This window comes from Megalops cyprinoides, chromosome 4 (assembly GCF_013368585.1).
Source record: "Megalops cyprinoides isolate fMegCyp1 chromosome 4, fMegCyp1.pri, whole genome shotgun sequence".
In the NCBI taxonomy this organism is placed as follows: Eukaryota; Metazoa; Chordata; class Actinopteri; order Elopiformes; family Megalopidae; genus Megalops; species Megalops cyprinoides.
In genome coordinates, this window is record NC_050586.1 from 12,320,498 (window position 1) to 12,391,612 (window position 71,115).

The following is a 71,115-nucleotide window of genomic DNA, read 5'->3' on the forward strand; positions in this document are numbered from 1 at the left end:
CGCCTCTTCATCATATCTGTCGACAGGCATGCACACCAGCACCCATATATCACCACAGAGCCTTGGGGTGCACACAGACCCGTCACAGTGAAAGTGAACACCTTCGTCTGCGGGCAGGGGAAAAAATTGCCCTCAGCTTGTACGGGTAACACAAGAAAGCAGGGCACCATTTAGAGGGGCTCATAAAACACTCCATATCTCCAGCCAGTGTCGCCTTAAGCCCAGCGGGGTAGGTCTCAGGCCATATCACCATGACACTCCCCAGATGGGTAGGGTGCAGGCAGCTTGAAGTGACTCACAAGGCCCCCTGGTGGCAAATAATCTGCATCAGCTCATTGTTCTAGTTTACACTGGTGCCAATTGTGAACAACAGTGACATGAGCCTTAAAAACCAGTGAATAGTGAATCAGCATATATGATATGGGAAAATTCAAATTATTCTTCCTGTTGATAAAGTATTTTACATGTAACTTATTATAAACCAACTGTAATTCATTCTATTATTGTAAATTAGCATTAGAATCACTGACGAAAGCCCTCAGAGCTGAGGAGCAAGGCTTGGTTTAGTAGGAAGTGGGAGGTGGGGCATGGCTGTAAAACCTGCTGATAAAAGGCCTCACAGAGCAGGGCAGGCTCCGTACCCAAGTCCCCTGCTGCACAGGCCTGACCTGCTCTCCCTGCCGCTGGTTGAATCTGATTACAGGCAGGCCCTGAGGACAGTGGGGTCATTGACAGCACGGGGATGAGCAGACAATAAGATATTATCTGAAGGAATCTCTAGGTTTCCCAAAGAAAATGGTCCTTCTCAGTGTCACATTGACGAGAGGATCCTCAACCTGACATTGAATCAGCCATTTAAGAAGAGTGAACAGTGCCACCCATTCAGGAATCCTTGCAAAAATAATGGGAGCTCTTTTTTCACCCTTGTTGAAGACGTATAAAGGGAAACTCATGAGGGTTTGCAAGACAAGGCTGTGCAGAAATCGGAGCACGCAGCTGACTAACAAATGAATGCATCTTTACAATGACTAGATATCGTCTGCACAATCCCTCGGTCTGTGAACCTGGTGCACAACAAGGGCAAATGGAAAATGCAATATAAAGCAGGCACTACTGCCACCCCTTTTCTTCCCTTCGGGTTATTAACAATTTTTCTACTCTGACAGCAAGGTCACGTTCTGCTTAAACTGCTGAATGCCTATTGTACAATCTTGCTGATCCAAAGCCTCCTTAGTAGGCGGGGTCTGTAGTAACAGTTACAGAAATGATTGCAGATTGAATAAGAATTCTGCACTTCAGTTATAAGAAACAGATTTTTTTCCAAGAAAAAGAGGTAGACATACTTAGATGTGTAATCATCATGATTAATCAAGTGTACTGAGAAAAAGACAACAAAGCTGTTTTGAAGCTAAAACAACTGTCAAACCAAGAGTGCATTTGGTTGAACAATTCTGTGTTACGTAGAACTGATTATCTAACTTCCCGGAGAAATGAAAATGACTTTCAAGAAAAAACAACACAATTTGTTGTTCCTGCCTCCGTGCACTCACCAGTACACTCGCCCACTGCACCCACTGCATCCACAGACACACACACACACTTAGACACACAGGCATTCTCATTATGCCAGTATGACATCTCTATCCAAGCATTCTAATGTGACATGGGTAACCTAGCATGTTTTTCACATGAACGTGTAGTATACTGGTTAAGGAGCATAACTTGTAGCCAAAAGGTTGCCGGGACGATTCCCCACTGGGGCACTGCTGCTATACCCTTGCGCAAGGTACTTAACTCACAATTGCCTCAGTAAAATATCCATCTGTATAAAAAAATAAATAAATGGATAACATTGTAAAATAAATAAAATGTAACTGATGTAAGCTGCTCTAGATAAGAGCATCTGCTAAATGCCAATAATGTAATGTAATAAATGGTCTTGTAAGCTGCAGCAGGAATTCTGAATGAGCCCACCTCTCAGGCACAGATGAAAAGCAGGTCAAGGGACAGTTTAATCACACCCTACTTCTTTATTCTTAAAAGAGCCTGTTGTTCCCTGCTGGCTCACCAACAATACTTCCAGTAACAACCTGGTCTTACAAGGAGGTCTCACATCCAAGAATTAACCAAGTTCAGCCCCAATTTGCTTGTGCGACTTCTATTTACAATGAACTATACTGACAACATGTTTGAAATCCAATCTTGCTTCCTAATTGACTACCATTACAAAAACCCACCAGACTTGTCTTAATTATAACTATACTAACAACATGCCTGAAGTATAAACTGGGTTGTAATTGAGAGGTTTTCTGTTAAGCTCTTCTGAGTAAGCTTTTACATGAATCATGCATATTATTTGTGATGTCTTTTTTAAGCCTGCAATAGAATGACCATTGAAAACATAATCGACCACAAACATCAAAACGCAAATTGCATCTTTAGAAGGCACAAATATATGTCATCATTCTTTTAATATATAATTACCATTGAAAACGTATGTCACATTCAAACTAAAATCATTTTAACTTCCTAACATTTCCTAGGAAGGTGAAATAGACATGTAGTGTAAAGTTGTACATTTATCAGGCAAATATAAATTCATACCAAAACGTTTCCTTAGATTTTGTTTCATTATAGGTGAATCTTTGGATCTATATCAAAAATGTAAGCTTTTGAAAACTTGGTCAGCAATACATAATAATAGCCATATGGCCCTTGACACTGAAAGAATTCATGTAGAAAGCTTGAAATTTATTATTAAACAATTCTAATAAATGAGTGCGAACATGTTGGATATTATAATTCATACGCCACTCTGGAATCAGAAAGCTAATTTTACTGTCACGAGTAGTTTTTGAATAAATGCGGACATCTTGTGGAGAAATTGTAAAATTGCATTCAGCGTACAAACGGGGCTTTCGGTTATCGGTTACGGAAGTTCATCATGTGGTCGTGCCTCAGTACAGTGGCCATGCATTTAAACTAATTTATTATTACGAATTAGTACGAATCGCTATAGTACAGTTTTCGTGTGCTCCGTTATGCAAAGTTGCAGCAAATTAGTTTAATGTTTAATTAGTTTAATGGAGCTCTTTACCATTTATTTGGTAGTGCTCAAATCAACAGGTAACTATAGTAATATTATCAAAAGAAAAAGATATACTTTAATTTCTCAGACACTATCCAAATACCGTTAAAAACATGACCCCTTCTATTGACCGCAGCTAAATTATGTAGCTCTATCACAACCCAAACCATTTCTGGCTGAACCTGCGCACACAGCTACGTGTGTACGTCACAAGAATTTTACGCAGGTTCAAAAAACTACAACACCCTTCGGTCCATTTTTGGCCATCCACGCTTGTGTCTTCCAGGCCGTATTCACGTTATTTCTCGCGGTGTCAGTGTCTAACGCTGGATGCTGTCAGCGGCGAGAGGAGAGAGGAGTGCGAATGAACGAAACCAAGAAGTGCCGTGGAAACTGCAGCTAAATCCGATAAAACACTTAAAATTTGTCAGTGGGTATTGACACTGAAGTTAAAAAAACAGACGCCCTTCAATTAAATTACATTATTTAGATCAAGTGTATTTATTTCAGAGCCAGATCTGATATATAAACGAGCCATGGCGTTGAAAAGAATTCAAAAGGTGAGTGTTTGTATTGTTTGGTTATTTTGCCCTGCTGGCTAGCTCGCTAGCTGGTCTGCTTGTTCGTCAAGGCTTTTACCTTCCCGGCTGTTATTTGCGCCGCACCAGGCTTTACTCCTTTCATTTATTTGTTTTTGTTGCCATTTTTCTTGCCAAGACCAGAAAACAAAACACAAAGACCATCCGCCAATGGTCGCTGAAATTGACGCACCGTAACATAGGCTAACAATGCTAGCTAGCGGTAGCTAGCTAACACTAAATAGCACCGACAGCTGTTTTTTCGCCCGGTAGCCAAATTTTGAGCTAGTTCTCATAATTCTTTTTGTAACATGATATAGCATGAAGTGAAATGAGGTGTCAAATTTAACGAGTTGATAGTATACAGCTCCCGAGATTGTATTATAGCTAGCTAGCTAGTTACTTTGATTAGGTGGGGGAGGAAAGGAGGGGATTGCTAAATCGCGTCCCCCTTCGTCGGTTATGAATGAGCGAGGCTGATGCGCAGGCGTGATGAATGACAGCTGGATGCAGGTTGCCAAATACTGAACCCCAATGTCAATGTTGCCATATATGGAGTGGCAAATGGGGCACTGGGGCAGGCAAGGGTATTTTTAACAGAATTAACAAAGTGCTCAGTATCCACAGGCTTTTACCTACAGAATTAGACCAAACGTAGATTCAAATGTAACATTTGTTTTATTTAGGAAAGTCGTGCTTCCAAAATGAAATGACTATATTATTCGAACAACATGGCACGCGGTGTTATGCAGTCTGTGTTTAGTGGGGCATGAGATAAAAACGAACCTGCTTGATTTAAGCAATTGATTGACAACTAGTCAGAGTGCTTTCCAGAAAGTGACCGGTGCCTCTTTTGCTCAGAGTAAACATTGTATGTACGTGAAATATCAGAAAGCGTGTCCTACAGTTGTCTTTAATTCCAGGAGTTAACGTTAGGTCACAATAATAAACATGGAGGCTCAATGTGTGGAGAACAGTCTTGTGCAAATGTATTACATGTTTGTCTTACTCAAGAACATCAGTGTGGGTGTTATTGTTTTCTGCACAAAGGATGATGCAGGGCCAGGTTTTCTGCTTCAAATTTAGTAATGTGGATCTTTCATTTTTCACAGGCTGCTATAGACCCTGGAAAAAGTGAGAATCATAATAATAAAAAATATAAAAGCTCAATTTTAGGTCACAGTGCCCCCAGGGGTAAAGGAACGTATGTGACAATCTGTACTGTTCATAGCTAAACACATTAGAGATGGGTACAGCTGTATTCCAGCTCATCCACTCCAGTTTAAGCCATTTTGAAGTGTTCTCTCAAACAAAACGTTAAAATTTAAAAGGAAATTTACATTTTTTTTTCTGGCTTGCATCATTCTGGCTGATGTATGTTTTTTTGCACTGTCTCATCAATGTGCTTGGCTTTCTTGTGTGTTTTTGTCCGAGGCCCATAAATGAGCTTGTTGTTCATGCATCATAACAGCCTCATGTGTTCCCATGGTACAGTGCAAATTCCTTTTAAATGAATCTTTTCTGATTGCAACATCTGAGACACAAAAGTTTAGGAATTTAAGGTAGGATGGATGTATGTCATATTTTTGGTTTTTCCCTTAGCAAGAGGCACCATCGGTGAGATGTGCCTCCCTTCAATGTTTCTTGTGTTTATTTGCTATGGACAATGCTTTACAGTAAATAAGTATTTGTAAATGTGTATCTGTCACTGCCGTATCTGGTGAAACATTTCTGTAGTGCCATTGTGTGTTCAAGTTCCTCTGATAATATAACAGAGAGAAGAACTTAATCCATCTATCATTTGGGTGAGTGGTTTCATAATTGAGATAGCTAAGCCTTTTTATCATGAGATGACTGTAATATAGGCAGTATGTAGGCTATTTTATATCACTTTTACAGTACACACCCATAACATTTTTGTCTGTTAAATATGAATTTGGAACATAAACACACATTGCTGAACTAGAAGTCTCAGAAACCAAAAACAATAAGTTAGCTTATCAAGCTAAAGAACTGTAACAGTATTGCGAGATAAGCAACATTATGCTAACTAGCTAGCAGAGCAGACTTATAAACCCTGACACAATGTTGTGAACAAGGGTGATTATCTTTTGGCAATTGGGCTAGTATAAGTAACTTGTATTAAAATGTATTAGTTTAATCAACCAAAATCGAAGAAAAGGCTCATCCCTTTTGAGGTGTTTCTTTTTTTTCTGAGGTAACAGTTGTCAGCCTTGACTTCCAGGTTCAGTGAGACCCATGAGTGAGAGGATCTGGGAAAGGAAGGGCAGTTTTACAAAAACAGAACTGCAACAACAGGAAAATTACAGTATGAGTACTCTATATGAAACGTCTACATGAAACTTGTAAACCCAAGGTAGACCTGTTTTAAAATGTGTTTGTGTGTGGGCTTGAGTTTTTTTTTTTTGCATTCATGGAAGGCAGGGCATACTGGATAGGGCACAGCCATCTTTGAAAAGGCGACTCTGTTTATTTTTAAAAGCCTGTATCAGAGAAATGATGCAGTGACCTTGGGTTGGATCTCAGCGATAAAGCAGGTCTCATTTATTGTAATTGGGAATAAAGGCAGTATTCGATGCTTCAGTGTTCTTTATTGCAGAAAGAATCCTCTTACTCTGTTAATGGTTTTCAAGTGAATATTTTGTAGTCACTCCAGTAGACTTTGTTGGAGCAATGGACAAGGGTTTTAATTTGTAAAATTGTAGTAAACTTTAATTGGCCAACTATCAGTCTTAACTTAAGCAGTAGTAATAAACCAGTTCTTAAAGAAGTCACTAATGAACATTTCAATATTTGGATGTCAGTATGATGACAAACTGAAGAATGTATGACATACAATTTATATAATAATGCAGTACCATACCCCTTTCCTATTGGATTAGCAAATGTAATTTCTTTAATTTCTTTATTTACCTTTTAAAACACAAATAACTAGGTAAATAGTGGCTTTAAATATAGTAAAGACATTTATTTGATATTGATTGGTTTATGGAGCAACTGAAATTATGAAAAAGAAATGGAATATGGTTAAAATGTAGCCTACATTTAAAATGTAAGAAGGAAAAATTCAGATACACAAAGGCTTGCATGGCTTGCAAAGGATATGACCTATTAGCCAAAGTGGGCATATCGCATAGTTATTTAACATGCAAAACAAAGTTAGCTGCCCAAGAGATTTATAATACAATTTCCACATTGAATTACAGTTGCAAGTATGCAAGTCCACTCGGAATTTGGCAATTCTTACAAGCTGTCAGCTCGCTCAAGGCAGACTGACTATTGTGTTGCAATATTGGCCTACTTCAGTTTTTAAAAATGGAGGAATCACAGCCAAAGCTACGTTTGATTCATAGTGTGGTTTGCTAATTGTTACTTGTCCTTTTAAAATTGTGGAATACCATGAAAAATAATGCTGTGTATATTTGCACAAATTTGTTAAATTAACCTTTTTTTTCCTGACAAAAGCTGTCATTGTTTCATTTTTTGTTTTGGTTTGTTTTGTTCAGAATTGTACACATCAGCATTGGGGATATGAATGCTGGATCTAACAGTGCATTATTTCCTCCCCAGACTGCCATTGCCACACAGTTTGTTTGTGAATATACCTCTTTGAGCAATGGAATGCTCCATATACACTTATGTTTCACATTCACCCCGGTGTCCACATGCTGAGCAAAGGTATAAAAATTTATTTAGTCCTCAGTACAAAAGTCACTATAATGAAATGCGTAGAAGTGGATGGCAGATGTGAGGTAGAGTGGCGCTGCGTCTCTTTCAGCTGTATTGGCAGATTTACTGTGGCCCTCTGCCTTGACAGCCCAGACCTTATAAAGCCAGGGCCTGTGTTTTAAAAGGCGGTGGCAAGTGCACGTCTTAAATGCCGAAGTTGAGGGGAGGCCGGGGCGGTAGTGGCTGACGCTATTCATTGCCTCACATTTACCAGACAATCGGGCATAATTTTAATCTCTGATCTCAGGCCTCTAATGTAATAATTCAGAGCTGCCTGTGTAAATCACACTCAGGTGAATATCTCTGGTTATTTGGGAGGGAGAATGAGCAGAACAAATAGAGACCTCTCACAAGAATGCTTTCTTGATGATAGGCTGTCAAATCGGTCAGAACACATACTAATCAGTGGTGATGTTGTCCCTCATTTGTGCACTTGCTCTCTTTCTCTCGCTCTCTCTCTCTCTCTCTCTCTCTCTCTCTCTCTCTCTCTCTCTGTTTGGATTTTGCAATGCATGCAGGAGCTATATATAGATTCAGGAGAGAAGAGACATGGTGTTAATGCCACACACTGGTTTTAGTTTTGGTGTAGTAATACAGCAGTTACTGTTGAGACCAGAAGGAAACTCTTGTAATTCTTTCTGGAAGGAAGTTTAAAGGCCAGCCTTACCCAAACATATTAAGTAGCCCATAAAAAGAGTGCCTTCTCACAAATAACAATGTGAGAGGGAGTCCAAATACTGTTTTTGATCAAGTGTCAGGTGTCGGATTTGAGTAATTGAAATAATTATCGACATAGAGGATGGTGGTAAGGTCATGCATTCAAAGATGGGTCTGGGGACATGTTTTAGCTAGATATGTGTGTGTGTATGTGAGAGAGAGAGAAGTTCAGCTCTCTGGGCTAACTTTAGAAAAGCCCTTTCTGGTGTTATGAGTCAGATGCTAATGTAATATGTTTGTACAAAATGACACTCAGTAGTGAAGTTTACAAGTTACTGGGAAGGCCACAGATTTAAAAAATAATGGCAAAGCTCCAGAAGTTGATCTTAACAAGTTGACCTACAGTTCAGCTGATTTATTTGACACAGGAATTGAAGTGTTGTTTTGTAACCTTTTTTTTTGCAATATGTCTGTCTTGCGCAATGATGTTACAAGATGCGGAATCTGCTGTATGTACAGTAGGAAGTAGTATAGCAAAAGTGGCCAGTGACGTTTAGTACTCCAGCTTTACAAAAATTAATAAAGCACTGAAAGTTTCCTAGCTTTATAGTGTTTTCCCGAAGAATGGCAAAACTCGGTCATGACTGTACCTGCCTGAGGGGCCAAGGGTAGGTTAAAATTCAATGAAATGAGTTACTATAATTCAGAATAAGCATGTGTAACAGTTGGACGTTTCATTTGTTTAATCATGATGATAATATGAAGAATAGTCAAGACTACACCATATTTTCCCATTTACATAATTTTCTGAAGTATTTACATAAAGACTTATAAACAAAGAATACAGATTGCTGGGCAATATCCCTCTGAACCTATCTGGTAATTTAAGAATTGAGAAAAATAAAGAGGAATCATGTATCTAAGAAATACTTAAATGGCAGTCATTTAATCAGATGAACATGGTTTTAAGTTAAACTGACACTTGTGCATTTGCACCTTTTCCACCACTGAAAAATGATGATCTAGCCTACTTTTTGTATGATCACATTCTCTCACATATCAGTTGTTGGTGACACTACTCATCTTGCAGGGGTGGAAAAATGATTGAGTTATTGAATGGTATGGCAGTGGTGCGAGTTCATATACAGCTAATTTCATCCAGTTGAATTAGCATTGTGCTCTCATTCGGGTGTGCCATACCTGTGAAGTACAAAGGGAAGTTTTTTTCCTATGCATTATCACCATGTGAAGAGGGTGACACTGTCCATTTAAGATGACTCAAGTCTTCAGGGTTTTTCAGGTGCAAGTTTCCAAATTACTGGAAGCGCTTGTTGGTCTCACTAAATTTAAAGCCCCTAACCCAAAACATGTCTTATTGCTGAAAGACAGGCAAATCAGAAGCAGAAGCCACAGATATTTCTCTCTTTTAGTGTGACATAACATTCCAGGTGGTCACACTTGTTTTTCTGCCAAATCTGGTCTGCGATTCTGGGCTGAATGAACAGTGCCGTTATGAGCAAATATGGTGACAGTGTGTCATAGCTCCTACCAGAGATGCCTTAGATTCATTGTGCTAGTGTGCCATGGCCTATTTCCTGGCTGTTTTAACACTGGCAGTACAGGACAGTGCCCAGTCAAAGACATGTTTGTGCTGTATATGTAACCTAGTTTAATTATCTGTCCATCCTATCATCAAATGCCATTGAACGGTCAAAATTGTCATTCCTGGCACCGCTTCTGAATCTACATTAACTGTAGATCTATTTTGATGGAAGTTGCATACACAGGTGGTTTAAATGTATTACTTGTCAGTTACCTGCCAGTTACCTGTCCCTATAATATGTTCCTACAACTAATATAGTCAAACTGAGAGCATCAAATATTAAGACAAATCTGACAGCTATGATTGAAGTTATTCCACTTGTCAGTATATACATACACACTGTGCTGTTCTGAATAAGAATTCTAGGTTTAACTCTAGGCTGAAGTAAGTGAATATAACCAATTTGTTCACCAAATCCTCTGAAAGATTGTGAACCTCTAGTTGTGCCTGTTGTCTTTTCTCTAGGAACTGACAGATTTACAGAGAGATCCTCCAGCACAATGCTCAGCGGGACCAGTTGGGGATGACTGTAAGTGGGAGCTGGATCTTGTCTTTTAGAAAACAGAGAGGGGTTCCTCAAGGGTGTGTTGTAGGCCTGTCATTGTTTCTGTTTCTGTGAAGCCAGGCATCCAGTGCTCATCACCAGCAGTTTGTAGATTGTTTTTCGCAAGTGTTTTTGTCTTGTGTATTGAACTCGCATTTGGAGAGGCAAAATGAACCAGCTATGTTGAATGAAAAGTGTTGTAAGTTATGTAAAGATCATTTAAGTATGACCATTTGAAACTAATATTTGTAATATTATAGGCTGAAAACAGTCTCCTAGTTTTGGTAAATGACACAATTTGTGAGAGATGCAATTTAAAAGAACTGCCTAATTCTAAAACAAAAGTCAGACTGGGAGTCTTTATACAAATAACCATTTAAATGAACATGTTTGTGCTTAGATCTGTTAAATCTAATGAAATACTTGTAGAATTTACTACCATATTAATGTGTTTTCCCACCCAAAAATGGACTGCAATAAAACTAATCTTAAGCGGACTACAGTGTACTAAACAGTAATAATGTCTTGTGTTGCAGTGTTTCACTGGCAGGCAACTATCATGGGGCCGGTAGGTGGACTCGTTCCCCATCATTATAACAGTAAAATCCTCATGTCAAGTTCAAGTTGCTTTATTTGCAAGAAAATGTTGCCAAAGCTAAGGTGACAGCTTTTCTCCTATGTATTCCTACAGAATGACAGTCCTTACCAAGGAGGTGTTTTCTTTCTGACAATTCACTTCCCTACAGATTACCCCTTCAAACCACCAAAGGTGATACTTTTGCTCTTTCATTGAAGCTATTTGCATTGTTACAAAGTGCTGATGAAGTATTGTATTCTATAAAGACTAAATTTTGTTTCAGGTTGCATTTACGACGAAGATCTACCACCCCAATATCAACAGCAACGGTAGCATTTGTCTGGATATACTGAGGTCGCAGTGGTCACCTGCTCTCACAGTATCGAAAGGTAAGTCAGCTTTGTCATTCCTGGAAGCACTGGAGAATGTGATTGGCTGACAGCAGTCCTCTGGGAAGATGTACAGAAATGCTGCGTCACAGGAAGTAGTGCCGTATGTGTACATATAATTGTACATTTTAGATGTGCTGTTTTACTTGCTACAGACTTATGGAGTATAACAGGGACACTGAGGACACTGCTAGAGCAAGGTGTTTCAGGCTGAATCCTTGGAAAGGCATCATCATTAAGGCATTGCACAGATAAAAAGGCATATCCAGTCCTGGCATATCCACACATTTCATTCCCACCTGGCTTATAACAGACAAACCGCTATTGTTACCAGAAAGCAATTTAGAGCTTATTATTTTGAGTGACATATTGTAATTGTTCCTTAAAAATGACTGATGAATACTAAGCCAGCAGTAATCAGGCTGCCCCACTAAAGACTAGCTGCTTTTCTTCTAAATCCAGAAATAGGTTGGGAGAATACTTTGCAAAGCAGTTGGTTCATTTTTTGGTGTTTGTTTTGTAATACCAGTTTAGAAAATTCAAGACAAAAGAAAACAGTTGTCACTCTCATAGAAATGTTGTTAAGGTGGCATTTTAGCAAGAGTTGCATTATGTTTTGTTGAGTAAGGGGCAAATGGACTTCCCAGACATGTGTACCCCTGTGCTATTGTGGTATTCAGATGAAGAGAAAGGTGGTCAACAGCAACTGTTGTCATAGTGATAGAGATGAAAGCCCTATGCTCTGTGTGTAGGTGTCTCAAGAGCTTTTCAGGCCTCCTAAGAATAAGAAAGGTTCCAATCAATCAGATGCTTTTATCTGGATTAGCAGTGTTATATTTTTACACTTGGGCCTTTGTGGTTCATTATAACAGCATTTTTTTTTGTGTGTCTATTAATGCCTTTTCTCTCTGATTTGGGTTTTTTCAATGGGGGAATTTGGTCTTTTGAATGTCTATCATTGTCTATAGTTGTAGTCTATAGTATAGACTGAAAGCAAAGGCTGCAGACTTCAGGTTTGTCCCAGTGAATCACAACTACTTTGAGTTCTTTGGCTGTTTGTTCATAACTTGCATAGTGGGCCTGTGATATCCAGGAGAAAGCAAGGATTGCTGCTGTGCTGTGACATACAGTGCTGTGTAGTTTTAACTCATTTTAACTTTCAGTGAGTCAATGTTAAAGCAAATAAATACAACTGAACTGGCATCTTTATGGACTGGATTGACATTCTTGACTTGCTGTCTTCTGTGATGTCATTTAAAATGTTGTAGAATCAAGAGGGAGCGTTAAGCCCTACTTTTCTATGATAACACCATACCTAGAGAGATGAAGTCTACATTGAAATCAGCAGCTCCAAGCCTTTAAAATGTATTTGTTGTTGGTTGTTTCTATTTTTTTAAATCTTTTTTTAAATAAGAGATTGTACTTACATGGAAACTGAGTTTGTTCCAAGAATTTGTCGTTACCAGTATTGCACAGTATTTGTCTAGTGAATCAACTGGATTTTTTTGGATATTTTAAATTCTAATCTAGTCTTTATATTCTGTTGCCATGCAGTCCTGTTGTCAATCTGCTCCCTTCTGTGTGACCCGAATCCAGACGACCCGTTGGTACCAGAGATCGCACACACCTACAAAGCAGACAGGGAAAAGTAAGTGTCTTTTGCTCCGCAGCTGTTGCAGTGGACAGTCAGGAGTAGGTCCTTAATATCAGTGAGAAACAATTTGTCACTCACAAAAATGTCATTTCAAAATATGATGTTTTTCATGTGTCATGTTTCTCAAGTCAGTGTCACGGTATAATTTGTAAGCTCTCTTTTTGTGGCCGGCTGGCTGATCCTAAAACAGGTGTGTTGATGAAGCTGAAAAGATGACAGTGAAAAGTGTGAAATGAAATAGGAGCCAACTGGATCAACCCTCCGCTTTTCTCGTTCCAGGTATAACAGACTAGCAAGGGAATGGACACAAAAGTATGCAATGTGAGAGAACCTGTGAAATTAAAACAAAGAAGCAAAGAAACACAATGAAATGTTTTACATTAACACTAGCAGAGAGGACAAGAGAGGGGGAAAACAAATAAACCACACACTCTGAAGAGAGAGACACCAGTGCTACCTGGCTGCTGACTGCTGAGCGTCTGCCATGTGCCATTTACCATGACTTGTGTGGGTCTGCCATGCATAGCCTGAGGGAACAGCGCAACACCACCTTAGAGGTGGAAGTAACCTCCTCATCTCTGAGCGCCCCAGGCCACCACCCTGGAAGTGGAATTGTCTTTTACTGTTGTTATTGTTATTATTATTATTATTATTAATATTAATATTATTATTATTACTGTTACACTGAATGCTAAATATTGGGTTGAGAAGTTGAAGGGTCTCGAGTTACTTGACACTCCTCCTTTTCATACAGTACTGTCTGAGACCCTCTGGATGTCGTGTGTTACTGTATGTGTATGTATGCTGTGGCTCTCTGCCATATTAACGTGAGCAGCCTTTCCTTAGATGTTATTCGACTGAGACAAACCACCCAGCATAAAATGGAGCAGGGACAAACTCATCTGCGTCTGGCAGCTTGACTTTGTGGATCACACCGGGCCTGACGGACACGGTCCCACTGCAGAAAGTGTCATAGCCTATGAGTGTAGTGGGCAGAATCAGGCAATAGTTTTATATTCAACAAGGCTCAGTTTAATAAGGCAGACCACTATATGCACATTTATACATAGGTGCACTAGTATTTGGGGGTAGTTGTGTTTGTGCAGTGACAGGCAAGCATCCTTTTCTTCTCCCCTATATGTGAGACAACTGGAGTTTGCTGCCCTTAGCAGGGATGAAGCCTTTGGTCATGGCGACATGGGAGAACAGACTTTTCTGGAACAGAAGCCACCTGTGTTCTCCATTGTACAATCTCACTTCCACCACAAAGAGCCATGTAGGGTTGGCATCCAACTGTGATGTGGCACTCTGACCTTTGACATGGGAAGTGCTCACTCCTTAGAGCGTAGCTGGACTCATAGCCATACAGCTGGACAGAGCATCAGCCTCTGACTGCTGGGCCTCACCCATCGATTGCTACTCAGATCATCTGACTGTAATGGGCTGCTGATATTCAACTGTTTTTAAACTAGCTGTTATTTGCTTTTTGTGGTGTGAGATAAAGAACCACACTATTTGCATTGCACAGAGCTGCTGGTTCAATTCAAAAGGTACTCTCTTTCTCCATGAGACTTGCATTGAGCAGGATCAGAGAAGAGTCCTGTTTCAGCGTCCCTTTTAATTTAAACCACCATTTAGTGAATGGCCATGTCTTGCCAAACACTTATAGTTCATTAAACAAACAGCAACCTTGTATGCTGTAAAGTTTTTGAGAAGATATTGGATGTAACTGGAAAAAATGACAGGCTAGTTTTAACAATTTGTCTAGTTGAAATTAACATTGTGTCAGTCTCTTTTGAAGAGTTTGGGGGTTTGAAACACTTATTCCCCCCCATTCTGATCCGACGCTTACTGCTGAGACCTGTTGCAAGCCCATTACTCTTACGCATGCTTTCTTATTTCAGATGTCAGATTAAGCCAATGTGCTAACTTGCATTTTTTGAATGCTGACTTTAAATGCCGTTCTCAGCCTGGTCTACTGTGAAGTCATTCAGAACATTTCATATATGTTTCTAAATAGAGGAGTTCTCACAGCAAATTTTTGTCTGCTGCAGCTTTTTGTGTGTGTTAACTACTGGCCCCAATGACATTTGGGCCAGCTTTTCGACTCAAGTTGATCTACAGCTGTTTATGTGCCATTCTGATAACTTTAATATACTTTGCGTATAGCCATTTGCAAATTCTGCACAAAACTCAGCAAGCACATTGTGTTTAAAGTGCTAGATTGTGGGTATGAGGGTCATGGGTTTGGATTCAAGGTAGTTACACTATTGTCAAACCATAGAGCAAGGCACACTACCTCATTTGCTCAAGTGAAAAATCTATTTATATGGGTTGCAGACAGCTCAATATTTAACATTGTAGAAGTTAGCTAAGTTTATTGTAATTTCAAGTAAGATAAAATCAAACTGCCAATTTGCAAATGGAAATGAAGGGAGCTTCATTATGCTCTGGCAAAATTTTGATGGAAAGACCAAAAAATGTGTGGAAACTCCTCTATTGATAATTTTACCTCTAACACTAACCATTACCGTTTGTTAAAATCAAATTTAAAAGACCCACGTCAAATGTCCCCTTGTTAGTTACAGTGAGTGTGCACAGTAATCTGCTAGTGTATTTAAGCAATGCATATGTTTGCTTTCCATAATTTCTTGAAGATGTGTTTACTATAATGAATGTATCCAGGTGATAGTTTTTTGCGGATACAATTAAACTGAAATGCCTATCAGTGTGATTTTCCTGCCCGCAACCATTGCAGACAAAGCCCCTTCTTAACTATTTCACTCAGTTCAGTTCCTGAAAGTAAAAGTGTGGAACATGTGCATTTTATTTACAGCTGAGGTTACTTTCTGTCCTTGCAGGACCAGAATATGCACTTCTGCAGTAGTAGAAAGGTGACGTGGTCGTCTATTATTGCAGAGTGCACTAAAATGAGCAACTGTTTACCAAACGCAATGGCTTGAACCAACTCCACTTTCATAATACCTTGTTGGTCAGTATGAAAACTGCAGCTCTCTGTGGTCATTAATTGACCTGCTCAGTAGTTCAGGCAGCTACAGGGGTTGGAACAGCCCACTCACAGCATGTTCGACCCCAACACACACTCTGCCCCCTGGTTCTTTTACCAGGGACTGGATGACACAGGAGTACTTCATTCAATCTTTCAAAAGGGCTGAGGTCCCCCCCCCCAGCTATTCATAATTTCTTTTTTCTCAAGTGCATGTTACTTTTGTTCGCATAATCAAGGCTATGATTATGATTTTGGCACCCCCATTTGTTTGCTAGTCAGCATACTGTGCAGGTTCAAAGCAGAAGTAAAAGGAGGGAAATGTCACCCAACAGGATCCTCAGCATACCTTTGGTATTCAAGAATGCAGTTTGAATGTACCTTTTACACAAGCTGAGTATTTTTGTGACGGGAGAACTATGATTGGTTGTTTTGTGTTTTAATTCACTGGAAAGGTCACTAACTGTAGTTCACATGTTGTGTTCTTTGTATTTATTTTATTTATTTGCTATTTATTTTGTCTTCCAGTTGTCAGTTTGAGTGCAAGCAGCCTCAATTCATAGCCTGTTCCTTTCAGTATCATATATTGGTGGATTATCCCATTGATTGGTGCTGTGTGTTCTCTTGGAGGAGGCAAGCAGTTTACTGGTATTCTCCACACACTAAAAAGTAACTTTTTACAGCCATCTGCAAGATTTCAGGGATTTCATTAGTCCATTTGCCTCTCTTCTGACACCTCTGATGACATCTTAGCCTTAACTGTTGTGTTATCCTGTACATAGATACTGTAAAATTTCAGTCAGGGCTTTATTATTTTCTACAAACCAAGTGGGGGAGGGCCACATTTCATTTTAGCAGGAGTACAAGGAGAATTTTTACCTAGTTTTTTGTTTGTTCTTTCTGTTTTCCAATCGGCGGCCTTGCTAACTTGACATCCTGGATAACCCGGTTTGAACTGTACGAAAGCCTCCCCACTTTGATCATGGTTGTGTCTATGTGCTGAAGCTCCTTCTCCTGTCACCAACACCACTTTCCTCCCATTGCATTCAGGTTTGGCTTGACTGAGAGGAAGCCCCAAGGTGTCAATACTAAATTAATAAAGCTCCTTTTGTTTTATAAGTTGTCTGAATCTTATTTGGCCTCAGCAGACTTTCCTAAGGCTACAAACAAATCAAGTGTGGAATGGATCAGTTACCCCGCACAACCAGTAGTTTCACAGTGTGTTAACAGAAACCATGTTGGGAAGAAATTTCAACATCAGTCAACACTGTACTTTGTGCCTGTCCATTGTGAGTAATGACAACAAAGCCTATTCTTTCAATATTATCAGATGCCATTACTTTTTAAATGTAGTCGATCTAACATAAGATTGGTTTTACCTGAATGTATTTTTAAACATGTATTTCCTAAACTGGTATAAACCTTTAAACATTTCGAATTCTGTCCAGTGCTATCCTCCATCCTCCAGGTGCTACACCATTGATTTGGACAGATTATTTACATGCTTTCCAACGGGGGGGGGGCGGGGGGGGAAACAGTTTTTTATAACAAAAAGCATCATCTTTTGCTGTTAGGCATTTAAAGACATATTTTGTATATGTGTGTTTTTCTATAAATATCTTCAAAAAAGATGTGATGTAATCCAAACATTTGTACTGTAGTGTGGCATTGTAGAGCATTGAAGAGCCTGATATGTTCTGAGGTTCATTTATTGTTATCATTGTTATCTGTGGAGCTATACTTCAATTTCTAAAACAATTATTTAAAGGGAAAGTGTTGAAGGGTAGTACTCCAGTGAGAGAGCAGCAATATTTTTGAGTGCACTTACAAATACAGGCCTTAGATTGAGTAATGTTTAGTAATGAGTATAGTTCAGTTCAGTACATCGCAGATTATTTCTCCCGTATATACAATGGGGTCCAAAATTATTGGGACACTCACTTTTTTTTCTGAAAACACACAATATTTTGCTGCATATTCCATCAGACATTGGGTAAGTCATATTTATGTCAATTTCAGCTTCATCTTCTGTGACCATGATCCAACCTTGTTAGGTTTATGTAGGCTTCAGTATGAGTGTTCAATTAGGGGGCAGGGCAACGTTAAATCAGGCCTAATTGAAGTGATGGTCATTTTTGTTCACTTGTCTGCACTCAATAAGTATGTAAGTACCTTTTAAAATTAAGTTAATGTCATGGAATTGTCAGTTTGTTTGGCAGAATTAATGCCATACATATTATTAAAATGTTGGAAATAAAGGTAGTCATCAGGCAATTGTGTGAGATGTTTTGAAAATGTTAATAGTTGCCAAAACATGTAACTGTTTTTGCCACACCATAAATTAGGTTCGAGTGATAAAACTAATAGCTACATGGACACATCCACACTTAAACACAAAATTCCCAGGTGTCCCAATAATTTTGGACCATAGTGTATGTCAGCTCTCTTTTGGCCTCTCAGACCACTTGAATTCATTATAAGAGCATTGGTTTCATACTAAACTAGGAACAGCGTCAATGAAATTAACCTATACATATGCTTCACAGTAGCTGTCACAATAAGGCTTATGTACTGTGGTGGATTTTTGGATCTAAGGGCAATTTCAGAGTACTCCCTCTCAGAAGATTGTAACTTTAGCAACCTGCCCTCTTCACGTGAGTTTAGAAGCAACAGCAAGTAAACTCCACCTAAAACATCGACTTGTAGGTATATACTAGTACTGGATACTGTAATTTAGTGAATGCGCACATATACATACCTATCCTTGCTAGTTGCTATAGCAGTATTTGGCTGGATGTGCAGAACTGCCGTTAAGGGGGAAAAGAAAGAAGATTAATTTACCAAGCGGCGGAGGGGATCACTTTGAAAATGATCAACAGAACTCATCAGGTGAGATTTTGAGTAAAACAATTTTAAGAGAAATGTCAAAATCAAACAGGCTACCATTGGCAACATGTAAATGTTTTCTTAAGTTTGTTTTAACCATGTTCCTCTTTTGAATTAAAATCAAGTTGTGCAATATATTTAATTGTTTTGGAAAGTCACAGGTATGTTTTTCCCCAGATGTTAAACTCTACGGAGCAATCCCAAGGATGGAACAATCTTGTGCGTCACTTTTAACTTTAATCATTTAAAAAAGGCTATCATCTATAAATAAACCTTATAAAGCAAAGGAGCACAGTGCGAATGCCTTTATCAAGAAGACATCCCACATATAAGCATGTCTCATTCCGTTCCATCCGCTACCCTGTAAGCGCACACTAGCATTTTTAACGGATCCTCGCTATTGCCAGTAGAGGGAGACCACGGGAGTAAAATGGGAGTTGAGAATCCATTCAATTATTGAACTATGTAATAATGAATTTTATTTGTTTACGTGGACAAAATGGCAGTCACATCATATTAATGTACAACATCGGATTCGCATACTACGTGCAAAGCAAAAAAGAAAAAATGTACAGGAGGAGGTTTTAAACGGAGTCACGTTTTTTTTCGCAGCATATGATGCGAACTAGCCTATTTAGTCTTAGCTCGCTTTTGAAAAGACACAAGGTTAATGCTAAATACATTCAACTTAAAGAACACGTCGTCTAAAAAAAAAGTCCAATCCATGGACATTTTGGAACAGACAGTTCAGAACAGGGCGAACGATTTTTCCCTCCACCCGGCAGAGGGCATCTATCCGATGCAATATTGCCTCTCGTAGTTCTCATAGGAGGGAGAGTGGGGAGTACGTGGTGTGGCGAGGCTCGCTTCCTGTGTATGCATAGCTGAGATCTCGATCTGCGGGTAGCAGCCTTCATTGAGCCGCCTCCTGTTCAGTGGGGTCGCACGGGAGCTCAGAGACGAAACAGCGGCTATCGGCGGTGGAACCATGTCTGTGAACCTGAGCAAAAACGGCCCAGCTCTGACTGCTGCCTACAAGGAGGTCGTAGACGAGAAATCCAATACCAACTGGTAAGGGACAATGGGGGTGTGCTCTGCTAGATAGCCAGCTAGTTACCAATATCGTCTTCAGTTCTTAGTATCACATACTTAGCTAAGTGCATTTGCACCAACAGCTTGCTAGTGGGCCACACTGATTTCCTGGTTGGTAAAAATAAAAAATTCTTTTGCTTGCTAGATAATTTTGTTCATTCTCTGGCACAGCTAGCTCGCGTGCTAACTGACTTACCCCCTATTTTGCATGCCTATGCTAAAAAGGGGGCGTAGCGAACATATAGGTATTTCTAACTAGATAATTTGCTGTCCATTTCCACGTTTAGCTGGCTAGCTAGCCGAAGAGCTAACGTCGTTACCCCAGGCACAGCCTTCTTTTTGCGGGTACTCTGGAATGTTTGACTTTTGCTTGGCTTTCTATCTACAGCTCACTTCCTTCCTGGTTGGGTGGCTTGTTACCAGCTCCTCGGTGTTTAATATTAGCTACAGTTTGGATTTCCAACTCCACACTGTTTGGATGTCCAAGTCCCCTGCCTACTCCCTGTTAGTTAACATGTACTTAGTAAAAAGCCACTGCTGTCTCATTATTTAGCGTAATCTCGGCTCGCAATCTGACGAGTGTTTGTTGGTTTTTGGCCACTCCCTATAGGTGAAAGAGAACAATGAGACTCGGAACACTGTGATGGCTAGGTGTACTGGAAACCTATAGACACCAAAATGTCGCTCAAATTCTCACGCTTGATGCGTGTAGCTGTCACGCTTCTTGAATATCACATCTTGAAGAATTTCACCAGAATTTCTTCAGATGCAAGTAAAACAGTTGCACAGCAAGTGTCACTTCAGGATATATGCTTAGGACAAAATAAATTTATATAGAGTTAACCATATCAACAACAGTTAAACATAATGGGGAACATCAACGAAACCGTACAGAACAAATGTTGTGAATGCCATTTATTGGAGACTTAAACGAAGGTGTACATTCAGCTCATGCCTGTATGGCAAGGATTTCCTGGAGAAGCTTTTCACGTGTTCATGTCTTACAGCGATTTCACCAATACATCAAAGCAGTTACAGTGGTACGAATCATTCTGTTGTAGGTCTGTCACTCTTAACAAGGCGACCTGCACCTAAATTAATACCGTTGCATCCTTCCGGTATTTATGCTGCATGGTGTAAAGTACACTAGCTGCTATGTTGTAGCCTTCGCTTCTGTGCTTGGTGATGTTACAGATGTTTTCCTGCCACACTATCGGTATGTTAGGTTCACAAGTTGGCCAAGAACTATGCAGCTCCACCATTTCGGGTTTGAAATGTGTCCAAAATGCATTGCTTGACGCGAAATAACAGAGACTTTATTTACACAGCATTTATAGTAATTGGTCTTGGTGCTGAGTCATGGGCAATGACAGGGGCAGGAATGGAGTGAGTCAGAGAAAAACATGCAGACGATAAAGTGAACGTTCCCCTTACTGAAAAGATTATGGCTGTCTGTTTAGATCTTCACTGTAAGTGTGAGGCCTAATTATAAACCAGGCTGTTTACACTTTAAAATGTATGTTGTCCTGTTCAGGTGTGCAGCACATGCAAAGAACTGTGTGGTATGGGCACAGAGCGGAATATGGAGAGCAAGTGACACCTTTCAGATAGACAGTTTGCACATTGCTGGAGCAATAAATTGAATTCCCAATGAAACCTGTTGATGGCAGTGCTTAACGGTGACCTATATTAATTAACCTCAGTTCTGCATCAGGAGGTTTGCTACTGAAGTACACTGCTACAGTTCAGTTAAATGTTTCCATAGTATGCACACACAGACGTGTGCACACGTACAGACTACACACAGAAAGATATAGTGTAAAACCATTTCAGCAGCATCTGTGAAATGTGGGGAAACACAAAATGGGCCTAATTGTCTTGTCTATCTTTGCCATGATCAAGAAGAAATCTGGTTGAACTGACAGAGATGATGCAATTTAGGAAAGCATTTGCTACACCTGGAGCCTGTACAAAATTATTACAAAATAGGTGAACTGATCTAAGCTACGTAGCCTTCTTGTATCCAACGTGGCAAATTAAGCGAGGCAACTTCAGGTTTTTTTTTCCTTAGAGACCATACTTCCTCTAACTGAAAGAGAGACTAAGCTTTCACACACAGGGCTGTGTTGTAAAGAGGAAGCTTACAGACTTTCACCGAAGTACAGACAGATCTTAAAGAGCAAGCACAGCCCAGTTGCATTGACTACAACCTCTTCAGCAACTTTTGTGCTCTGGGCTGGTTTATGATTCACATCTTAATTACAGTGCATTGTTCTGCACTGCTTTGTCTAGTTTTCCTTTGTGCAGGGATTGGAGAACCTGCTCTTATAGGGCTTGAATATCACATTGTCATGTGGTAGATTGCTGCTGTACATTGATATAACTTGTTGATAACAGTGTTCCGGAGGCCAGAAGGAGTAGTTCTGGATGTTTAAGGTATAGTACTTGTGAAGGAGAGCCTTCACCTGTCCCTCGAAACTCAATGCATGTTAATTGTTAGTTTGTGTTAATCGTTAAAATGTTAAACATTCAGATCCACTTCAAACCTACCAATAGCAGATCACATTTCACCAATTGCATCCAAAGATGATAGTTTTTAATTGTTTGCCTGTTTGTAATCAGCTGATATGCATGTGAAGCTAGCCATTGGTTGATGGACCACGCCTGTTTAATCAGAGGCACATCAAGTGAAGGTGTGTGGGTGCTGCTCAGAGACTCTTTTGAGCAGCTTGTGGTGCAAGGCTGAGTTTCTGTGCTTTGCTTTTTAAAATAGATTTTTTGCGAGTTTGTTCCTTATGTTCTGTTATTTTGTGAGAAGTGTTGGCTAGCTTCCTGAAAGCACTGGTAGTAGTTTTCGACTAATGTGGCTTTACATTATATTGTTACAGTGTCATGTCATAAGTATTGATGTCAGCTATACACATGGCCCTACATTAGTAATTCATTTCTCTTGCTAGCTATAATAAATATGGTGTCCATTGGTGGCTAGCTCTTCATACATCGTCATCTTCAGTAGTCCAGCAATGTAATTTTTCAAATCTACCTGTTAGCAGTGGCCAAAAGGCAACAAGAATTAGCCTTGTTTTGACTGACTTGCCTCTGCTGTACACATGTTGTTCAGATGTAACCCAATATGCTGGCTTATATTTCAACTGATGGAGTCTCAACTGCTGCTCAGGTTCAGCTGACCTGGAACGTCTTTAGAGTTAAACTCCTCTGGCACTGGATACACACACTCACCTGTAATAGGCTTGCTTGCTGCAAAAGTAGCTTGCTTATATGCATACGTTTGCTTGATAGCTGTTGATAGAACAAGAAGTCCTTATGTTTGTGCTGTTTTAATTCCTCTTTTGGAGAGACAACAAATATGCGTTGAGTATGCTGTTCTGGCATGCAGCACTGGTGCTAAATGTGTATTTTCTAGCACGAACTACCACATCACCGATCAAGATCATTTTGCTCAACTCGGAATAAGCACTGGAAAACACTTTTTATTCAGGATACAGATGCCTGGTTCTGGTGGACTCAGGGTGAACCAATGGTGTGTACAGTTGACTAGACCAGTAGTGTTGCTCTTAGACTATGGCTACTCTAGTATGATGTCTTGAGCCAAAGAAGTAGTCTCATCCATAGACTGTCATTGGAAAACAGCAAGCTTTTACAACAACAGTCAAATGATAATGTTCTAGATGCCTTATGGTGACAAGAACATTTTCATTGGTTTAATATTTGTAGGGCAACACGATAATGATGAAAATGGCATATCACTCGTCATGAATCGCTCCTATACTTGTCATGAAAGCTAGCACTTTTCCTGTATTAGTCTAGGGATGAGACTGTTGTTTTTTGGAGCCCTGGATACCATTTTGGCGTGAGTAATAGCAGCTGGGCAAGAGGGCTGAACCAGTGATGGCTAGTTTAACTGATTGTATGCATTAATGCAGTGTTTGTACTGTAAAATCTGCAGTTAGTCAGCATGTTGTCAATTAGGGTTAATTTGCTGTGGAAAAACCTACAGCTCACCCCGGCTTTTAACGACACACTGCTGAGGTGGGTCAGTGGAAACATCGATAGAAAATGGAAAGGAAAAAACCCACTGTTCAGCTGATTGCGGAGTAGGGTTGCTTTTATATGCAAACTAAGAAGAGGCGTCCATGGAATTTTAAGTCAACAAGTAGATGCTCAACACCGACAGACTGAGGTCAGCCAAACTGAAGAGGGAGGAAGTGCAGTATAGAGTGGAGAGATAGTGAAACACTGTGGTGAGCTCAAATACAGTTTGCCCTAGCACGCAAATAAGAGGTTGAAGTGTTATTTTAAGCGGGCGACTCGATGTAAAGTAGGTGGTTGGCTCTACCGGAAGTGTTTAATGCGGAGACAATGTTTCAAGCTGTGTGTTCAGACCTCACTGCGTTCCCATTTCTAGGTTTAATGATATTAATAGCCCCTGCACTTTGCACGCTGGACTGCGCTGGCTTTGATTGCATGCCGCTGTATGTAATGCACGGTGGGTGCTGGACGTCTGAGTAACGTTTAGCACAATGTGGTTTCCTTTGCTCTCCCACTCCACCGCAGCATCAGCTTGCTGAGCGTATTCAGTTTTAGCACAACGGTGAGGTCAGGGGTTGACTAGAGGATGTTTCAGTGCATGATGAGATTGACAGGGCCTAACAGCTGCTCGCCCTTTCTTTGCCCTGCATTGCCATCTCTTCGTATGCCCACCGTTCCTTGGTGTTTGAACATCCTAAATTAGCAAGGCCACATCCACCCAACATTTCCTTGATCATGTGCCTGATTGTCATGTCCAGTGATCCCACAGATACATTCCTGCCTGTTCCAAAATGTTCCCTTGATGCAAAAATTAAAGTTCCAGTCATTAAAATCTCCTGTTATTCAATCCTGAAATAAAATCAGATTTTAGGTTTTCCTCTGAGTGTTACAGTTCCTGATGACGGTTTGCTGTCTGTATGGAATGCCATTTGTCTGCTTGTCCTCTCAGTCTTGCATAATGTCTCTCCAGGGCTTTGTTCACCTATGAAGGGAACACCAATGATATTCGACTGGCTGAGAAGGGAGGTGAGTATAGCTCAGTCAGCTCCAATGTGTTATCAGTGAGGGGAGAGTGGGCCTGACTTAATACAGACAGATTTGGATGCTGTTGAAGTTTATTTTTGAGACGGTGTGTTGCCAGTAATGTCTATACTGTGTTTGTGTTGCTTTATGTGGTCTGCTTTTTCCAAGTGTTTTTGGTGAAATAATGTTAAGTGACTGTGCATGTCTGTCTTGGGGTGTGTTTGCTTTGTCTGTGTGACTATGTGTGTGTTATCTGTGTTGTGTGAGTTTTATCTACACCGTGATATTGTGTGTGTGTGTGTGTGTGTGTGCACGCGCGCATGCGTGCGTGTGTGCATTGATGTCTGGTATAACGTGTTTCAGATGGCGGGCTGGAGGAGCTGGTGGAGGAGCTCAACAGTGGGAAGGTGATGTACGCTTTTTGTCGTGTGAAGGACCCCAACTCTGGCCTGCCGAAATACGTCCTCATTAACTGGGTGAGTGCTACAGTAGCGTATGCTGTCCCATACACGGACTCTCTGACACACTCAAGTGGTGGAAATCCTCTCCTGAAATGTGATGTCATCTCCTGCCTTTGATAGCTTTTTTTTTTTTTTTTTTTACAGTTGAATTTAAGGTGATTTAATGCTATTTGTGTGTCTCTCTCAGACTGGTGAAGGGGTGAAAGATGCCAGGAAAGGGCTGTGTGCCAATCACGTCAGCTCCATGGCCAATTTTCTTAAGGTGAGTGGAGCACTTACAGTCCCAGCCTTGCTCCCCTTTGATTCAGATTTCCTCTTTCTGTCCCTCTAAGAGGAAATATGTTCCACAGCTTAGTAACCATCATTTACTTCAAAAATACAGACATGGGAGAAAACAACAACACATACAGACACCTGAGAGGAAAAAATATTGAAAAGTGCAGGAGTATGTGGGCATACATCATTACCAGACTTGCATCATCAGTTTTTGCTCAAGCGTTGGTTTGCCTCTGAAGTGTAGTTGTGATGTAAATAGTTTCTCCCACATTGGAAAGGGTGATACTCTTGGCCTAAGAAGAAGCCACAGTAATTCTGATCCTGGAGCAGATGCAGTGTCTGTAAAGCCTTTGTCACCTTCAGATGTGCCCCCTGACCCACTCAGATGTTTATTTCCTTCCTCACAGGCGGTTATGTATCTGAAGAACCGCAGCTACTGTGTGTGTGTGTGTGTGTGTGTGTGTGTCACACAGCTTACTACAGGATATGAAACCAGAGACAATTGCAGGAAAGCTGCAGACAGTATAAAGCACCCTTACATGGAATAAGACTGCATGTGCAACTGCCAAAGTCATTAGGAGGCAGTTGAATGCCTCATACCAGAGTGGCAGCATCTTATACTGTATCTTCATGCACAAAGGGGAAGAGGAAATGTAAGATCTCAGGGCTCGAGGTGAAATCCTTTACCTGGTCCTTCCACCTCTGAGTTGTTTCGTCTCCCTCTCGGGCCCAAGCTGTAAGAGTGTGCCCCACATACAGTGCTGTGCCTCCGCTCCTTCACACCTGTACATCTCACATTAGTGTTTTGTCATATGTTAACCTCTACAGTAACATGCTTGGCTACTGATTTGGTCACATATTTTCCGAGATTCATTTTGTATTTCCTGTTGTGAGGAATGGTGTTCCTTTGGGAGCATCTGTTTATTTTTGGCCCGTTGGCATGTCATTAACAGGGAGCCCACGTGACCATCAACGCCCGTGCGGAGGAGGACGTGGAGCCCGAGGCCATCATGCAGAAAGTGGCCAAGGCCTCGGGAGCCAACTACAGCTTCCACAAAGAGTCCAACCGCTTCAGAGACACCGGCCCCCAGGGACCCGTGGTACGCACTCCTGTTTACATGCTTTTAGACAGTGTTAAAATACACAGACGTTGAAAGAGTGACTCTGCTGTTTCTATCTTAGGCTTTGAACCTGATGTTCTGTTCTCCTGTGTATTATGATAAAAGATCCTTTCTTGCTTGTTGAACATTCTTGACTCTGAGAGGCCACAGGCGTTATATTTCTGTAAGGGGGTGACTCTTCTAGCATGGCTCTTTAGTGTCCCTAAAGAGGTTAGTTTGGCACAGTGAAAATAAACAACATGACCATGATAAACTGCTTTTACACAGAGGGAAGAGACTGGTTTGTTTTAGAACTGCAGCTGAAGGCAGGGCTACTCACTGAAGACTGTCATTTGGGTGTTTCAGCGCAGTTCAACACACTTATCATCACCACATATTAAGACCAAAATGAATCATCACACACATTGGCTGGCAACACATGACAAAAAATGGAGACATTTTTTTAGAAGGAAGTGGAAGTTCTAATGGGCTTGACGGTTTGTCTCCTCCCTGCCTGTTGATGTTGGGTTGCGGGGCAGTCAGCGCTTCACTGGGACTGGATCGCAGTAATCCAGTGGCTTTGCTGGAATGTCCCGTGATGACTGGCTGGGGCAGGGGTAGCTGCCTGCCAGCAGGGCCAGGGCCCAAGCCAGACTGGGAGCTGTTTACAGGGAACAATGGGCTACACTGCTGTGTCAGTGTTTGGGAAAGGCAGTGTCGTTGGAGGTTTTTGTGTGTGTGTGTGTGTGTGGGGGGGTGTGTGTGAGAGAACAAGAAACATGGGGGAGTGGCAGTGCCATCCTCTTTAGTGAACAGACATGGTTTTGTTTGTGAAGTTGAACTGTTCATGAAATGGATACTTTAAATAAGTCATACTGCTTATCCTTGCTTACACATCAGCTACTGTGATGTTTTTCACAGTAGTTGATGTGTCTCCCTTATTAACAAAAAACAAAGAGCTGGCCTGGAATGTGAAGGATTTGATAGAGGGAGAGGGTGCCTGTATTTGACAGAGCATAAACTGTGTCATGGGCAACAGCTTTCATTTTACCATTCAAGTGAACTTGAGTCTCACGTTTGTTTTCATAGGGCTCTGTCTATCAGAAGACCAACGCCATGTCTGAAATCAAAAGGACCAATAAGGACAATTTCTGGGCGCAGGCTGAGGTGAGCCAGTGAGTGTATTGTCTGAGGTCTTGAGTGTGAGGCAACAATGGGCTATGTTTGCCCTCCTTCCCATCTGCTTGTCGCTCTCTGTCACTCCTGCTCTCCCTCTGTCATTTTCTCTATCTCCCCCTCTCTCCTGCTGTCTTCCTTACCTTCTCTTTCTCTCTCCCACTTTCTTTCCCCCTACCTTCTCTGTCTTTCTCTCCCCCATATCGTCTCTCTGTCCTTCATCCTCCCTCTCTCTCTCGCTTCCTCTCATGCTCTCTCATTCCCCCTCTACCTCCCTCCCTTGTCTTTCCTTTTCTCCTCCTCTCCCTCACCTCCTCCCTCTCTCCTTCTCCCTCTCTCCCTCCCTCAGAAAGATGAGGAGAAGCGTCGACAGGAGGAGCGGCGGAAGGCGGAGGAGGAGAGGCAGCAGCTGGAAAGGGAGCGGAAGGACCGGGAGGCCAAGGAGGCGGCGCTGAGGGAGAAGAGGGACAAGGAGAGAGCAAATCAGATAGACCAGCAGAAGTGAGTCACCAGGCCCCTAGCGGAGACGGGTGGCAGCGAACAGTGACCTGGTCTGGCAGAGTTTCCCCTCAAACATCTGCATCCATTACATAATGATAGACTGGTCTGTTGGTATCATTTTAGGTCCTGCTTACAGGGTCAGAGCGTATAGGGAGTTAGTGAGGGGTGGCTGATAATCACTTGTTTTTGGAAAAGCAGTAATTGGTTGATAATACGGAGGGTTTTGAGTGAAATGAGCTGGCAACAGATGAGTGAATCCAGACTGCGTGCTGATAGAGCAGCTGAGGGTGTCGGTACCGCAGATGCCAGGGCCAGAGCTGGAGGCAGACTGACTCACTTTTGCAATGGGGACTTTATTTTGCAGGAAGTACCAGCAGCAGCAGGAGACAGAGAGCAGAGAACAGGAGAGGCACCAGTGGGTGAGTTGACCTTGTCTACCTGTAGAGCTTTTAAATGCACTAATCGCATCATCCTCTCAGGAAGAGCTTGTGATTCAAGTAAAAACAGATTAGAGCTTTTATAGTGTATCCACTTACCGTAGGCCCTGTGTGTGTGGCACAAAGGGCATCAGTGCCTTACCTGTTTATCTGTCCAGCACTGTGTAAAAAGCAAACAGCAGTGTTGAATTTCCGGGTACAAATCCAGCTCATGTGGATGAGGTACTGCCACGCTTCTTATTTTAAAGCTAACTGAAAAATTGGGGTATACACACAAACAAATGAACATTTTCAGTAAGTGGGAGCAGTGTGTGGTGCCCGCTGCTTGTGTCTTCCGCTTGTGTTTGGTTTCATCGACGGATGGAGGGTGAACGCGTCTGGTGCTTTTCACAGGAGGAGCAGGAAAAAGAGTTCCAGTCGGAGCAGAAGAAAGGGTTCAAGCGCGGTGAATCTGTGGAGAAAGCCCACGTGAGTCCGCTCACGCCATCTCTCTGTGACAGCCTCACTCTTCCCGCTTTCTCAGAAGGGTGTCTAGACCTGATCTCTCCTGTCTGCTCTCTGCAGTGGGTGGAGCTGCCCTCTTCTTGTCTGTGTACGGTGGCTAAGCCTGTTCTCTCCTCTCTTTTCAGCAGCTAGGACTACTCTCGCTCCTCCTCTTTCTGTGGTGAATATCCCCGGTCTCTGCCCTCTGTAGCAGCTAGACTTGCTGTCTCCTTTTTCCTCTCATTAGGTGCTGAAGCCAGAGGCAGATGCTTCCAAAAAAAAACTAAGCCAAAGATCCTGTCTGCATGTCCTGTCCTTCTGGCTACTCTACCAATTTTGGTTTTGGTTGGGTTTGGGGTTGGAGTTGGGGCTGTAGTTTGGGTTATGGACATCACGTCTGTGGACAGGATCGCTGTAGACGAGGCTGACTTCTGAACAGATCTGCCAAACCCTTCATGCTTCGTTGCTTCTTTGTAGCAGCTACAATTTCTGCCTTCTCTCCATAGCAGTAATGCCTGCTCTCTCCACTTTGTAGCAGCTAGGACTGGTCTATCTCCTCTACTCCTCTAGTGTTCTTCTCCTCTCCCTTCTTCTAGTGTTGCCCAGGTCTTCCCACTGGTATCCTCTATGCAGACCGGTTAAACCTGTTAACCCAGGCCCACTGCAGGTTTCTCTCCCTGGACAGTGCTGGTAGATATGTGCTGCCTATGTGCATGGACTGACCCTCTGTGTTTATCAGGAGGCGGCCTCTGTCATCTCCCAGCGCTCTGTGAACCCCAGGGAAATGTTCAAGCAGAGAGAGAGGGGCGTGGCTCCCGAAGGCAGAGACGCCCCTGCCAGCCCCCAGCCAGGTGAGTCCCAGCCTCATTTCCACACCTCTCTTTCAAATGTGGGAGAACTCGGTAAGTGCTCCAGGCTGAGGGAGGTCATAACATACTGTTCTTTAATGTCCTCATCATTTGTCCAGTCTTCCCAAAGAATGCAAAGGATGTTGACAAGACGTGTAGATGGAGGTAGTTTGTATAGAAATGATACGCCTCGGATGAAGTGATAGGTTTTCCTTACTTTAGGTTTACTTTATTCTCCGTTTGAATAAGAATGGTGCTTAGCGTTGGTGGCTTGTGTCATATACCTGGTTCAGTTTCTTTAGCGGTTACCATTTAAAGAGACAACGGTGATTCTTGTTTTTTTTTTTTTGCGCTGAAAAAAGCCAGATGGGTACTCGTAGAAAATCTCTTTCCCTTTTAGCTGTTGCCTCAGTATTGTCTGTGGCTCTCTGAAAGCAGCTCAGCTCCATTTGTATCCACCTCTAGTTGGCAGAAACATGCTGCAACATGCGAGTGGACATTCCTGCCTTTCCTGCCCATGCCTTCTCTAGCACTAATCATTGTCAGACGCCGCTGGCCCATGGGGAAGAGGGAGTCTCCTTGACTCGTCTGTCTCATTGCCGCTGTGTTGCCATACTGTCTTCCTCTGGTGTGCTCTGTCTCTGCTCTCGTGAGTAACCTCTTGGTCACCCTGGCTGCTCTTGTCTCTCTCATTCTGTGTCTGTGTGTGCGTGTGTGCGTGTGCGTGCGTGTCTGTCTCTCTGTCTGTCTCAGGGCGATTGCAAAGCCCCTTTCTGTCCAAGCAGCCCTGCGAGCCGGAGCCGCCCAGCTCTCCCGTGCGCCAGGCCTCGCCCGTGCGCCAGGCCTCGCCCGTGCGCCAGGCCTCTCCCCTGCGCCAGGCCTCTCCCCTGCGCCAGGCCTCACCTGTGCGCCAGGCCTCACCTGTGCCCGCTGCGCCCGCCTCCCCTGTCTGCGCCACAGGTGTGAGCACACCCCACATGCCCCTCCTCTTCCTACTCAGAGTACACACACACACACACATGCACGCACACACTCGCGTTCACACACACACACACACACACACATTCACACAGATCATGTATCTTGGGCTTTTTCAACCAACTCATTTTATGTCAATTTAAACATTAGTCCCTTTCACCTACATGCTGAGAAGAGATTAAGTCTGTTTAATATGAAAATTTAGCTTATGGTGTTAGCAGTGAATTTTTGATAAATGTCACAGACAAGATGTAGGCGCTGGGGAAAAAGTCACAGGAATATGTACCCTTATTGCAAGAAGACTTGTATTCAGAGGTTTCTAAAAAGGTTATCTGTCTAGTGTAATTTCTGTATGATTGTTACATTGTTTTGAAACTATAGATAGCCTTGCAAGGTACATGTTATCTGACCCCCACCCCCCAACATCTTTAACGTGGTAAAAGCTAACAGTTAAGACTCTTCATCAATAAATTTCCCAGGGCTATTCAAGACATATTCTCCTCAAACATTACATGTCTCTAACATTTTGAGACAATGTCAGATTGTTCATGGTGGTTACAGTTTAATGCTCTGTGGGTTTTTTTTAATGGCAGCAGGACCACCTCAAGTTTTGATTTTATCACTGTTTTCCATGAAAATCCTGTCACTGAAGGACTTAATCTGCCAGATTGGCAAGCTTGTTCATGGAAAACACACATTTGTTGCAGCTTTAAGCTTGTAATCCATAAAGACATAACATGCTGTACAAAACATCAGTCCACCACTTTGAAATGCTCCCTTTGAGTATTAAGCCAGAAATTGTCCTTGTTATGGTGCTGGTCACCTTGTGGATGGATCTGTATGGCAAAGTTTGTAGGATTGTAGGATTATTGACTTTGGGAGAGGGAAGGCCTCTGTGTTGTACATGAGGTTGTCAGCAGAAAGAGGGGTCCTTTCATTTCAGACAGGGATTCAAGACGGTCACCTGTCAAAAGAGAAAGTGCCTTATCAATACCGTTGTCCATGGTGGCTGACTGTGGTACTACGGTAGTACTGTGGCCTTTATTAATAGTATAACATGCCTTCTACTGACTGCCACTTAGTAGTGAAAGAAACTGTCCAGGACTCGTAGGTCATGCAAGCAAATCAAACTAAAATCTGGGCAAAAGCTTACATTGTAGTTTTAATGCCTACTTGCTATGAGATTTGTTTTTATTTTTTCCTGCCCACATTTCATGCTTAGGTTTGGATTTTTTTGCTTTTTTTTTAAATTTTCACAATATCTTTGACAGCTTTATCCTTTATAAATGTTATAAATACGTATATGTGGTTATATTCATTCAGATTTGGGATCTAAACCACATGACCAGAAATCATAGGCACAAAGTACAAGTGACACTTTCAGCAATTTCACAGTACAGCTGCTTTGTGACAGTGACAGTGAACCACTGCCAAGGACAGAGCATGAAGGATGTTGACTCAGACGCATGGCTGTCCTCCATGCACTATTGGATCCTCGGCTTGTATGTTGCTGGAAATGTCTGGTGCTGAACCAGTGTAAAAGGGGAGGTCATCATGAGCGCATTCAGCCCAGTATACATGCATGTAACGCTAGATTCCGACCTCCTCCATTTGACGTGATGCATCTCTTAGGGGCCGTATCTATTCCCTTCATTTACAACTGACTTGCTGGAAAAATCGATGTTGGAATCATCAGCCGTGTTATATATTTTAGAAAGTGTCCAATTCACACAAAATATGTTACAAATTTGACTCGGAGTTAACTGTACATGACTGCTTCGTGTAAAGCTGTGTCTGTCATAAGTATGACTTGGAGCTTAGATGTAGCCAGTTGAATTCATACAACCACCTACACTGGAATTTATTTCCCTCTAATTGAATCATGACAGATTTCTCTCTGACTGCTGCTGGTCGCCTTTTCCACCATCGCCCTTACCTCTACCCTCAGCTTTGCTAACTCATGAAGCCTTAAGTCTTAGGGTGTCCTGCTCTGTGGCCAAGCTTTCTTTAGTTACTTCATCTGCACTGTGGTAATCAATCCATCCAAAACGATCATCGACCCTGAGAGCTAAACATGGACCGTAGTCATCTAAGGTAAAGGGCCTGAACTTTCAGAAATGAGGCAGTTCCATAATCAGCCAATCCAGTTTTGCTTGATACAGCACATATTTTCAGATATAAAGGTCTATGGTAGAGAAGCAGTAATGGGAGTGTATGAGTGTGTTGGGAATTGGCAAATACAGTCCTTTCTCCCACCAAGCCACTGCTGCTGGGCTTGTGGCATGGCACGTTGTCCACATTGAATCCAGGCTGTGTCAGGGTTGTTCCCTTGTTTGTGTTGCATGCAGTGTGTCAGCATGTGTGTGTTTGTGTGTACGTGTGTGACGATCAGAACCCAGTGTTGAAGAGCAGTCCAGGTCTGAGTACGAGGAGCAGGAGGCAGCAGCCCCCGAGGAGGAGTACGAAGGTGGGCTTCATCCCTTCAGCCACACCCCACATCTACACACACACTGCAAGTTTGACACTCGGCGTCCTCCACTCATATAAGTGTGTCCAGTCCACCACACACATCACCCTCAGTCATAGTCATAGTCCATAGGTGCAGTGGGTTTTGGTGGTGCTGCTGCTGCTACTGGCGCCATCTGGTGGACAGTGTTAGGCTGTGCCAGCAAGAGTGACTGGTCTTTCCTCACAGATGTGCAGCCGGTCGCAGAGGAGCAGTACAACTCCCACGAGGCTGAAGCCCCGGCGGAGGAGCTCTACGAAGCTGTTCCAGAAGCGGACAGCCTTTACGAGGAACCCCCCCAGGTAGACTCAGATCCCTCCAGACATGCAGCTTGACTCATCTTGGAGCCAGTATTCCAAACACACAAACGCACTCACAATTTTTCTTGTGCTGTGGTTCAGGGTTGAACTGATGGTGAAGTACGCTATATGTATACGCAGCATGATGTGTGGTGTAAAACTAAGCACAGCATATTCCCCTGGGTAAAGGCTGCTGTCCAGATGGTTATGCATTAATTAAATGTTCAGTGTATGGTGCAGTGCCTGACTGTTAACTGACTTGTGCGTGCAGTTTGTATGATATTATGTCGTATTTTACAGAAGAGTGTCAGACTAATTCAGTGACACTGACAAGATATGGCTATGGCTTAATTTGATATTATTAAGGAATTGGCTTATGAAAATTGCCTGATGCCATATGTTAATCACAATATGAAAATGGAAGAAGTGCTAACTGGCATGGTGCTGTTGTTACTGAGGGAGCGAGATGAAAATGGTGGCGAATGGGGAAGTGGCTGGGTTACTTTGCGTTGTGTGTGTGTGTGTGTGTGTGTGTGTGATCAGGGGCATAGCGGCCAGTAGAGGAGGAAAATGAACCTGTTCTCTTGGGGAGATTTGGCTGGTTGTTATTCTACAAAATCCAGATTATAAAATTCGAAAGTCAATGGTAGGTCAGCTACCAGTTGTCCTAGCAAGATGGCCCACCTCATACCTATGGTGTTCCTCAAAAATACTGAACATCCATATGTCTTGACTGGGGTATGCATTTTTTTCTTTTTTTCTTCAAACTGACTTCTGAATGACCTTTGGCAGTTTTACAAGTCTCCAGATTAGGAGAAATCTCTTTCCAGTTCTGTAATGGGAAGTCTGAAAGACAAATGTTGCAGTATTCCAGATGTCATGATGTTACTGTCAGGGGATGGTGTTGCCATTCAAGCCTGAAATTCTCATGAAAGTCAGCCCTTCCCTTAAGTGGACCCCTGCTTTTGCCAGTGGAGAAATCCTGTGTATTGTAGTGCTGGATCTCTTTGTCTGGACTCATTAGACATGTTCTGAGTCAAAGGTTGGGAGGTGTCGGTTCAGATCGACTGGCACAAACATGTAAAAGGTGCAGGCTTGTGTGGAATGCGCCTGCAGGTATGAAATGCTGACGTGGCTCAATAGTAGAGAGGCCAGGGGCAGCAGGAGGTGAGCTGGGGCAGTGAGGGCCTCTCTGATCCAGGTGTTTTGCTTTTTTTTTTTTACCTTCCGCCAGGTGGAGGAGCAGAACACGTACGAATATGCTGCGGAGGACAATGCCGACCGCGGCATCTGTGCCAGGGCTCTGTACGACTACCAGGCCGGTGAGTGTGTCTCCTCTCCACAAACCTTGAAAACCCCTACAATAGAGACTGTGCAATGTCCAAAACGATGTTGATTGTAAAATGGATTAGGACATTTGCACGCATGAATGTGGCCATGTATAGTGAAGTCGGAGTAAAGACGATGGTGGAAAGGTTGTATTTGAGTTAGGATTTCTCTCATGCCCAATATGTCCTGCAAAATGCCAATTAATGAATCCATATCATGTATATTGCGCTGTCTGTCCCTTTCAGGGATCAGTAAGTATGTTTCTTCCAGTAAGAGGGGGGCAATCTCTGTGTAGCACCCACCTGGGTGAGGCATGGTGAGGCCGAATCTCTCTTAGCCGCAGTAACTGGCAAGAAAAGGTTCAAAAGGGTGGTGTTGTTGGTATTAATTGTTCTACTTGAGAACGTGATGTTGAGGTTGTCTGCTGTCGTTTTCTTCCACAGCTGACGATACAGAGATCTCCTTTGACCCTGACGAGATCATCACGGGCATTGAGATGATTGACGAGGGCTGGTGGCGAGGTTACGGCCCAGATGGCCGCTTTGGGATGTTCCCGGCCAATTACGTGGAGCTCATCTAGGCACTAGCTCCGCCTACTCACTGGATCAGCATATCAGAGCCAGGCTGCACCCCCAGCCCCGACTAGGACTACATCTAGCTACAAGGGGGACCAATAGTAACTCAAAAAAGGCTTTTACATTCGATTGGTGTCATTGTAAAAGACATGAAACTATGGAATACGGACCAGCTATACTGAGAAATAGTCACGGGACCATGGGAACTTTTAAATATACCCACACCTAAGAAAGCAGTACTGAATGGGGTTTTAGGATTTTTTTATTGTAGTTAAATAAGACCAATTCTTCCTCAGATCCACACATTTTATAAACTGAAGGGCGACCCCCAGGCAGAATCTGTTGTGTCTGAAATCAAATTGTCTGAAACAAGCTCATACCTAAAGAAAGAACCCGATGGAGATATGAAGCCTTTGCATGTTTTAGGCTAGGAATTCTCAGTGAAAATTGATAGCACTTGCAATTTACATTCCTCTGAAAATTATTTCCCTTTTTTCACCATGTCAGCATTGTAGTTTTTGGGCAGTCCTCATGGATGGCCCAGCAGAGGGATACTATATGGCTCACTCAAGGTACCCATAATGAAAATGACACCACAAGGAAGATGGGTGGAGTTTCTTTAGCATACAGTAGTCACAGCAATGAAATAATTGCCTTGGTTTGCCTTGTGCTCTTAAGGAGTTTGATTTTAAAAAGCTAGTATTCCTTTCTGAACCTGTCATACAAAGTAAGATTACTAAAACAAATAGCTTGAGTGCATTTCAGACCACAGCTTGGCATTGCAGTCAGATTAGACATTGGAATAAAAGATTTGTGATGTGTTGAAAGAGGAGTGTTAGAGACCAGAAAACCCGAGCAAAACTGTGGAACCAGGGACATAACGTCAAGGGCAGCTCACTGTTAAAGAATCTTTTTTTTTTTTTTTTTCTTTTTCATTGCAAGAGTTTGTGACCAGAGTTCACTGTGCCTGGCCCAACTCGCTCATCTGTTTCATTTGGAAACTTCCTCAACTGTCACAAAAAAATGCTCATGTCATGTTTATTCCCTGGTTATCTGGTTTTGTGCCTCTGTCCATCTCCTGGCCTGAGGAAGGGCTTCTGTGTTGCACGTCCTTGATAGACCCTGCTGTTAGTGCTGTTTTAGCGCAGGTGAAACCTTTTGAACGGGAAGCTCTTGCTAATGGCCCTCTGATCTCTGCTCAGAGAGGGAAGAACGACGGGGCCTGCTGACGGGGGCTGTGAGGGCGGTGGACTAGCTCTGTGTGGGAGTGCCAAAGGGTGGGTGATTGAGTGAAATGATGTCTTTCTGGAAAGTGCTTTCACTTTTTACTTGATGATTTATCACAGTCCTGAAACCGGCCTTTTTTGCAATCATGTTTACCTGCCCTTTCTGCTTTGTTTTTAACTTATGAGGAAAAAAAAATCATTATTGTGATTGAATAATCAGTCTGTGGGACATTTGTCACTTTAATTGAAAATAAAGGAATTTAAAAATGATGAAAACTGTTACATTTCATTTCAGATTACTGTGTATTCATGAATTGTAATCATGGCTCATGGTTGTGGCTGCAGTTAATTACATGAAAGGAAGGGGGCAGTATACCTTATGGTTTATTTATGCAACTCCTGAAAAAGCTGGAGAAGGCTGCAAACAGTATTAGTAAGCATTGATACTGTAAAGAGTTTTTTCCCTTGCAACATTGTGGGTGGGTGTTACAAGACTGAGGTGGTCCTATTATGACACCAGTTCAGGTGTTCCAAGTACTAGCGTTGCATTTCATTTTGGTTATTTATAATAAAGAACAAAACAGCCCTTATTAATAGTATAATATGCAATCAGACTGTGTGTTTCCTGCTCTGAATTTAAACTTCACTGAGTGATTGCTGCTAGTCCAGGTCTGCCAACTTGTGACATTCAAACCTATTTGTATAGATGATGAAACCTTCACAGCTGCTCTATACATCCATATGATATTCTGATATTGTGTATTTCAGAGCTGTTGGTAAACACATTTGTAGTTTGACCTGTAGATGGTCATTCCTTTCACAAGTAAATGTCAAATTGCTCAAAATACTGAGAACACAGCTGGAAGACTGAGGGAAAGATGACGGTTTAAATCGTTTCTTACAGTTAAGAGTATCACTTTTAGTCTCAGACATACCTAAACCCCGACCGTTTTATACATGCTCAATAAGCAGACCGTTTCCTGGAATAAGAACGTCAATGCGATAACGGCTGGGGATTTTTGTTATGTTCACCTTGGTTTCAGTTTCAAAAGAAAAGTGAGATTATTCATGTTTCCCCTTGCTGTCAAGAGAAAATCTCCATTATTTGATTTTTAACCTTTAACAAGTTAGATTTTTAATATTTGCAATTGTCTGCCTTTTCACTACAATCACTGTATCTTTACTAAAGATCAACAGTTGTGTTTATGTAAATGGATGTTGAGCCTGTATGACATTTGTTTGCACTAAGTAGTACAATTTGAGGCTGCATACTCTTGATGCTGTCCTCTGAGGCTGTAATTCTATTTTCGAATCTGTACAGAAATGACACAATTTCCTTCTCTGGTTATTCTCAGGAACAATGAAGAGAACTATGTAGGGCTGTGGCAATACCCACATTGTGTCGTTGACACTGAATTTGAATTGAGTGATCAAGGTTATTTTGAAAGAAGAACCAAGAATTTGTTGAGAATGGAAAATATTGCCATTTCACTTCTGCAAAATTGGGTAGTGGAACTGACTTCTTGTTCATATTGCAGAGGTGGCATTTTATAACCTCAGCCAAAAGTAGTTGCAAAATGGCATCACAAGACCACAAAAGCCAGTGATAAAGAAAAAGCCGTATACATTGCCTTGCGTAGTATGCAATTCCCAAAGCGATAAAAAGAAATGCAGCAAATAAGATATAATGCAAACTTCTTGCAGTTTAAACGAAATGACAATTTGAAGAGGAACTTGAAAACCGGATTCCATTTTTGCGTCATCAGCTGCCCGACATTGCAGCCTGCTTCACGTTAGTGCTTTAGAGCCATTTAGAGGAAAACATACACAATTCACTTTTTTTTGCAGATTTAGTCTGACTTCTGGACCACATTTTTTCTAATTGATAATAAGGAGAGTTGAATTATGAGTGCAGAGAGATGGGGAAGTCTATGTTAAAAAGCTAATGCAGGTTTCCCACGTCATGGAAATTTTGCATGTGCTCAGCAATGATGAACACCAGCAGGAAAATGCTGCTCTTTCCTGGTAAGTGAAGTGTTCACAAATTGAGTCAACACAAAACCAACTGTTGCTTTTTTTTTTCTTTCAAACTTTATTTTATTTTTTTTTTGTTTGTCATGAAAACCTGTTCAGTAATGTCACATGGATCACAGAAAAGGGTGAACAGAAGTGCATCATCAGCACAAAATGTGATATAATTCCATCAGCGACAAATCTAGGTAAAATAAAAATGGAAAAATAACAGGAAATACAATGTGTCATCTTCTCAGTGGGAATTAAAAATACGCATATAAGTTTAGAGAGGGAAGTCCAAGATAAACATACAAACCACTTCCTAACCTGCTGACCATTATCCAAGCTGTGCCTGATATTAATCAACCAAGCATAGGCATGCTTGTTTGGTACAGTCATTGTATAACTGCAGTATTAGCTCACACCCAGAAATCCCGAAGAATGTTTTATGCCAGAACAAGCTAGCACAGATGGCTGAATTTGATAATGGTACCAATCACTTTAGGTGGGTTTTGACATCCTCACATCTAATGTAAGTCAATTTAAAATTGCATGTAATTGATTAAAAAAATAACTCCAAACAACCGAGAAGGTGAGGTTCAGAAAGTAGTGAGAAGGTAAGGTTCAGAAAGTAGTGTCAGTCAGCAGTGGATCAGCTCCCAGGCCTATGACTCAAAGCCAGAGGTGGCCGTTTGGCTGGAATGACAACCCAGCATCATTTCTGGTTAACTCTTTCAGCTCTGTAAGCCTATCCTTCACATCAGCCCCCCTTCTGAGTGAGCTTGAAATGAATAGCTGGGAATTTTTTTTTCTTGCTGCTCATAACTCCTCTTCCCTTCTTGCTCACCATTTCAAAGCTTTTTTTTTTTTACTTGTACCTTTTGTATGGTTTCCCAAGTACAGTGAGTCAGTGTCAATCACTCACTAGGCTCTTTGAAGGTTGTATTTCATTTAGAGAGAGGAATTTAACAAATTATTTTCTCATATTCGCGCATGTGACTCATATTTGATCAGATTGTTTTCAGCTTAAATGCACTTTATCACACAAGTTCCCTGTGGGGGAATGTGTTTTTATTCTCACAGATTAGTGAATTTCTTCTTAAATCGTTTTTAAGCTTTTTAAGCTTTTTAACTTTTTAAAAGTAACCTGACACCTTTCACGCAATTAGTCATCTCAGCTCTCATTTGCAAATTAGAAAAAATAACAGCACTTAAAAATGAGGACTTGTCCTGTGGCCTCTAATACACTAACGTATTGTAGCTATCTATCCTAACACACTCTTAGTCACCATAGAAAATGGCATTGCAAAATCAATACATGGATAAACAATAATGGTTTTTGCTGCATTTTACCTTTATCACACATCACTAACGTTACAATATTTGGGATATTTCAATTCCATGTACTAATTAGAGTGTATGGACAGAGCAGTGGGAATTGATGTACAGTATGTTTTACTAATAGTACCATTTCTCTACCCACTCAGAGGCAATGAGGAATATTATTGAATCTGGAGGTAGTGGTATTCTACTCACTAACAGCTGCTCAAGGAGAAGTCAGCAGTTTAAGGTAGGTGAAGGTTTTGTCTCATGTCTTACTACACATAAGCTGACCATTGTGCCACTGTGCCAAGACATCAGCAAATAGTTGATTTTAGAAATGTAATTTATCCCAGATCCCAGATGCACATCTAACCACTTCATTCAAATTGGCAATGTAGTCCTTGATAAGGGTATGCAGATGGTTCCATAAATGTTGAAAAATCAATTTCCAAAACCAAAATAACATGGGGTGGCATGCAAATGAACAAACGATCTAGAATGAAAAATTGGAAAATACTCCCCTTTACTTGAGGTATTTTCTTGTTGCTTGGCTTTCCACTCTTCTTTGGGTTTCCCCTTTCTTCGACTAAGAATTGTGTTATTTTCTAAGGCTGTCAGAAAGTTTGAGCAAATATGTATTTGAATAATACACTGGTTGGACTGACAAAACATGAACCACTCTCCTACTGGTTTAGCTGCCTGTTTTTAGGTTTGTAATGTTAGAGCATCATTATGTTAACAGTTCACCTTTTTATCAAGATCCACTCAAGGAATATATTTGGCAGTTTATTTCTGCATCTCAGTATTTCATGAAAAATAAAATACATTATCAGAGAATGCAATTCAGATAAACAAAGAAAAATAAAAATTCACTCAATACACACATTAAACACGCAGTCAAGACAAGGAGCATAAAAAGTACTTTATGCACATGATTCCAAAGACAAAGGAAACAAATGGCTGAAATGGCAGTTGTTTGAACACCTTGACATTTTTTTAACCAAATGATTTGAGCCTTTCACAAGTTCAAGTAGACACTGATTCTATATTGCACTTTGTACTGTGTGTGGTATGTGGAATCTTTTGACAAACCGCAAGACACACATATTGACTCATTCGGATGGTACACCAGCTCAGGGTGAGATGTCTCAGTTCTGGAGATGTGCTGTGGCAAAACGTCTACAGCTGCCTGAAAGTGACTTAAGCATGCCATTTTACAATATTGCAAATACAGATTAAATGCATGCATAGTTATTAACTGGAAAGAAACAAAGTTAAGCCAGTGCAGTTTTCATCTTGTTCTTCCCAGCGAGTCTCTTACTGAAAATGACAGTTATCTGATATCTTGATATCTGATTGCCCTTGAAAAATTGATGATTGAAGGAAGTCTTAAGACGCTCATAGAAGACTGAACTCTCATCAGCTCTGCTAGAGTTCAAAAAGTAAAAATCACAGGATGTGTAATTCACCGTGCAGTATTTCAATCCTTTAATTATTTAATTTTAAGATTTGTTTTGAAGTGATAATATACCAGTCACAAAATGAAACATCAATCTGATGTACGTTTTTAATAAAGCTGTGAAGCATAAAATTGTGACATTATAGTCCCTAAGATGATCCAATCCATTCTTACAGTATATGGTGCTATGCTGCATATATGTTGACTACTTAAAAGACGAAACTTCCAGGAACGACCTGTCTTTTTTTCACAGGACAATGTAATCATGAACCGGAGGAAGTGGATGTTTTGTCAAAATTTACCTTAAAAAGTACCTCTGAAAGACGGGCAGCCAATAGACAGTTCGTTATTTTGACATTTAAAGGTTAACCATGCTTAAATGTCAGTCACTATCCGTTTCAAGCAGAAACATATGTCCTCCCAAAATCACAATGATCCGAAACTTCTACAGTAGAGCCCAATGAATTACCCCGAAAAATGGCTCTGTTGATACTGCTGCTTATTTTTAACAGTTAATTTAGTTCCTGAATCAGAGAGACTGTACATTTATCCAGAATGCTAAATAAATACAATATCCACAAAGTTAATTGTTAAAGTTAATTTTGCTATAACCAGACTTGCTATTCTAAAATATCCAGCTGCATAAATGCATGAATGTATGAAAAAATGTAAGCCGTGCAAGTCATCCTGGAACAGGCCGGTACAAATAAGCTTGTGGCAAAGCAAATAATTAATGTGTGATGGAATGTGTCTCAACATAATTCCGAGATGTTTCTTACTCTAAAGGCATGTCTTAAAAAATGTCATGACACATGATTCGACAGAAACGCAGAGAGAAAAAAAAGCTAATCTCATACCGTGAAAGATAGATGTATTATTTCAATTGTTGTATTTTACACGTGCTGCCCCGAGATTCTACCGGCTGTCCACTTTACAGCAATCCCCATCTGTCAGCTTTGCACATGTTTTTGTGTATGGTACAGTAATTATGAGATGTCGACATACTGCTGGGAAGTCCTGTACAAGAAAATGTGTCTCAACATGAACTAAGAGTTTATAAAGAAAACTGCGTCATCAGTTTTATCTAAAGGTGAATTCAGCTATTAGTCATGTTTTGTAGTTAAAGAGTTTTTTAAAACTTATATTCAGTTTACTATTCTGTCACTTAGAATGACTACTATTCTGTGACTTAGAATGACTATATATTTTAATGCTAAATTATCAGGCTAAAAATGTTGTTAAGTACCAGGTTCAAAATAAACCACAAAGGATGATTTGATCCTTAAAAGTAATTTTAAGAAAAAAAAATCACCCTAAGCCTTTATCATGATCTAAGCAGGGGAAGGTTATTTCAAATCTACAATTTCCAGTTTTATCCAGAGCCCACCACACTTGCCAACTGTTTCAACACCCACTAAATTTAGACACACACACACACACACACACCTATTTTGTTGAGCTGTAACCACTGCTTAACATGTCATATTCACAGGATTTGTTAATCCTGAAACTCAGATGTGTTTCTGCTTGGTGTGGGTATGACAGCTGTGCTTACATTTGCACACTTTTACAAAAGCCCACTTCCAATAATGCAATACAGAAATGAAACATCTCTATTTATCTATTGGTCCATTGGTGCTACTGACGTCCAGCTCAGCCTCTCTCTGTGGTTTTAAACCACAACATGCTCATTTTTGGCAACTTAGTTTACTTGCAGCAAACCACTGCAGATTAAAATCCCTACCATACAAACATAGCACAACTCACTTGCAACAGTCCACACAATTCACACACTGCTGTTTTAAAGCTATACCAGATAAAAAATTACTTTATCTTAAGCACTGCACTGGGATTCCTTTGAATTCAACACACTTATAAATGCTAAATACTGCGGTTGAGGCGAGTCTGGATATTACAGTTTCCTGACCCACAAGTATTTGGCGTTTCGTTCAAAATTGTCATGGATGTTTATCGAGGAAGAAATACCTCTTGTCCTTGTTTTGATTTATATTTTATTTCAAAGGGAGAAATATACTTGGAGTACACCATATTTAATATTTGCTATTTTATTTCAGATGCAAAAAAAAACCTACATCCTCAGCTAAGTCTGAACTCTGTGAGTTTCCGAAAAGATTGGAAAGTGTGCGTTTGTGACAGTAATGTGTGGGCATTAAGCCCGGTGGCAGGCCTAGAGAACTTTCACTACTGCACTCTTAAAGCAAGAGCTGGATCTGACTGTGAGGGGAATCCCCATCTCAACATCAATAGAATATCAGCCAGGTTTTGTCTGCCTGGAACGCAGCGGAGTCTTCACTTCCTCACCCTGTCAGAGAGAGCGAAAAAGAGAGAGAGAGTAATACATCTTTTTTGCACAAATATATTAACAAAAGGGTTAGAGAGGGTCCTCATACTGGACATCTACAGTTAACTGTATGTAGTCTAAAGCGAAACAGAAGTGTAGCTTAAATGCATTTTTTATACATGTGAGTATCATGTTTGCAACAGTAAAGACGCACAGAGCTGGAAGTTGGCATGTATTGAAGTACATGATAACCGCTCTCTGTATGGACAAGGCTCCTAAGATGGAGTGGGGCTTTTTCTTTTTTATGCTTCTGACGCACTGTGAGAGAGATTAGGACCACGGACAGACAGTAAAGCCCCAGACCGCTGTTTTCTGAAAGCTCTTGGGCTAAGTGATTCATGTGTGATTCACAGTAATCATGGCTGGGCTTACAATTTTTGACTGTGTACTGAAGGTGTGCGTGCTGGCAATAAAATGCCCCACTTCCTAGTAGCATGGACCAGAATGTTCCACCTTAAAAAGAACTTTTTTTCCATATTGAAAAGAGAACGTCACAATGGAGCATACTGCTTATACAGATATCAGAGAGGGGCATAAGCCATCCTGTTTAGATTGCTACATAATATCAATACATTGTACATTAACATACATTATTTGTATATTTAAAGTATTAACAGTTCATACCTTAGCTGTATCAGGGAGACAATGTCACATAAAAGTAGGAACTCATTCTACATTCTACATACCTGGAATCTGCAGGAGTATAGCATCCAGGAAATTGAAAGGCTATTGCAGCAAACAAACAGGAAATATGAAATATTATTTGTGCTGTGCTATGGATGTGGGTAAGCACAGCTTTTGTCTGCAGTCGTCTGTTCATGCACATCTGCATTTTTTTTTGATTTGGTTGCAGGCCAGAGACATATCTCAAAGGAGACTCACGGCATGGCCAGTTCTCCTGCTTCGCCCATGCCTTTGCATAATCACCCGCCCCCTCCAGGAGCAGTTATGGCAATCGAAATTTATAGATTGCAGACAGATGTGTAGGTTGGCATCTCAATTCCATGATTTTATCGTCTTCAACTTCTTCCTTTATTTGACCACCCATTCCCTCCTTGTTTCATTTGAGTAGTGCCCTCTGCAAACGTGTTTTTTTTTCTCCCTTTGTTCTGCATTGGGTAGCATTTTACTGCAGAGCTGGGGCAATGTGCTGAATTGTAAAAGGCGCCCTCTGGGAATGGGCCCCGCACTGCTGTTATTGAGTGTGAAGCACTGAGGAAGTGACACAATCAGTTCATTTGCATGGGCGTTAATATTCCCAGTCCTGCATGTCCCCTTGAACATCCACCGCCCCCGTCTCGGCATCCTCCGGAGGGATCCTGCAGTACTCAGAGTAAGATGCTGACAGATTAAATGCAGGCACAGAATCATCACGCTGGAGACATGCGCACAAGGTCAAAGAGACCAGATTTGATTTCACTGTGGTTGATGAATGAGTTTACAGGTCCTGAAGATGATTAAATTAAGAAGGTAGAAGGTCACAAACAAATGATTCATTTCTGGCTTGTTTTGTTTGTTTTGTTTTGTAGAGTGTGTAAATCTGTTTTGAACAGAATTACTAAACTGAAGACCTCAGCTGCTGTTTAGAGAGTAAATGTCAAATTACTGTATGTGGCTGTCAGTGAGCATGTTTCAAATATTAGTGTGAAGATTTACTACTAAAAAGAAGTTAAATTGTTGCACTTTGGGGCTAGATTATACAATTTTTAATTGAAAAATATTACATTAGCAAGAATATAATTTTATTTCAAATCAATAGTCAGAGCAAGGGATTTTAACATTTTATACAAAATTGCTCTACATGACTGCCAGATGATCTTTGAATTTCTGCATAACTATATATAGAAAACAATACGCAGTATTGCACCGCCCATATACTGTATATACTGTGTATTAACACGTACATTTAGTCATTTTGCAGATACTCTTATTCAAGGTACCTAAGTACATTTAAGAAGGCCACATGCAAGCAATACTTACAGAAAATGTCACAACACAAATTTTAATCCATAAAGAAATGATATTGTCTAATATATTGGCTCATTTAATACATTTATGTTGAGCACAGCAAGTAATGCTGGTTACTCTTCTACAAATGAGTGTACTGAGTGGGAAATATTGTTCCCATTCTGGAATGACTGAGATATTCAGTGTTAATTTTCTCAAAACATCAAAGCATTGGAGCAGTTGGACAGGAAACTGTGTTTTCAAAAATCACTTCACCCATTACATGAGCTGTGTGGGCTTGTTGATTCACACATTGCCATGAGTGTGCTTGAAACATGTTCTAATAGGCTTTTACAGACCTGGGAATTCCCAGCCTTCGAAAAACAGGCCATCACTGCCAAAACATGAATTTTGTTTTTGTATGTTTTGGGGGGGGGGGGGGGGGGGGGGGGCTGGGGTAATTCCCCACAGCCCCAGCCTTAGTGCAGATAGAACCGTGCATCTAACATGGGAAGGGATCCAGTGGACTTGGGCTTCTTATCTCACATCACCATATTGTTATTCATATTTTTCCCACTTTCAAATTAATTAGGTGTTTTGTAAGATCAATTTTTCAACAACCACATGGTCTGACCCTTTGACCTAGTCCTGTTCAGACAAATTGTTAAAAAAAAACAGCTTTTCCAGCTCCGCTGAAATTAAGGAGACATAATATTCTATACACTTCTTGTCCCTGAGCTTTTCAACTGGTTATGTAAAATTTTCAAGCAAATTTGCTTCTCCTTTGAAGTTTCATCAGAACTACATTCAGAGGGAATATTCAGAAAAATCATATTTTTTTCGAATAGCAGCTCCCATAGAAGTGAATAGATTTTCTTAAGTTCCTTGACTTAGAGCGTTTTAGCCTTCTGTGTGTTATTTATCACATTAGCTTTGGAATAATACTTCTTGTGTTGCCCAGGGCTGCACGGAGGTGGTGCATTTAATCATTTGAAATCAAAGCAGAATTAGTGTTAATCTATTAATTTGGCAAAATGCTGTACCCATTGAAAAGAATGGGGCATAATATCCAACATGCTTGGCCCTGAGCATTTCTTTGTGAATCTATCACTTTTGGGAAGAAATAATGTATGTTATGTAGCTTTAGAGACTCATGGAGCTGAATATATTTAACATCATTCACCAATTAACAGTGGAAGGGGTGCGCATTTGTAGACATTATGGCCATGTGGAATTTAGGTCATCATTTTGAAAGAAAAGGTGTTTAAATATGACCATGACTCATTATAACAAATTGGTATTTCAAAGGTATAGCTATCTCATCCAAGCGGCTACTGTAGCAAACACAGCTGAACATTTAATAAACAGACATTATAAGCATTACACTCAGCATTCTAAATGTAAATAAGACTAAACATGAGTCACCAAATTATTCATGTTGTATGAAATATCTATTTAAAAGAGTCATTTGATGATTTTAATTTTTTTTATTTAATTTAAAAATACTATAATGGTCAATGTACATTATAATTTAAAAACTCACACCAAGACATTAAAATATTCATGAACTAAACATAAACGATCATGTATTTAAATATTGTAGCCCTGTTTTATTGTAAAATTTAATTTCACTGAACATTATTTTCAGTTTCACTGAACTGCCAAGTAATTCACTACACTGTGACAGACATACTAATATGCTGTCTCAATCCACTGAACAGTTCATGTAGTCAAAAATTTAAATGCTGAAATTCTGATTCACATATATTTTGGGGTGGTAATGGCATGAAGAATTTATGAATAATGATGAACATCCCAAAATCTGTGCCCTTTGGTCTTGAGATGTCTATGCAATGTTCGGTGAATTATATGCCTAGAATATGTGCTTATGCAGAGGTATTTACATAGCTCACACTTTTAAAGGTTACTCATTTATATAGCTGTGCATTTGCTTAAGCAATTCCAGGCTGGGTCATAAAATTACACACCTAGGCCTATGCTGAAATAATAGGATGGTCAGTGCAGTTTGGTCAGTGCAGTAGTTTAATCTTAAGGGATTGGATCTTGAAATTGATGTGAGGATTTAGTATTGCGTCTTTTATATGTTACCGAGCCGTACTTAATTCTCATGAACTAAGAAGTCATAGGGTGACCACACGTCCTCTTTTTCCCGGACATGTCCTCTTTCGGGGACGCATCTTAGGTCCCAAAAAGAGGACATGTGCGGGAAAAAGAGGACGTACGGTCACCTTAAAGATGACGATTCCGAATCTACCGCTGCAACGCCTCATACAGAATGAACTCAAACTCCCATGGTACACTGCCGCTAAGGGGCAGGATTTTTTGCAAGCCTGTCGTCCAATGATAAACTCAGTGGCAACTGTATTTTGTCTGAGCCATATGATTTCGAAAATGACACACCGCACCATTGGTAACAGACGCTCGAATGGAGTAAACGCGGGTTCTGAAGTTATGGAAGCAGTAAGATAAGAATACGCAAAAAGAGCGACATTTAAGGTTTTGAGAGTTTTTCTTACTATGGGTGAGTTCTTTTTCCTTAGTAATTAAGACTTAACATTAAACAGACTGTGTATTGAACGTAAAATAGTATATTACTGGAACAGATTATGAGTCATGCTGTTATTTTACTGTTTTGTATTAGCACATACCGTGCATTGGGCAATATCCTTCGTTTGTTTTTCTGTTCTCACAACTGCTGTTTGATGTTTTGCTGAATATGGTCATTTATCTAGAAATAGCCTGTACCTATTTAAAATTGAGGATAAACACCGACACAAAGGGTTTTTTTCTCCACGATTTCAAGAACACCGAAGGATATTCGAACTTCCCTTGTCAACGATTAGGTCTTTGACGAAAGTTTTTGTTTGTTGAGGAAAGGATTTAATATTTATCACCGTGCAGCATTTTTACAGCACAAAGGTAAAACTTATATTTGATGATGTTATTGTTCATTGCGTTTCAAGACAAAAGTAGATGTAACAAAACTACAGTTTCGAGTTGGTGTCTAAGTGTGAATAACAAAATGTTTTTTCCTATAGTTTGAATTTTGATGAAGTTTGATAATCGGCAACGCACATGGTGGTAGTGCTACTGAACAATAGTCGTTAAAAATTTTCAAAGAAAGAAAAACCAGGTTCATCAGAAGTAATATTGCGGTGGAATTGCTGTTCTCACGCGGAACGTAGAGGAAGCGCTGACAGCGGCCGAGTACATTGTGTTCGGTTAGATTCCTTGTTAAGAACATTTTCAACACATTTGCTCGCAGTTCGCAGTTTAGACGCGTGTAACACCATGACAGCTGTCTCGAACCTACAAAATAGATAAGGCAATTGTCACGAAAGCAAACCTTGCGAAGAAGGAAGACTCAAACCACAATGTCAGTACAGCTAATTATAGTTACTATTAAGTGTCAGGAAGCCTCGATAACATTCTTTCAGTGCAAATCCACTGTAATTATTGTTGTTGCTATTATTATTATTAAGCATGTAAAATCTGAACATGAGAGATGTTTAAAGAGGTGCCTTGTCAAAAGATATCGAAAGATTATAACAGACTGTGTAGTCCCAATGTTTGCTCTCAGTGCGTACACGCACTGCTTGGCCATTACATTCATTTATGTGCAGCGGACAGAGGTGCTTAAAAACGGTTAAGGTAAAACTGAATAGTACAACTTGCAGTTAATTGTGCATCACGTATAGGGACAGATATAAATGATGTTTATGATATGGGTGCTTATTGACAGAAATTCTGAGTATCTCTAGGTTGTAACAATTCCACAAGGCAAATTCAATCAGTTTACATATGCCGCTGAATGTAAGTCTAAGGTGAAAGAAATTGCGACCTACCCCACAAAAAGGATGCTGACATGTTCTCACCTTGGGAATAAATTAGTAATTAATTAATGCCACCTCAGTGGATCAAGGGTAAGTTGCTTTGGATATTATAGAGAAGTTGTGAAGAAAAAGGCCCGGCCGCAGCACAGGAAATGGTTGATCTCGAAAGTGGAGTAGTTTGGGTTCATAGTCAAGTGACCTCATTGTTCATGGTGAGGCTTGTATGACAGTGGGGGCAATAAGAGGAAACGCTCTGTTTTGGGAGCGGGTGATATGGGGCAGCTGTCAGTCAAGGCAGATGCGGTTTCCATGGTGGCATGTTTGTAAACAAGCAGTCTGGCAAACAAACAGTGGATGATTTCAGTTGTTAGAGAGGAACCATCAGAGAGTCGTGATTCCATATGTATCACTTGCTGTAAAGATAGTGGTACCAATTCAAATAAAAGTGTGTCAGCATGCTTTTGACATGAAGCTACAGAAGCTGGTATTATTGTGCGCACAGGAACACAGGCACAGAGGGCCAGTTTATATTAAAGGGAAGTCTGAAGTTCACACATTTATCACATGCTGTGTTTTAAGGGACACGTCAAGAGCAGTAAGACCTAGCAGCATGATGACACCAAGCAGTATTCTAATATGTGCTTAGAGCACTCAATAAACATTTCTGTTTGTTTGGCAGTGCACATTCACACTCAAGACTTGTTACAGATTCTCAAGATAAAGCAATTTCTGTTTCCAGTGGCCTGCGTCCTCATGCCTAATTTACTGTAATCCTTTTATTGCTCATTTCTGAAAATGGCTTCACGTAACTGTGGTTTGGCTCTCAGTCAGGAAGTGCTGTTGTAACCATGTGGTTTTATATTAGAATTGTATCTTTTATAGGAGGTGTGGCGTCATACGGTATTTCTTAGAATTTCCTGCAGCTCTTGGGTGTTGTCAGAAGCGTGGTGTAATCATATGAAAGAGGCTCGCTTTTGTATTCCATCAACATGCATAAAATTCAAGAAAGGCAAATAGCAGAAATAACCCCTTCATGTATTGTTCGGGCAGGAACCATCCATTTATGGGAACTGACAGCAGTAAACAGCTTATTGTCCTCATCAGAAAAGAGCTGATACGCTGTGGGAAGGTCCATGTGAACAGCGTAGGAGGACTTACACTGAAGTTTTGTCTTACATGCATACGTACAGTAAAACAAGCCGTCGAGGTTTCTTCATAGGCTTCGGCAGTACAGGGGCAGAATATGTGAGTGCACAACATGGACCTGAAAATAAGCAATGGTGAGAGTGACTATCACATATTAGATTAAACTCATTGCTACCTGGGTACACCATACTTGGTACTGCTACGAATGTTTCTGCCATCATTAACGTGATGTATTTATGTTACATGTTAACTGACAGCATAACATGTTAGTACAAGCGCTGGGGATTCAAGAGACTACTCTGCAGTAGACTGAGTGTTCATTTAGTTTGTCAGTTCCTGGAAGAGGCGTGGGTATCTACCCAAAGTAATATGCTTGTTATTGCATCCTCTCTTTAGTATCACAGCCCAAAAGTGTCCAAAGGAAGAAGCCGGATCAGTGGGAGGACAGTGAAGTTGCCAGTGCGGTGGACGGTGAAGTGCCCCTGAACCAGGTAAGACCAGACGCACACCCCCTAATGTCTGATTAGCCAACAGGCTTCCAGTGCAGGGCATCTTGAGTCATTTCGGGGTACGGTCAGCCACACTTGCTTGAATGGAAACCAAAATGGTGAATGGTTTATGATGCATCCGCACAAATGACGATTCCAGTAACCATGTTAGCAATCATCGCATTGTCTTTTGTGATTCTTGTTTTCAAGTACCAGGACTCTCAGTTCTTCATTTTAGGTTGGGATTTGCTGTAATCATTTGATTGTCATCTTACCTTATTTCTGCTGAAAGCTAGGGGTTTCCCAGACAGGAGTTTATGTACACCTCAAATTTGCTGTCACTTTTCCACACTTCCTCCCTTATTTCCTTACGGGCAATTGCCATGGTTATTTCTACCATCATAGGAGTCCACTACAGGCCCACCCCAAAAATATGTGAGCTGTGCAATTTTGGTATGAAAGCAGAATGGAATAGTTGTGGATATTATGAATGAATTGTTGCAGGTGAACTGTGGTTTTTGGAGATGATACTGCACATGGGTTTGCAGTGATTGTATGTGTGTATGTTTGCACTTGTAAGTATGTATGTATGTATGTGTATGACAATATGTGCATGTACACGTGTGTGTGTATGCAGGAAATTTATGTGACTCATCAAATTGTGGAAGAGGGAGCAATTCAGTAAAATCACAAAAATTGTTCTTACATCAGAAATAATGGATATAATGCAGTGTTTCATCTTGAAATGAAATGATAGCATGAATTAGTAAGTAAGTGACAGTGCTTTAGTATTTTGACATTTGATGCAAACTGTTGTCCTTTTTGAGTGGTTTGTTATATTGATTCAAGCTATTTTTTGACATTTGCTGCATTTATTGTGCTTGTCTGAACGCAATGCCCATGTTTTCAACTGATTCTCATTTGAGTTCATAGAGGATGGTTACTGTATTAATAAAATATTTTTAAGCATTAAAGAAACACACAGAAAATTTGATATTTTATTTTATTCTGAAAGGTATAAGATAAAAATATTGTGCTCTTTAATGAGATGCTGTCTCAGTTTGATCCTATAAAATAGGTTAGAGTTACACTTTTAAAAACATAAATGCTGAAATGCTCCTCTATTCCTATGCACATCTTCCATTACAACAGTAAAAAGAGAGAAAATGCAGAGATTACTAGACTGTTAAATACTTGGTTAGTTTTTTTTCATGCAGGAACTGTTCTTCTTCCTGTACTTATACTCTTTAATAAATCAACAAACATATGTTGCGAGGTGCTAGGTAATATTACCATACTTATAGAATCGTCAGTCTCGGTTTTATTATTAGAATGACTAATAGAGGAAATACCAGCGTAATTCTTTGATGTGAAAGTTGTAGGAGGCCTCTCATAGCTGCGCTGTGAGAGACTGCGTAAACGGTCTCTCTGTTAACACCATTCACCCAAATAGAAACTGTTGGAGTTCCAGTCCTCACATACTTCTGGTAACTGAAGCTGAAAAAAAAGGCAGAGTCGTGAAAAAAAGATGCATCAAATTTCCAAGACCAGGTTGTGAGATGAAAGCCTGGTGGTTTCTGTGGTGAGAGCTGGCCAGGCGATAGCATCAACCCAGCACGCCACTAGCATTCATATTGAGACCGCCTTATCGACATGTTGACATCAACAGCTCCCACGCACTTTTCCGAAATTTGACTGTGGTGGAAATTTAGATAGGATGTTTACTGACAGTGTTTCACAACAGAATTCAGATACACAAGAGCGTGGTTCGGGAAAAGAGGTTTACACTCTGACATCACAAACCAACATCACGTATGGCAGTGTTTCTTTTTCCTGATTTGGTCTGAAGAGACAACAGATATTTCTGTACTGCATGTGTATACATATTTATGCTTACAACCATTTCATTTTCCTTATAGCAGTCTTCAACTGATATATTATTATGGGTCTGTGGCACTCTTATTGTAAAGAATATATATATACCTTTTGCAGCTCAAGGCCACTGATATTTTCTGAGAGCATGTAGTTTTGAAAATACACATGTGCAGTATCTGAAACATGCAGTCAGCAGCTGTCATTCCAGCTAATCACATGAATGCCCGCTGAGAAACTCCCCAGTGCTTGTACACTGTTTTTAGTGGCAGGTGGTTTTTTGTGTTTTTACGAAGGTAATGCCTTCTTGTAAGATGTATCTTGATATTCATGACTGATTGCCCAACACGTCCAATTGTCTAGAAGTGCTGCTGTGAGGTCACCGCTGGTGTCGCAATACTGGTTAACTGTATCTCTGTTTCCGCTGATCAGCAGCGTCTGAGACCACTGAAGAAATGAGACGCGTTGGTTAGTCAGGGTTTTATTTTTGGTCACACTGTTGAAATCAGCTCGCAGTGTTGCCTGTTCTCGTTCTCAGAATTGTATCTGTCACGGCAAGACCCCCCCACGCACCGACCAAGTCATTTGTCTCCTCAGCTTCCTCTATTTGACATTGCTCGCCTCAGATGTTGGAGTACTGGGCACTCAAAGACTGCTTCAGTTGCGAGCTAAAGTCAGATTTCTTTTTTGTACTTTTACCAAGAGATTGCCCGTGCTGAAAGATGGGTAAACAGCAAAGGTGATTAAAAGAAAGGTGTCCTATTTTTATCCACCAAATAATAATAATTATAAGCAACACAAAGTTTTAATTTATACATACAGAGACTGCCAAAAGGGCTTTGTTTACAGGGACTTTAACTAAATATGATATGAACAAAACAGCAGAAACACATCTTTGTTTTATGGACAATAATTAAATTCCTGTGTCTTGTTTACACCAAAATTAATGAAGAGAAATGGAGAGGATTATAGGAACTGCATCTCCCAAACAATTGGGTTGGTTTACAAGGCTGACTGATTCCTACAATAGTAGGTCAGAAATCGCCAAGTAACACCATAGAAATTGGATCAACCTGGCCAATGATTTGTGAGTCACACAGTGGTAGTATTGGTGGTGTAGAGAGGACACCATAATTATAATTTTTTTAATCCAGCAAAAACAACTGGTGATGTGGAAGGTATGAAAAAATTTGTTATTTAGATTGTCTACACAGGAAAAAAACTCTTTGGCTGCGTTCCTATCCTCCTATCTCATCTCTGCAGTGCATATCCTTTTTCATGCTGCCTACATAATTCTGAAAACATCATTTTAGGCGGGTGATATTTTCATCGAAATCCATTTCTGGTGAAAGTAACCCAGCCTACCAACGGTTCAGTGTGTTTTGTTCACTCCACTTGCTCGATGCCATGTGACCTTGGCTCTCTCAGACCGGGCTGCTGTGTTTGCCGTGACTCAATCCGGGACCAAGAGAGGCCGAGCCGGCTCCCCCGCGGGTGGTGAGGGGACCGGGCGATAACCTCAGATAGACCCAGGCTCTGCAGAAGGTTCCGCTGCACTGCCTGAGGGTTGAATCTTTAGGCTCTTAGGCACACATGCACACACACGCACTCGCACACACACACACACACACACACAGATAGTGAGGGACACGGAAAGAGAAAGAGAGAGAGGCAGGTGGAGAGAGGAGGCAGGAAGCAAGTGCGGACGGTGTGGGCAAATTTGGCAGCTGGCGACGGAGCAGGAGAATGCAGATGGGGTTGTGGGGCAGGGGACGGAGGCAGCAGTGCAGCTGTGCGCAGCTGTGACTCAGTCAGGGCTATCCCGGATCTGGGCTGGCAGCTTCGCTATGATTCAGCGCAGGGGCCCGCTTCTCGGAACCACAGCCACGGAGAGGAACACCATTCAGTGTGAAACTGTGTCTGACTTATGTGTGCACTGAGCCTTGACACGGGAGCGACAGACATATTCACACACGCTTGCAGTCAGACACAGCGGAGAGAATGCCGCTCTTATGCATAGACGGAAAAACATGCACGACACAGGGGTTGTGGAGACCAGCACGTACCTCCATAGAGAGGTACCAAAGCATGCCCATGACAACAACAAACCACTGCAACAGCTGACAACAGACGTGTTCATTTATTGCATGAATTTGTGTATGCGAGTTTTTGTCTAGACCTGCGTGTTGTTTACGCATACACAAGGGCAAAATGTTTCCTGATTCCCCGCCAGTATACTGTAACCCTGTTGTCTCTCTGGGATGAAATCATTAGTTACAGCCACGCTGATTATGTTTAATATGCGCTTATACAAGTGTTTCGTTCACAATCTGCCATCTACACTGAGAAGACTGCTGCTTTGTTCTGTTCTCCTGCACTGTTTCATTTCTCTGTTTTGCGGTGCCTCATTGTGCGCCCATGTGCCTCATGGCACTCTCTCACCATTGTTTTTGCTTACATGGCCGTTTTCACACAATACCCATGAAGTTCAGCAGAATTAAATACTAAAAAAACTACTCAAAGCTGTTGGCTTTTGCGTGTTGACGAGAGGCTGACCGATGATGTTTCCGGGCTCTGATACGGATAACAATACAGCGTGAGTTAGGCCAAGTGAACAGATGTGTATCAATCTGTCCAGTGTTTTCATGAGAATGATATTAAAATGTTTGAGGGGAAAAGATCGAAACACTTAAGGATTAAATCCATATGTGTTAAAGCAGAAATACACTGGAATTCACAATTAACAGAAATTCACTATTCACCAGGGATGAATAAACTCTGTACAGTGCTTCAAATAATAAATAAAGAAATTCATTTGAATTATGCAGCACACAAGCATACCAACAACCCAGAGGACATAAAATTATGTCACATCAGCAAAATTTAAATTCCGTTTTTGCTAACTTTTGTACTTTCAGAAGTGATATACGGCAGTAGAGGAAACACAGGTTTTTGGTAGGTTAAGAAGATATGACATGACATGACATTTTGGGGGATGTTGGTCGCCATAAGCACTGATATACTGATATATTATACACTATAAAGACCATTTATATTTATAAATTGTATTATATTTATAAAGACCATTATTTGAGCAGTATGACCAGGAAAAAGATCAATCAGATTATTTCAACTTCAGCATTTTTCAAACCCAGGAGAAATATAGACTTACACAGATTCATTCATACAGATACTATTCCATAAATATGACAAATACGCAATTCAATATGGTAAATTAACTCGTTTGATTAGATTAGTACCAGGGTCATGTAGACAACAATTATTTCTAAACTTATCATGGGTTATTTCATTTTCACAGCTTGATCAATATTTTAAGAGGCAACTGTGTGAGGATTTCTCTTGTTTGTCAGTGCATGACACATCACGCTGAATAGCAGGCCGATAATCAATCCTGTTCCGAAACCTCATTTGCTTGTTGGTTTCCCTTCATACAGGATGCATGGTTACTTATAGAAAGTAGCGGCGAAAGCTACTGTTCTGGTGTGCTTTGAATCTTTTGTTCTGAGTCTTAATTGCCCGGAAGAAAGAAGGGTGTGTGTGCGTTAAAATGATTTGGTGTGAACTGAGGGTTTATTTTTTTTCCTACTTAGTCTGGATGTGAAACTGAAATTGAGGTTTCGATGACAAATTTCAGCAGCCATCATGGTTGCTCTGAGTTACATTAGGCCATATTTTCTGTCAATATTTCTGCTCCGAATTGGAATTCACCCTGTGAGCAATAAAATCTGCCAGCAGGGAAGCTGACGCACTATACAGTACACACTGCAGTCACAATAGGAAACTAAAAAACACACTATGCCCACAATGTAACTAACTTTAGGTCAACCGTGAGAATCAGTGTGCCACGTCTGTGTTTCACATAATCCGGATGTTTCTAGGACTGTTATAAGGACTGTTAAAGATATGATGATATATGCTTTCATCACCCATTTGTGTGGAAATTCCTTTTGTGTGATTGGCACAGCAACCGCTTAATAAAAAAAAAAAACTGTTGACGAAAAATTGATAAATGGTGTGTTGTTATTCAGAAGTAATATCTTGTTCCAACTCGCTGTATTGTCTGGAGAGGAATGAGGTGAAAATGCATTGAGGATATACCTACAAAGATATTCTATACTAAGACTAGATAGTCTGCTCCTGCATTCATTCGGTCAGCAATATCACTTTGTCTTGGAGACTGAGGTTGAGGTATGTAGTCAGTACACGGAATAAGTGATACCTACCTTCTCCCTACGGTGCAGCAAACCTGTGAGATGGAGAGTTCCCACCCCAGTGATGGCGGAGAGGATGGCAGTAGGGCCAGCCAATCGGAGGCAGAAGAGAAGAGCTTTGTAGCCAGTCTGTATACCTTCATGAAGGACAGGGGCACACCCATCGAGAGGATACCACACCTAGGCTTCAAGCAGAGTGAGTCTAAGGAATGATATTCTACCCAACTGTTTATTACTCATTGTGTTTCTCAGCACGTGTCCACAGGTTGAATTCGCCGAATCCTTCTGCATCTGAATTCTGAGCTTCTCAAGCTAACAACTACAGTTACCCAACCAATCATATATTTTATTAAAAAGTGTTAATAGGTGAATTTTGAACTCAAAAACCAACATGCACTTGAATGTGCTTGGACAAAATGGACGACATTGTGACACTGGTTCTGTCCTCTCTCTGCAGTTAACCTCTGGAGAATCTACAAAGCTGTGGAGAAGCTGGGCGGATATGATTCTGTAAGTGTCCATTTTACAGTCCCAATGACGTATTATTCTATCAGTGAATAAAGATGAAATTAGCATTCTCATTCCTTTGACCACCTCTAACCTCTACAAATATACTGGTGCTTTTCCCCAAAAATTCTACTGCACGTGATTCCCCTTTGCTATTGTATTTGCTGTAATCAGCAAGCGCTGGGCATTCAACACTGGGAATGAGATGTTCATCAAGCTCCATACATAAATGTATTTATAAGGGAGTATGTGGTGTAGTTAGTGCTCTGGACTCCGAACATGAGAACTGTGTGTTTTGCTCCCTAGAGGGGCAAAGCGGCTTCAGCATTGTGCTTCGCCTAAAATTGCCTGAGTAATAAATCTAGCTGTTTAAATGGGTTATGGGTAGTGAAAAACGACACAAAAAAGTTGTCCTAGATAATGGTGTCTGCCAGGCAAATGAATAATAGTAATAATAATAATAATTGCAACAAAAATCTATGTTATGGAAAAGAAATAAAACCTTGTCATTGCAGTGCATGACTAGTCCATTGTAGAGTGTGACTAAGTAGTGTTCATTGGAAGGAAGGTGCTTAGAGGTGTTGCTGGAATGGAAGAAAGTTTCTAAATATACTGGCAAACTTGAATGGAAAACAAACCACGTAGCACTGTGACCTGTGTAGGTGATGATAGGTTTAGGTGAAGAAGCGCCTCACCCATGTGCGACTCAGGTTTGAACCGACTACAGAAGGTGTGACCTTCCTTCTCGTTCGTTCGGTTCACGCCTCGGGGAAGGCACGGCGGACGGAAAAAGCGTGACAGCGAAGGAGAGTCTGCCGCTCGGTCTCTCGTCAGTGGAAATGCTGGCATGGGCGCGCACAGGAAGACGGTGACCGTTGCTCTTGCACCACAACAGTGACAGCAGCGTCCACCCCTGGCTGAAAAAAATGAAGCTGGGCCTTTTGGCTTTGTTCTCTGCCTCTGTGTCAAATTTCCACTCCGCTCTGCTCTAACGGCCTGTGTTCTGAGGATTTAGGTTGAGGTCTGTCTGCTCGGGTGGCTCAGAGGTCATAGAAACTGGTTTCGCAGCACCTCGAAGAAATGCGTGAAGCAGTTTCAGTGCTAGAAGTGCTGTCTACGTCCGTGTATGTGTCCACATTTATTGTAACTTTTACTTCATCCTACTGCACATACTGGGTTTGTTGAAGTTTCACAGCAATAAATATTTAAGGATGTATTGAATGTCTACATATTACTCAATATATACACTAAAATAGAAGGAGCTTGTTTTACCCAGATGGCTCTCTGAAATGCCTTCGGCGTGTGTACGCATTCCCGTAGTTTGGTTGTAAAGTACAGTGTGGGCACAGAGGATGCCCAGGAGAACCTGCAGGTTGAAACTCTGGACAGCAGACCAGCAGTTTTGGAGTCATAAGCCCAGCACTGGAGAGCAGATGTGGGCTGTGTCACCAGCAGGAAGAGTAATGGGGTGCAGTTGTGTAAAGGGCGATTAGCTGACCGTGCAGATATATGAGGTGGCGGTGCGTTAATATCTGTGTCTGTTGGGAACAGCTTGGCTGGTGGACTGGGGGAGATGATGGGGGTCTCTTGGCAGGGCTCCCACTTTACTTTCTTTCTTAACTATGTTCTTTTAGTAACTTTTATGTTCTGTACCTTGTGAGTGTGTATGTACTTGGATTACTGAAGGCGAACATTCGCCTGTATGTCTGCTTGCATAGCTTAACAGAAGTGTCTCCTGCCCTAGGTGACAGCGCGGCGGCTGTGGAAGAACGTTTATGACGAGCTGGGTGGCAGCCCGGGCAGTACCAGCGCTGCCACCTGTACCCGCAGACATTATGAGAGGTGAGGACACCTCTCCCATCCCGTTCCTGCCTAGTCATTCCTCCACCCTCCCTCTCTCCTTCTTCTGACTGTTTGCTGTGTACAATAGGCTTGTACTGCCCTTTGAGAGACAGCTGAGAGGAGAGGAGGACAAACCCCTGCCCCCTGCCAAGCCCCGTAAACAGTACAAGAAGAGCCCAGAGGGCAAAGGCAGCAAAGCCGAGGGAAAGAAGAAGAAGAGCCATCAGGAGGGGGAAGGCGAGGTACATGCTGAGGTACGACCCTTTCCATTCTCTCTGGTCCACAGCATCCCACGGTCCTGATAGCAGGAACACTTTCTACGTCGTGTTTAAAGTTGCAGTACTACCAGTTATTCTGAGTGCTACTGTTTGATCTTGCCAACAGACCCAGGAAAAGCCAGGGGAGGGCAGCCACTGTGCTATCTTGGCCGAGAGCTCACAGGCAGATTGTTGCGGACCGAACGGCGAGGTGACCTCAGCGAAGGACCAGACTGCCTCCAACTGTGCAGTGACCCAGCCAGTCAAGAAACTTTTGTCCAGCGTCCAGTCCTCAGGTGGGGAGGTCATCTCCCCACTGGAGAAGAAGAAGCGTATGGCCCAGGCCAGTCTCAGCCTCTCCCAGGCCTGCCCCAGCCCAGACCGGGATAGTAGAGGAAGGCCTTCTGTCATTCACTGTGCCCAGTCCCCTGGGCTGTCCCGTTCCAGCAGAACCCGCGAGTCCTCAGAGGGGTCACCTGTCCCCCACTCCTCCTCCTCCTCCCGGAGCCCCTCTCCCTGCTCAGTCTCCTCCGATGACTGTCTGGCACTTACGGAAGACTGTGCCCCCGCCCCAGGCCTTGACAAGCCGGTTCCCCCTACTTACCTTGGCAATTTCTCCGTCTCCTACAGCAACGGAGTTTGCAAGCCAGTGAGCTGTTATCCTGCTATCAAGGACTCTGCCGGTCACCTCCGCCACCACAGGGACATCCGACAGGTCAACCTGTTCCCAACGGACCCCGCTGGGGTCAAAGTGCAAACGCCAGAGTGGAGCCCAGGCTGCAGAGGGGAGAACCGACACGCTTCTGTTAAAACTCACCAGCCGTCGTCTTCCTCCTCAGCCGACATGGGACCCAAAGCTTGCTGGGTCCCTCCCATGTCCAGCTTCACCAAGGTGCTGCCCAAATCTGGGGAGCACTTGCGGCCAGTCTCCTATCAGCAGGGCCACAAAGTTCACCAGAGCCTGAAGCGGCCAGCTCCTGAGGACACATCCACATATGGGAAAAAACTGCAAATGGTTCCCCCTCTGCATCACGGAGAAAGCAAAGAGAGGTCCAAGTTAGGTTTGCCCAAGCCACTTCCCACCCAGCATTCTCTGTACCCTCATGCCAGCTTTCCGATATCCTACTTCCTCCCTGCCTACGAGAGGACGAGGCCGGTCTCAAGCCACCAGCTGAAAGGCCTCTCCTTGCCTCCGCTCCTCTTTCCCGCCCACCTGACCCAGCCCAGCCCCGTGTACCGCCATGTCACCTCAGGAACTCCTTACTCCGTCCCGTATGAGTCATTCCCCCGCCCCCGTCCTTATCAGATTCCACTCTGGCACCCTCAGGCTGCATATGCCATCACAGGCCTGAATCCACACTATCCCAACACTAAGTTGTGACCCCCCCAGGCCTCCCAAGCCATAACTTGCATCCGAAATCTAAAAGTTGGTGCGGAAATGTGAATGACATTGACATGGTGTACAGTATTATATGGATTTGAACTTGGGGACCCAAAAGATTTTTTTTTTTCTTTGCTGGAAAGGCCTTCTATGTGAATGTCCTCCAGAGCATGGGAATAGTTCAGCGCCACTTTGGTCTACACAGAAGGGCAACTGTCTTCTCAGTCTCCTCTGTATGACTGGCCTTACAGGTCTGCTTTCAGTGTACAGACTCTTGTGAGGATCAAAATAGCCAGATCTCAGCAATACACCAGAACTGAACAGACTGCCTATTTTTGATCACATAAATACTGAACTAAAATTGACAGCTGGGGTTGCAGCACAGCAATAAAACTGGTATTTCTCTTCACCTAGCACAATCTTCCTCTTTCCTCTTTCTTTTTCTAACAATGAAGTGTCATATGGGATAAGTCAAAGTGTTTTGTTGTGCCCTGCTCCCTATAAGGCAGTGAACAGGGCTGTTGTTTTGCAGCCTGGCAACAAGAGGAGGTCAATAAGTCTATGTTGATGAGATCCAAAGATCCAAAGTAGAGCAAAATTGCTTTAAAAACACTCCATTTTCAGGTTCCATTTGGAGTGCAAAAAACGGTATGAACTCATAAAAGTTGGTCAGTTTATCTCAGTCTAACACATTACACTACGTAATCTACACAAATCTTAACTCAAGCTCCTTTTTCCACACACTTCTGATCTCTCCTTTGACATTATATCAAGGTCAGCTTTTTTAAAAATATTTTAATTATTTTAAATATATATTTATAGCAAATAAACAGGCTGTACAGGCTAACCACCTATAACAGTATTGAGCTAATAAAGTACTGCATGCTGTTAGCAACAACTTTTGAATTGCCATCCTGAACTATACAGCTTACTGAAAACAACCTTTTCCATATTATTATCTAAGAGGAAACAATAACGTGTCCTTTTAAGAGCTGAAATAAGTGGTGTTTTAACTTTTTTACTGCTCATTTATTTGTCAATGAATGCTGAACCAGTAGTTCCAATTGCATCAATTTGCATGCAATTCTGAAGTAATGTGTGATGGTTTTCAATTTTGCACAACAGCTTGTACTGGCACAACACCCACACATGAGAATACTTGCAAGATTATTTCCTGTTGGATTATTGCAGGAAACAAACCACATCTTCACCGAAAAGCCAAGATGGTTTCATGATTTTTCTGCTACTTATACGAGTTGCAGTGTTTACATATAATCGTTTCAGTTGTCTCAAAAGTGTGTGAAAATTCCATTGTTGATGTGAAAAAACAACATATTTTGTTACAGTTTTCAGAAGGTTATTGTTCCCACTGAGGCTCAATTAAGTGTGTGTTTACTATGGAAATTCCTGGCTAGTTTCTCATTCTGTTCATCTATTTTTAACTCTAATGTGCAGAGACAGGAATACTCTTACTGGTAAATACTTAGAGAAGGCTCCCCTCTGTGGCCACAATAAATATGACAGCACATTAATGTAAATTATGCAAACAGATTTAACAGCACAATTAACGTCAACATTGTTCAGATTCCACCGTCATTAATTTCATGAACATAACTTCTTCCTTTGCATCTTAAAACTGCCCTTCCAGTGTCTTTGTTCATGATAAATTACACAATTTATTACAGCATGAATCTATTACTGTACATTATAGATATATGTGGGTAGAGTAACACATCAACAAGTTATCTTTGAAAATCCAAACCATACTACTTGAAGATTTCAATCTTAACTGTAATGTGATGTGTTGTGTAAGATACATCAATACAGTGGCAGTCAGATTGGCTCCCTACATATAAAAATCCTTACCTACAGTACTGGGCTAAACATTTCGACCCGAACTGCACAAAATATGCGAATTATTTCCTGAGATAAGTGCAGTCAATTTTGGAGACACAGGATAACAGTACTTGTTACTGTGGCAGTGTTTAAAGGCATGGTCTGAGGTTGGAAATTCATCTGCAGTCACCTGACTTTACTGCCACTAAGAAGCTCTGAATGCAAACTGACTCTAACGAAGGTTTATGTTTAGAAGAAGGGGAACTTACAAGAGCTCTGGTGTTAACACCACATGGTATGCCATGAATACCTCCAGACCTTACACAACAACACAGCTAGGCAGAAACCCCTTATTAAAACTGAAGGGCTTCCACAGGATGCTAAACTAGTGATTTACTGCATAGATTATACAGTTTATGCATAGGCAAGAAATTACTTTGACAGCCAATGTAGGTGCATTATTTTGGCAGAAACTTATTTTTTACGAATTACTTTGCATTGTATCTACTCTAAGCCACGAATGCAATGTAATATCCCGAAAGTATTCATGGCTTTTACCAAAGGATGGATTCAAAACTGATGCCACCCGTGGCAGGCAGGCAAAGCATCAGGTACTTACCACCGTGAGACAAAATCAAGACACTTTACATGATTTACAGCGCCATACACTTTAATTAAGAGGATTTGGACCAAACTGTACCACAGTACATAAAACTTTAAATACACAAAGAACTGGAATTGCCAGAAGTATTGTGTCCCAAACCATGAGGTTATCATTTTAAGCCTTGCATTTTATGGAGTGTTTTTTGGAATCAGGCAAGGGGTAACTAGTTTAAGATAATTTTCTCCAAGAGGGGCTCAGTGGGGCAGCTGATGGGGGACGAGTCTGTAATGGGCCCCGCATGATGGGCATCTCTGGGGTTCCCCCTCATGCAGCCAGAACCACACCACCGATGTGTTGTCCTCCTCACCTGGCAAGAAAGAAGAAGGTCAGACACATGCAGGACACTGCTACCCTGAAGAAACTAAACGCCACCCAATTAGTGCAACTTGCCATAATGTCATCACACATCACACGTTCTGACAATTTGATACAAGTCTGAGAAGACCGATCTACTTGCCAGCCAAGTCAGTGTAGCTCTCAAGAGATCTGGCTTAAGTTTCGTGTGCAACATTAAGTATGCTTTCATGATCTGTATGATGACATGGTCAAGAACAAACAGGAAGCCCTTATGTGCTTTGTGTTAGAGAGAAAAAGCTTTTGATGAACAGACTTACAGATACAGCCCACTATCCTCTTGTTGGTGACAGAGGGCACCAGGTGTGGATCTTGTTTGGACCCAGCGTACTCCTTAGGTTTGTGCATGCTGTATGGGTCCTGAAACAAAAAGACATTTTAGGGCACTGCAAAAAAAAAATTCAACCAGCATTTGTGAATGATAAAAACACTATCCCTGGAGGCCTCCTTTTTCCAGGTGGCATTCTTCCTACAAGCATCTATGTATACCCATATCTAGGTTTAATCTAAAATTCGAGCTGATACATATCATCAAATTTAAATCTAAAATTGGTAACCATAGTAACTACCCATACATAAGCAATAGCTGGCTACCTCTGTAAACAGTCCAAAGACCAGTCAGAGTCTATTATTATTAGACAGCAGTGACCCATGAAACAACCCCACAAAAACGAGCTACAGTAGCTAAGAACCATTTGACTGAGGATAAAAATTGTGAAGTGCACACACAAGACGGATACTTACAGAACCCTGTTTCAAGGCATGCATTACAAGCTTCTCCATGCCAGTGGCTTGTTCCTCGTCAGTTGGAATTCCTTTAAATTATTGGAAAAAAAAAACACTTGCTGCCAAACAAATATTTTCAATAAACTGGGCTATCTAGCTAGCAACATCTATACTCGGCGAGCTGTGTTTCTGTGCCAAAGAATGTAGCTAGTTAGCCAAGTCACTCTGTGCAAACTGGGACTGATTTTGACCTTAATTTGATTTTTTGTTCGGAGTTGACTCCCTGCAATCCCATGTTGCTGTCCTTATGCAAAACATGTAGGAAGCCTTAGCCATGTTACCTTCAGACAGGCAGTAAGTTCTGCCTATCATTTAAGGGTTTCTTGTTCGTCAAGAGTAGATCCCCAGACACATGAATGGCACATTGTGGGAGAATCACTGAGCTGGTCCAAGGATCCAATAAATGTAGATGTAATTGCATACATAACTACACAGATCTACATCTTTTTGTCAGCCTAGATGCCATCATCCAAACATTGTAGAAATCTAAAAATAATTAAAAAAAAAAAAAAAACAAAACTGTTGTCCAACTTCAAACATCGACATTACAAATGCAGATATCCTGCACAGTCACGGACAGGAGCAACAAACCAATTTTCATGCCAATTTCCCGGTTCCATTTCCCACGAAATTACTCAGTTATGTTAGCTAGTAACGCACCAACACGATAACCAAGTCCATCTCTCCTGGCGACGGCGCTGACTTGCTGTTTCCCTAGAAGTCATAACCACTCTGACTGTTGACATCTAGTTTGCCAGCTAATTAAGCGTCGTTAGCAGCAATCAACTTCCGCTAGCTACGCTAAAGCTAGCTAGCAACGGCGCTTGGTTGTTTCTCCGTGGGAAACATCACGTCATACTCCATCCATTCAATATTAATTCCCATTTGCAGTAGCAGGTAAAGAGTTCCATCTCTTTGACTCGAAAATTGGCAAGTTGGCTACAATTAGCTGTTGCTAGATAGCAGGCTAGCTTTCCTGTGCTTGGCAAGGAACCAAAGAAGACCGACACTGAGCTGTCTTCCATTCCGTACTCATTATCTCTGGCTATCTTGCTGTCTAACTTACCCCCCGCCGACATTCCCCGCGTGAGAGCTGTAACCGGGGATGCCCGGTAAACAGCTGCAGCACGAACAGCCGATCTGAAAAGTAATCTCGATGCCATCTTCCACACGGAATCTTTCCACACGGCGAGTCCTAAAACGCTGCGCTCAGTGGTCCCGACGATGAACGGCGGATGCTAAACCTTGATACTCAAGTCGCAAGCATTTGACGTAAAAAAAATTGGTTCATCACATGAACGGTATTTTTTTCACTCCTGCTACCGCAACAGGACCGAAGTGAAACCAGGATGATGACGTCTAATCGAATACGCACGTATTGCTTTTTGACCTGGCTAAAAGAAGACGTAAGAGTTTAGAGTTTACCACTATCCTTTGCGATGAGGAATAAATTAAACTTGAGTGAATTTAGTTAGTCTTAAGAAGTTAAACAAGTTTTCCTCCAAGTAAACACTCTCTAACAGACATTCTTCCATGTTGTTGTTGTTGTTATTAGCAGTATTATCATTGTTGGAAAACAGCTGGAAAACAGTGCTAAATTGTAAGCACACACCCAAAGCCATTGTAAGCATATATACTGCATTTTCAAATAGAAGAAGACATGACCTTTTCATAACGTTACACAGCGAACTTTACAATTCTCATTCAACATAGAAGAAGTAGCCTTCCACTCATTTTGCTTATGCTTAGTATCAGGTCTATGAGTGAGGTAGAGAGACTGCTACATGGCCACATTTACATGTCTCTGAAACCTAGCTAACGTAGACATGACATTAGCAAGATCATCTTGAAAACAATATGATGCAGGCTACTCTGTATCCACTCAGATCATCATCATCATCATCTTATTATTATTATTATTATTATTATTATTATTATTATTACATTGCCTGAGGACACAGACGTATCTGACATTTGTTTGCAAAGAGATGAAATCCAAAATGTGTTCATATCCCTTCTTACCCAAAGAGGGCAGTCTTACTGTTTGAGACAGCTATACGTTAATATAAAACAAGTATGTGACTCGTTTAAAAACAGGCAGTTTTATTCTTGTTGAACATTTTTGGACGTTCCAAATTTCTACAGACTTATGTTTCCTCTGTCCGCATGTAAAATATATGGAATGTTAGTTCAATTTCATCTTTTATCCATCTTAAATTGGTCTGTCCTTAATATAGGAAGTATTTGTGTTTGTAAGTGAAAACGAAATGTCTACAGTTTGTAGGGATGTAACTAACTGAGACACATACAATGACCCATATACATTTTAATAGGTTATATATTTTTTCTGCCAAATATAACGTAATAGTAATATAATACTATTACCCTTGGATATGTATAATAATGTCTTCAAGGGCATATGTTAAATTTTTCTAAAGAATACACTTAAATGCACTTAAATAAAGAATGCACTTCAAGTAGGAGACTGAAGGCAAAGATAAAAACAAATTGTGAGAGGGCATCAAGTGCATTGTACTGGGAGGGAGGTAATATAAGACTTATCAGAAGTAATCAAAAAGCCCTTTCTTTTCTCTAACCAGATAATTCAGGTTACCCTGAGCACAAAAAGCCCTTTTCTTTTTTCTCTGTCTATTTTGCTATTGTTGCATACAAGAACAGTGAGGAGGAGAGACATCAGAGTGAAGATCAGGATATGTCTCAGAATGTGTCCTTTGGCTGCACCAGAACTTGGTCCTCTTCAGTGGTGCCCCCAACCCCCCCACCCCCCCCCCATCCTGTTATCTAACCCTGCACAAATGGTCAATAATTATTCATCACAGTTTTTTGCTTCCCTCATGATTTGATTGTGTATTTAGCAAGTCATTGTGTCCTTAACTGCTGTTTTGGGACATGCACCATCGATCATTCCAGACACATCCTCAGAACAGGCCAAAAATAAACAGATCAATAGGAGTCACAACAAAGAGGAAATAAACAGAGTTCCCATCAGAAAAAAACCCAAGTAAAATACAGTAACTGCATCCCAGCACATTTTATCATCTCATTTGTTTCATTTCTGTTTCTATGTCCTGTCACTTGAATGGAGGTGTGGGTCATAAGATCATGTGACGCTGCCTGAGCGAGACCACGAGGTTGCACTACAAGGTTGCACCACGAGGGGAGGCTACTGGGGCATCTACTGGTGCCGGTACCACAGTTATGCCAGGAGGCTGAGCTCCAGATTTTCAGCTGTCAGCTCAAAGCTTATCAAAACATTTGCGAGCAGGGCCCTAGCTCTACAAAGACAACTGAGGTTGTGAAGAATAACAGCCAAAAGAGTGACCACTGAAAGTAGAAGGAAAACCCATCCAGCCATCACCAAAGGATGGAAAACTTCAAGGAAGACAAACAAGGGGCAAATCAGACAGTGGTACCATGTAGCTGTAGATAAAAGTATTTGTGGTTGGTTGAGGGAAGTGTGTGTTCTTCTGGTCTGTTCTGTGTGTTCCTTTGACTGTGATTTCTCATCTGACCATTTCTAACGACGCACGTAGCAGGATTTGAGGTTTTTCCATAAGTTCTTGCCATACCACTCGAAACCTATTGATACTTATGCTCAGCCAGTTTTAAGTATTGCACTATTCTGACGAGTCTGCAGTCCCTAAATGGGCCGCCTAAATGGCAGCGAGTTATATTAAATGTGCCAGTATGGTATCCTACGTCGTGGACTAGGTAGCCTGATCACCTACAAGCCAAAGCGAGCTAAGAATTCCTGGGATGCTAAGTAGAATTGGGAATTGGGGGACTAAAATATAGGTTGGCATGAGTTATTTGATAGGCAGATTTAACATCATTAGTTCTAAAGACGCAAATGCACGCATCTGCCTTCAACAGCCACCACTTCCCTCATTGGTTGTGACTGGCTCTCCTACATGCTCTTTGTCAATAAAACCTTATTCTGTTGTGCTTACCCTTATCCAGATGAATCTTTGTTCAATTTTGTTTTCCTGCTTGAGTACACCACCCCACCAAGCAGGGACCCACATTCATCATAAGATTGTGTCTGTCTCTGTGGGTTTGACAATCTGTCAAAATACTGTATGGTTGTTCTGTATGTGTGTCGGAGGCTGAGTGGCATAGGTGGTGAGAGTAACCTAGTTATATGCATGACGAATGTCAGTCTTACTCAGGTGAAATGCACTGCACCTTCGGTCTGTCTCCCTACCTTATGCATGGACAACTCTTTTTCTGACAGACCTCATTCTTCCCCTTTAAATCCTGTGTGAAAGAAGAAAGACTTGCTCCCCTGCTGAGAAATGACAGTTTGGGCAGACAGATGCGGCAGTCCAGTACAGACAAACTAATCAGAAGTGGTGAAAAGGAGCAGACAATTTGGGTTCCCGCTTATTGTCTCATAGTCGCTAGGACAGCAGTGAACAAGTGCTGGAAAAGAAGAGACTACAGCGACTGTGCCTTTTCATTCCAGTATTTCGAGTGTTCTGCAATGGTGGGAGTGGACATAAGCTTACTGTGAATTTAGCAGACTAGGGCTAACCTTGCAGTGCAGTGGTATCACCTGTGTTGATGACTGTGAGATATGTTTCCTGAAAATTTGTTACATCAAGGTGTTAACATTGACTGACCCATCTGCGCACTGTGCACAAATGTGTGTGTCTGTGTGTGTACATATATATATATATATATATATATATATATATATATATATATATATATATATATATATATATATATATATATATATATATATATATATATATACATGCACATGAGTAAATATCAGTAAATGTGGAAATATTGAGGAGACCAAGGTTGCCAGATTGAGAAAATTGGTTGAAATACGTACCGTATTCCAAGGTCAATGGAGCATGCTGTAACCTTGAGTTAATTTATTAATGATATGATATGAATTTTCTAGTCTAATTAACGGTGAGAAAATAAGTAACCCAATGGTGTTAATTGTTTTTGTGTTCAGGCATTTCTCTTTTGTTTGTTTTTAATCTGCATCACTAGCTCTTAATGGTTCATTCGGCAGCAGGGAGCAATCATCCAAGTGTCATGAAGGTGGTGTTACACAATCCCAATGAGAGTTTGATGACTATGGATTATATTTCTTTAAGTGCTGAAACAAAAAAATGCTTAAGGTCCATCTGTGTGCTTTAGGGGTAAATAGTACAGATTGTCAAAAGTCTCAAAGTAAGAGTGAAGAGAATTACCAGCTGTGTTTAAACCGTCGCTTTGTAACACTGCTGCTTTGTGGCGTTTGAGTTGTTTGTTGAAGGAGAGAATGCTTTGTTATAATTTATTATTCAAGTGGGGTTTATTGTTTATTTCCCATATGCTCATGTACAGATGAACTGTCTCTGGTTTTCACATTTTAGAGTACTGTTTTGCTTCAGTTTGATGTCATCTGTTTTACTTTATACTGTTTATTCCTAAAAAGAGTCCCATTTGCATGCAACACTTTCTGAATCTTCAAGGCATTGGTATTGGTCTGGAATCATAAGGCTTATTTGGTATCCTACTTCCTTCAAATGATCTCTTACCCAGGCTAGAAAAGATGACCCTCAGATACAAATCTGTAATTTATTTTTCATAATTCCTGTTGTGCTTTTTTTAAAGTCACCCACCCATGTGCTTTCTGCCTCTGCCTTTCACACTGTTCTGTTCTCAAACCCACA

At 41.3% G+C, this 71,115-nt stretch overlaps 4 protein-coding genes across 9 annotated transcripts; 3 read left to right on the top strand and 1 right to left on the bottom strand.

Moving 5' to 3' along the window:
- Positions 1–3,420: 3,420 nt before the first annotated feature.
- Positions 3,421–16,963, top strand: ube2d4 (ubiquitin-conjugating enzyme E2D 4 (putative)). The gene is made up of 7 exons (XM_036526474.1): positions 3,421–3,648; positions 10,142–10,205; positions 10,757–10,788; positions 10,912–10,989; positions 11,081–11,186; positions 12,741–12,834; positions 13,120–16,963. Exons 1-7 carry the CDS (start codon positions 3,625–3,627, stop codon positions 13,163–13,165), a joined length of 444 nt encoding a protein of 147 aa, XP_036382367.1. The 5' UTR covers positions 3,421–3,624; the 3' UTR covers positions 13,166–16,963.
- A 2,605-nt stretch (positions 16,964–19,568) lies between these two features.
- Positions 19,569–36,862, top strand: dbnlb (drebrin-like b). 5 transcript variants are annotated; one of them, XM_036526620.1, is made up of 15 exons: positions 19,569–19,804; positions 24,846–24,901; positions 25,262–25,374; positions 25,547–25,621; positions 26,589–26,735; positions 27,825–27,902; positions 28,261–28,412; positions 28,777–28,831; positions 29,243–29,317; positions 30,072–30,183; positions 30,934–31,140; positions 33,551–33,625; positions 33,854–33,966; positions 35,198–35,285; positions 35,736–36,862. In XM_036526620.1, the coding sequence occupies exons 1-15, from the start codon at positions 19,722–19,724 to the stop codon at positions 35,870–35,872; spliced, it is 1,566 nt and encodes a 521-aa protein (XP_036382513.1). In that variant the 5' UTR covers positions 19,569–19,721; the 3' UTR covers positions 35,873–36,862. The 5 variants fall into 5 exon arrangements, with proteins under 5 accessions (XP_036382513.1, XP_036382514.1, XP_036382516.1 ...); XM_036526621.1 differs by lacking the exon at positions 33,551–33,625; XM_036526623.1 differs by lacking the exon at positions 30,934–31,140.
- Positions 36,863–48,623: 11,761 nt separating this feature from the next.
- arid5a (AT rich interactive domain 5A (MRF1-like)) lies at positions 48,624–62,509 on the top strand. 2 transcript variants are annotated; one of them, XM_036527203.1, is made up of 7 exons: positions 48,624–48,739; positions 51,594–51,688; positions 57,820–57,985; positions 58,247–58,299; positions 60,041–60,138; positions 60,227–60,392; positions 60,523–62,509. In XM_036527203.1, exons 1-7 carry the CDS (start codon positions 48,736–48,738, stop codon positions 61,774–61,776), a joined length of 1,836 nt encoding a protein of 611 aa, XP_036383096.1. In that variant the 5' UTR covers positions 48,624–48,735; the 3' UTR covers positions 61,777–62,509. The 2 variants fall into 2 exon arrangements, with proteins under 2 accessions (XP_036383096.1, XP_036383097.1); XM_036527204.1 differs by lacking the exon at positions 48,624–48,739 and adding an exon at positions 49,076–49,137.
- Positions 62,510–64,274: 1,765 nt separating this feature from the next.
- On the bottom strand, positions 64,275–66,675 carry LOC118776803 (cytochrome c oxidase subunit 5B, mitochondrial). The gene is made up of 4 exons (XM_036527374.1): positions 66,483–66,675; positions 65,375–65,445; positions 64,891–64,990; positions 64,275–64,583 (listed from the first exon to the last, which is right to left on the bottom strand). The coding sequence occupies exons 1-4, from the start codon at positions 66,577–66,579 to the stop codon at positions 64,471–64,473; spliced, it is 381 nt and encodes a 126-aa protein (XP_036383267.1). The 5' UTR covers positions 66,580–66,675; the 3' UTR covers positions 64,275–64,470.
- Between the last annotated feature and the right edge of the window lie 4,440 nt (positions 66,676–71,115).

Excerpts from the sequence above, each read along its gene's own strand:
- arid5a (XM_036527203.1), top strand. Across the intron at positions 60,139-60,226 it reads ACCCGCAGACATTATGAGAG|GCTTGTACTGCCCTTTGAGA; the intron begins GTGAGGACACCT and ends TGTGTACAATAG. Across the intron at positions 60,393-60,522 it reads AAGGCGAGGTACATGCTGAG|ACCCAGGAAAAGCCAGGGGA; the intron begins GTACGACCCTTT and ends TCTTGCCAACAG.
- ube2d4 (XM_036526474.1), top strand. The coding sequence starts at position 3,625 with ATGGCGTTGAAAAGAATTCAAAAG. Across the intron at positions 10,990-11,080 it reads ACCCCTTCAAACCACCAAAG|GTTGCATTTACGACGAAGAT; the intron begins GTGATACTTTTG and ends ATTTTGTTTCAG. Across the intron at positions 11,187-12,740 it reads TGCTCTCACAGTATCGAAAG|TCCTGTTGTCAATCTGCTCC; the intron begins GTAAGTCAGCTT and ends GTTGCCATGCAG.
- dbnlb (XM_036526620.1), top strand. The coding sequence starts at position 19,722 with ATGTCTGTGAACCTGAGCAAAAACGGCCCAGCTCTGACTGCTGCCTAC. Across the intron at positions 25,622-26,588 it reads CCATGGCCAATTTTCTTAAG|GGAGCCCACGTGACCATCAA; the intron begins GTGAGTGGAGCA and ends TGTCATTAACAG. Across the intron at positions 29,318-30,071 it reads AATCTGTGGAGAAAGCCCAC|GAGGCGGCCTCTGTCATCTC; the intron begins GTGAGTCCGCTC and ends TGTGTTTATCAG.
- LOC118776803 (XM_036527374.1), bottom strand. The coding sequence starts at position 66,579 with ATGGCATCGAGATTACTTTTCAGATCGGCTGTTCGTGCTGCAGCTGTT. Across the intron at positions 65,446-66,482 it reads GCGGGGAATGTCGGCGGGGG|GAATTCCAACTGACGAGGAA; the intron begins GTAAGTTAGACA and ends AATAATTTAAAG. Across the intron at positions 64,991-65,374 it reads ATGCCTTGAAACAGGGTTCT|GACCCATACAGCATGCACAA; the intron begins GTAAGTATCCGT and ends TTTTTGTTTCAG.